Source organism: Heptranchias perlo, chromosome 8 (assembly GCF_035084215.1).
Source record: "Heptranchias perlo isolate sHepPer1 chromosome 8, sHepPer1.hap1, whole genome shotgun sequence".
In the NCBI taxonomy this organism is placed as follows: Eukaryota; Metazoa; Chordata; class Chondrichthyes; order Hexanchiformes; family Hexanchidae; genus Heptranchias; species Heptranchias perlo.
The window spans coordinates 82,851,326-82,916,982 of record NC_090332.1 but is presented as its reverse complement, the minus strand read 5'-3'; the positions used below and the strand labels follow the sequence as shown (position 1 = coordinate 82,916,982).

General features: G+C 44.4%; 1 protein-coding gene across 2 annotated transcripts; it reads left to right on the top strand.

The window, feature by feature from the left end:
• Positions 1-4,990: 4,990 nt before the first annotated feature.
• Positions 4,991-54,133, top strand: hao1 (hydroxyacid oxidase (glycolate oxidase) 1). Of its 2 annotated transcripts, none has more exons than XM_067988403.1 (8): positions 4,991-5,384; positions 15,861-16,012; positions 38,085-38,340; positions 41,856-42,028; positions 43,642-43,733; positions 46,402-46,560; positions 47,128-47,197; positions 53,065-53,106. In XM_067988403.1, exons 1-8 carry the CDS (start codon positions 5,248-5,250, stop codon positions 53,073-53,075), a joined length of 1,050 nt encoding a protein of 349 aa, XP_067844504.1. In that variant the 5' UTR covers positions 4,991-5,247; the 3' UTR covers positions 53,076-53,106. The 2 variants fall into 2 exon arrangements, with proteins under 2 accessions (XP_067844504.1, XP_067844503.1); XM_067988402.1 differs by lacking the exon at positions 53,065-53,106 and adding an exon at positions 53,640-54,133 and having other exon boundaries at positions 4,994-5,384.
• Positions 54,134-65,657: the final 11,524 nt, after the last annotated feature.

Genomic DNA, 65,657 nt, shown 5'->3' with positions numbered 1-65,657 from the left:
TCTGAGCACTTGGAAAATGCTGTATCCAGTTCACCTGTATATCTGCAGTTTTGCATCTCTGATCCTCCTTGGCTGGAAAGTGTCTTCCATTGAACACATTGTTTTGCCTTTTCTGCAAATTTTTGACTGGGATATGATTCCATGAGTGCGGTTCATCCTCTGGTATCTCATCCAAGGAGCCATTATTCATGTGATCCTGGACACCGAGTGTTGGCAGGCGACTTGACTATAGGGAGCATCGCAGTTGCATCCATTCCTGCCCAACCTTGCACACTTTTTTTAGCAGGCTATCCCACCCCTCTCCCCTTTCCTAACTCGGAATTACTACGGCCAGTTGTCGTAACTCCTTAGGCACCCTGCTTATGATCCACAAACTCATCTCAGACCAGGAAACAAACCTGATGTCTTCCAGGTCTGTATGGCTCAGCTACACTAGATAAACTTGCAAAGTCATTGGGGAGAGATTTCCTTTATTAGTGTTCAGAAGTGACATGTAGTTTAAGTAAGTGATGTTTGAACCTTGCATTCTACCTTTTTGCTTTTTTATGAATCTGTATGCCTGTTAATTACATACATGACTAGTTTTTGTTTATGGAGTTAATTGTAGGAAAAATGCCAAAATGTTATGGAGGATGGTTGCCTTTTGTCATCCCCCTAAATATCCACTTTCAGGTGATGCTCGTTGTTCTGAAGATGGAAATAGCTGATAACGTAACTTGAGTGATCTCCATGCTTGCAGTATCTCAATTAACCAGGCAATGTAGAGAGGGTGTAATCAAAGTGGAATGTCAACCAATGAGTTGGAGGTGGGGCAAGACTTATTCAGCAAACAAAGTTTTTTTTTAAAAAAAAAGTCTACAAACTGCAGCAAACAGAACTCTGCGTTTCCCAATGTTAAAAGCAGGGTGATTTGTTGAATGAATACTCTGCATCCGTTTACACTGTAGAAGAGATGGTGCAAGCCATTGTTTATAAATAGACTTTGTCATCTAATCTGACGAACACCGTCTAATTTGTAATCAAAGTGGGTAATTCATCAATCACTTTTGCCTATTTGCATATTTTAGAGGCATACATGTGCTGAATTAAAATAGTAATTAGTGGCAAACATTTAGATTGTTTTTTGTGCTTGAATTTTGGAAAATATGGAATAATTAAAGTTTCACCAGCAACTCAGTTGCAGTTACAAAGAATGTATTAATATTTACATTCTTTTCATTTTGGCCTGTCTACTTTAAATTATTTTTCATTCATATTGATTGCTGATCATATTGGTGGTATTGGCTGGACAAGCTAAGACCAGTGCTGTGAAGGGAGAAAAATTAGTATACATAGGTGATGCTAAATTATTGCTGGGTTTAAGACTATATCTATTAATATAAATTCAGCTCACTCGTGCTGTTGGGCTCAGCAACTGTTCCAAGTCGACGATTCCATCTGCAGTTCCATATTTGTCCAACTAGTTGGCCTTCGAGACAGTCAGTGAGCCAGTGGTTTTGACGCATTTGCCACTTGCTTTTCTATCGCACAGGTAAGGTGACACAAAGGCCATCAGAAACTTGGTTAATGCATCTGAGACTAGTAGCTGTGGAGGCAGCAGTGAGCCCATCGCTACTGGGAATGTCGGTTAATTACTGATTGCTGCTCTGAATCTCATAAATGAGTGCCTAGTATCGACATATTTAAATATTGATGATGCTTGGCTTCCAAGGTGGGCTCAGTTGGTAAAACTCTTGATCCTGAATCAAACTGTTCTGGCTTGAAGCCCTAGGATGTAGGCAGATGCTCCAACGCACACTGAGTGAGTGCTACGTTATAGGATATTGTGTTCTCTGGGTGAGGTGCTAGAATGGTCATTCATATCTTTTTGGGACCTTGCTATGTGTAAAATGACTGCTGTGTTTACCCACCTAAAGAAAGAACATGCATTTATATAGCGTCTTTCACAACCTCAGGACGTCCCAAAGTGCTTTACAGCCAATGAAGTGCTTTTGAAATGTAGTCACTGTTGTAATGTAGGAAGCAACACCTAACTAACTACTTTACCAAGTAATTCATTGTACGTTAAGCTTTTTGGACCATTTCTGAGGGATGTGATAAAGTGCCATATAAGTGCATTCTTTATTTCCTCTTTCTTCCCAGGAACCTCCAGTGAATCTAATAAATCTATAGAAGAAAACATGTCTTTTCTACTTAGTTATTTCCTTGGTAGCATTTTGAATACACAATCTTCTATTATCTGAAGATCGTTGAAATTGGAAAATGTATTGGAGCAATTCAATCAGTTACCTGTTCCAGCTGATCACATCTGTTGTAGGCACAGGTGAACGACACTCAATTGCACACATCTCAACAAATAATGTATTTGGGGATTGTGTATTTTATACAAGTTGAAATCTGTTTTTCTGTGAATCAATTTGATATCCTGGCTGGTGTTTATAATCTTGCAGCAGTGTGCAATGCAACATTTTCAATTATATTTCCATCCATTGCTAATGCAGATTCAGAACTAAATCTGTTGCCGCTGGAATTTTCTACATGTACGCGTGGGAGGATTGGACGTGTTATGGTAAGTGTGTTACCCTCCTATTTTTCTCGTATTTAAGGGACTACCTGGTCAAATATCCTGCAAGAAAGCATTATAATCAGATGGCTGTGCAATGACGTGGTGACTTGTGTTGACATACAAGGGTTGATTCTGCGATCATGGCTGGGAGCAGCATTTGCAGGGAGTGCTTTTGGACGAGGTGCCCAACCAAAGTGGACATATAAGAGCAAGAGAGTTCTCCCTGTGTCATGGCCAAAATTTATCCCTCAACCAGCACCAATTCAAAAATAGAAGAAAGAATATCTGGCCATTTTTCTCTTTGCCATTTGCGGGACCTTGCTGTGTGCAAATTGGCTGCTGCATTTGCCTATATCACAATGGTGACTACACCTGAAAACAGCTGGATTAAGAGTTCAAGAGGCCCAGAGCACAAAGAACATTCAGGGATCCAATGCATCCTCCGCCACCCCCCCCCCCCCCCCCCCCCTCAAAACAGTCCTGGTCTACGTGTAGTAAAATGCTTGAAGAAATAGGCCCATGGAATGTGTACACACTGCATCAATAATAAAGTAAATTCTATCACAATATACTGCATTTAACTGAAACTGCTTAATTTTGTGTCTCAACACAAGAAAAATAAAATAACTAGGTAAGCTTCATGAAAAATGGTTACCAAATATGCAACAATCACTGTACGTGTATATGTGTCTAGCAAGTAACTCCAAAGCCTACACCTAGATGCCTTGTAGCTTCCTTCGCTTCGGTGAAAGTTGGAATTGGAAGAAAAAGTTTCATGTGCCTCTTTTTCCATCTGTATCTGTTCTGGTGAGTTGTGTAAATCATACAGCACAGATAGAGGCCGTTCGGCCCATTGTGCCTGTGCCGGCACTTTGAAAGAACTATCCAATTAGTCCCACTCCCCTAGCCCTGCAAATTTTTCCCCTTCAAGTATTTATCGAATTCCCTTTTGAAAGTTACTATTGAATCTGCTGCCACCACTCTTTCAATTGTAAACAATTTTACAACACCAAGTTATAGTCCAACAATTTTATTTGAAATTCACAAGCTTTCGGAGGCTTCCTCCTTCCTCAGGTGAATGTTGTGGAAATGAAATCCTCGAACCCTTCGCATTTATAAATCACAGAACAATACCTGGTGATTACAGATAGTAGTCTTTTGAACTGCCCGTTGCCAAGGCAATCACAGTGTGCAGACAGAGAGGTGTTACTGTTTGCACACTGTGATTGCCTTGGCAACGGGCAGTTGGAAAGACTACTATCTGTAATCACCAGGTATTGTTCTGTGATTTATAAATGTGAAGGGTTCGAGGATTTCATTTCCACAACATTCACCTGAGGAAGGAGGAAGCCTCCGAAAGCTTGTGATTTTCAAATAAAATTGTTGGACTATAACTTGGTGTTGTAAAATTGTTTACAATTGTCAACCCCAGTCCATCACCGGCATCTCCACATCATGACCACTCTTTCAGGCAGTGCATTCCAGATCATAACTCACTGCATAAAAAATTTCTCCTCATCTCGCCTCTGGTTCTTTTGCCAATTACCTTAAATCTGTGTCTCTGGTTACTGACCCTCCTGCCAATGGAAACAGTGGAAATGCCTCATTCTCTAGTGATTTAGCAGGCAATAACTTACCTTTTTTGGGTGGTTTGAAACCCAAAATTAGTGGAATAAATAATGTAAAAATTGTTCCAAGAAATGGATGTTGTTAATGACTTTTTATTAACATCGAAAAAATCTAACTAATACACACTACCTGGAAGGTACTGTGTAATATGCAACCAAAAAGAACCTTCCAAGGCCATTTCCCCATTCATCGTTCAGGGACCATCCCTTGAACCCATTCAAAATAAACTTTGATGGCAAAAAGCTTAATCCTGGCACAAAAGCCAGGAAATTATGCCAGGTATTCATTTAAATATTTTTGCTTACGTTCTGAGGCCTTATTGAGGCTATGGCCTCATTCTAGAACTAGGGGGAATAGTCGCAGGATAAGGGGTCGGCCATTCAAGACTGAGATGAGGAGGAATTTCTTCACTCAGAGGGTTGTGAATCTTTGGAATTCTCTACCCCAGAGGGCTGTGGATGCTGAATCATTGAGTATATACAAGGCTGAGATTGATAGATTTTTGGACTCTAGGGGAATCAAAGGATATGGGGATTGGGCGGGAAAGTGGAGTTGAAGTTGAAGATCAGCCATGATTTGATTGGCGGAGCAGGCTCGAGGGGCCATATGGCCTACTCCTGCTCTTATTTCTTATTGTTATGGCATGAATTAAGCACGAGCAGTCTAGCGCACAAAATGCAGCTAGGCAGAAGGACATAGGCGCAAATTGTGCCTAAGGACTGCGCGTCCAATTTTCTGATTCCCCTATGGCTTCACAACCCGCTCAGCTGAGTATAAAATCTACCTCAACATACCATAGGCTAATATTCAGTGCTATTTTTGAAGCGTCTTTTTTAGAGGGGCTAGTGTGAGCTTTTTTGAAGCTATCAATGAGTTTTTGCTCGTTTTCTAGGCTGACATCTGTGAACCTCAGATAAGTAATGATGCACACTGACTGTTGGGGTAAACGTCCCTTATCAACCTGAGAGTTAAATGTTAACCATGTAGAAAAACAGAGTGCGGGTGTAGTGTGGTGACTGCATTTGACTCCTGTACAATTCAAAATAGAAACAATGTCGAGTAAACCGGTGTGCATTAATGACTTTGAACAATGTGCAAAAGAAGTTCTTCCCAAAGCAGTGTATGATTATTACCGTTCAGGAGCAGACGAACAACAAACATTAATGGACAATGTGGCTGCTTTCTCCAGGTATTTTGGGAAATTATTTGAAGACAGATAATCCTGATTCGCTTTGGGTAGTTGTCAATGTACCTGAAAAAAATATTGCTCTTAAATCTAAAACAATTTTCTAAAGAAATAAACGGCAGGAAATTTTGGATCAATAAAAATACTTGCCTTTTTGATTCTGACTGTTAGAATAAGCTGGAAAATGTATATATTGATTTACAGGTTGGCTGGGTAGTTTATGAATCGCCGTTGGCTGGAAATTACTGTTTATATTAGCAGTTGAGCGCTTAATGCACAGACATAACCTGTTTATTGTAGACCCCTTAATGCTCTGCTAAAATAATGGATAGAGGCATTTCATATAAACATACTAAGTGTTTGGCTGCTAATGTCACCAACTTGTATACTGATAACCATTGTGGTCAACAATTTAGCCTTAATTGTTGGAAGTGACTATCTCTGTTTGGTAGCTGAATGCTTTGAACACTGCTCACTATAAGGATCTGACAATGGTTGATAATAAATTACAATTTTAATTAAACAATAATTACATTAATATATTTTTTCCAGAAGAAATTAAAATTCTGAAATGTTAACAGAACAACGATGAGAGCCCAATGCTGTGCTTCTCTTCTCAATATTCCTTTCATTTCCTCCTTTTTTATTTTATTGAAGCTGTTTCTTTTCATGATTCTTTTTCCCATACTACTCCGAACCCCTCAAAATAATTTTCTTCAATTAGCTTAACTGCTGACAGTCCTGATTAGCTTAACTGTAATTCTCACTGTGTTCCTTGGTGCTAATCCATGTTCTTGATTTTATCTCTTCACTTTGTCTGTCTTTCTTTCTTGATGCAAGTTTTCTCATTTGTTCTCACCCAATGATTCTCTCCTCTCGGTTTCAATGTTGTTTCTCTCAGTCTCTTCCTCTTTATTACTGTTTATTTCCTTCCTTTAGGACAGATCAGTTCACCCTCTTACTGCTCTCAGCTTATCTATGTTTGATCTTGGGCCTTATTTTAATCTTTTACCATCCAACTTTCTCTTTCTATCATATTAAGAATTCAGCCTCTCCTCTTTTCCTTCCATCCTCATGTTCTTTTTTTCCTGAGGCAAGCATTATAATTTTCTTTCTCTTTCTCTCTTCTCCCTCTCCCTCCATGCTATACTACCATTTACCCCCTCACACAGCTCAGGTCCTTTTATACCATTATTTTCCTACATGCGACCGCTGGCATTCTGACACTGACCTGTTCCCCACAAGTGGGTCTCATGCTTTTTCTGGTGCTCCTGCCTAGTTTGGTGTTCTGAAGTGCCCTCCTGTCAGTCAAGAATCATAAGACATGATTAGACCGCATACAAAAGTATTGCTTCTAAAATTCTAGGTATTTGGTAAAAAGCAATGAGGTCATTTGCACCACAGATTCAAATAAACGATTCTCTGGTCTTCATGAGATCAAGGAAAAGATTAAAAAATTGTCATAACATTGAGTTGCCCTGATGAGATTTTCCAACATTGACCTCATTATGTATTCTTGGAAGCTCTCAGCCCAGATTGGGCCTATTGGGTAGAGGTGGGATGGGCTTTCTGTCAGCTGGGGTGGAAATAGCACTCTGGTGTAGCTCTTAAATGCTGCAGCCATTTAAATGTTGCTTGATTGTTGCTGGGCAGAAAACTGAGTGCCACCATTTTTAGATGTTGCATTGGAAGTGCTTCTCTCTTGTCTGGCTTCATCAGGCTGGGCAATCAGATGGAGAGAGCCATTACACAGGCTTCACTGTCCTCAGATGTGCTCCCATGCAGATCAGTGGGCATTCTGAGGGAGTGCCCAACAGCAGCGAGGTGGTTGAAGTAAGCACTACTGCAGCTCGCTGCCTCTCAACCTATCCAGTTTCCGTTAAATGACTAAAAGATATGCTGGAAAGCAAGGAGGATCTGCTAGCCAGCTTAGCATTCAGCATGGCAGCACCAGTTGCATCTAATGACCCTGCACAAAGAGGTACAGGCCTTCTTCAACCCCAAGAGACTCCTGCTATCTCCCAACAGACAGCCACCTCACTTACTCTTACTATTGGGTAAGCACATAGATGGACCACAGGATTAGAACGTAGAACGCAAAAAAAGATATAGGGGTTGGTTTTAATGCCCGCCCCCCAAAATCTGATGGAAACCAAGCGGGGGTGCAGTTATAATGAAGCGGGGTACTTTCCCATTCCTTTCTCATCCTGACCTGGCCGACTGCAATATTGAATTACAAGCGGCAAGACCACCTACCCAAATACGGTGGGGTCCTCTTTAAATATGCGGATCGGGCTCCTGTGATGTCATTGGGGCCCATTCTGCTATTTTAACCTGAGGCCTGAGCGAGGGGGCAGCGATGGCTTCCCCGCCAGGCCAAACCAGCTGGGAACAGGTGCCAGGGCTAGAAGAGGCCCAGTAAGGTAAGTATTTAGTTGAAGAAAAAATGTCCTTGTGAAGGAGGAGCAGGAGTTCCCCTCTTGGAACACTTACCTTGTGTCAGGGACCATTCCTGCTAATGACGGCTTGAGTTTAACTTCTGACTCAGCAGTTCAAATGAAGAGTTGAGTTCATTGTTCTACTTGTCTGTGACCTTTCTGTTGTATTTTCTGGCTCGTTGAGTTGGTTGATCAAAGTCCAGTGTGTTCAGGAACCTGTTGGTGTTCAGCTTGTGTTGGAATGACCTTCAGAATATGGGCAACTTTCAAAGGTTGTGAACTAATTTACCTCCATTAGCAGACAGCTGCCTATAATTTTTATATCTGTTGGTGGGTGTCATCAGAAGTTTGCGATAGATTTGCGTTGCTCTGGCTTTGCAGGCCTTTCTTATGGTGCACACCCGCACTTGCCACTGTTTTTTTGTAGTCCTGTAATTCTTTTTGTTTTTTTAAGCTTTTATTTACCCCTGGGACAAATGTAGCCATTTGTATTCTGAGCCTATAATTTCCACTCTTTGAATTTTATTCTTTTATTAAATTTTAAGGCTTGGGCTCCCTGCAATCTTACATGTGGCTTTTGCCATTTTGCTTATCATCAGTACAAATACATCAGACTTATTAACAAAGGTCAAATGGTTAATTTTTAGATGTTCAGCTGTTTCATTGGTCTGATTTTATCTGATGTTCCATTCAATGTCTTAACTTGCCATTGGTATAATTTTTTTTAACAACTGTTCAGATGGCACTGGGAGACTGAGTGGCATAAGCAGGAATTTTAACTCCCCCCTGGCCATTAGGAGTGGGGTTGTAACAGAGTTAAAATTGCATCAAGATACTTACAGCCCCATTCCCACTCGATTCCCGCCCATCGCCACATTAACAGCGGAGTTTTTTTTAGGTGTCTGAAATGCTCGCTGGATGCATGCAAGTGTCCTGAATAGATGCAAACTGGGGCCCTATGATGTCATTAGGACTTTTGATTTTAATGCATTAGAACAGAAGTGCTGAACCATTAAATAAAACCAAGCGGAATTGGCTCCTAAGGGCCATTGGAAGTATTTAAAGAGACACTCCCCTACAAGCACTCAGACCTGGATATCTGGTTTGCTATTATGTTTTTTTTTTAGATTTTGCCGCTGAGTTTGCCTCGGAGATAGCTTTATCCTGCATCTATTCTACTTACACACAGTCAATAAGCGCACGGCTTATGATGGGTGCCATTCTCGCTGCTTTAAGCTGCTTGCGTGAAGAAGGAGGAGCAACCGCAGCAGCAGCTGGGCCTCTTGGAAGACATGTGAGCGAGGATGTTCGACAAAGGCCTCCACCCCCCCCCAGTCTCTAGGGCCTAGCGGCTCAGAGCGAGTTTCCTGAATCTGTGTGAGGTGCAGTGCGTGAGGAGGCTGCACTTCTCCACATTGACTCCCCCTAACCTCTGCAGCCTCCTGCAACAAGACCAACTGCCTGCTGGGTCAGATGTCCACGCTTTGTCAGTAGCTGTGAAAGTAACCTCAGCCCTTAACTTCTCTGCCTCAAGACCTTTCAAGGGTGCTACAGTGGACATTTCCCATATGTCTCAGTCTGTGTTCATAAGTGCATCGAGCAGGTTGCCAATGCCCTCTTTGCCAGGTCAGAAATGGGGATGTTCCGCTGATGATTGCACAGTGTTCAGTTCGCAACCCCTCGGATAATGAAGCAGTCCGTGCCCGCAAGCAGTAAGGCTTGGGCTGATAAGTGGCAAGTAACATTCGTGCCAGACAAGTGCCAGGCAATGACCATCTCCAACAAGAGAGAGTCTAACCACCTCCCCTTGACACATTCAATGGCATTACCATCGTCGAATCCCCCACCATCAACATCCTGGGGGTCACCATTGACCAGAAACTTAACTGGACCAGCCATATAAATACTGTGGCTGCAAGAGCAGGTCAGAGCTGGGTATTCTGCAGTCAGTGACTCACCTCCTGACTCCCCAAAACCTTTCCACCATCTACAAGGCACAAGTCAGGAGTGTGATGGAATATTCTCCACTTGCCTGGATCAGTGCAGCTCCAACAACACTCAAGAAGCTCGACACCATCCAGGACAAAGCAGCCCGCTTGATTGGCACCCCATCCACCACCCCAAACATTCACTCCCTTCACCACCAGTGCACCGTGACTGCAGTGTGTACCATCTACAGGATGCACTGCAGCAACTCGCCAAGGCTTCTTCGACAGCACCTCCCAAACCCGCGACCTCTACCTCCTAGAAGGACAAGGGCAGCAGGCACATGGGAACAACACCACCTGCACATTCCCCTCCAAGTCACACACCATCCCGAATTGGAAATATATCGCCGTTCCTTTATCGTTGCTGGGTCAAAATCCTGGAACCCCCTACCCAATAGAACTGAGGGAGAACCTTCACCACACGGACTGCAGCGGTTCAAGAAGGCGGCTCACCACCACCTTCTCGAGGGCAATTAGGGATGGGCAATAAATGCTGGCGTTGCCAGCGATGCCCAGATCCCATGAACGAATTAAAAAAAAACAGCTATGTATTCTTCCCAATGGACGCAATCAGTTAGAATAAAAGGCCTCTGAAGTTCGCTACGGTGGTTGGCTTCCCTTGTGTGCAAGGGGTCATAGACTGTGCACCTGTAGCCATCCAGGCACCAGAAAATGAGCCAGCAGCACTTCTTAACAGGAAGAGATGTCGTCATGAATATGCAGCTGGTCGGTGATCATCACCACAGTACCATGCAGGTGTGTGCCAGGTTTCCAGGCAGCTGTCACGATGCCGTCATCCTGCACCAACCAACCAATCCCCCACTATTGCACCTACCAAGGAATGTTAAAAGAGGGCTGCTCAGGGACGAGGACTATCCCCTCCAATCGTGGTTAATGACACTTTCCTGTAACCCCTGCACAACTGAGGTATAGCAAGAGCCATGGGACCACCAGGATAATCATCGGGCACACAATTGGGCTCCTCAAACAATGTTTTAGATGCCTGGATAGGTCAGGGCGCTTGCTTCAGTGTAAGCCCACAGAGTCTAACGCACCGTGGTAGTGCGCTGTACGTTGCAGAACCTCGCTATCCAAAGAGGTTTGCACATGGAGGAGGAGGAGGAGCAGCAGCAGGAGGAGCTCCCCTATCTGATGAGGAAGACATGGGTGAAGGCGAGGAAGGGGCAGAAGAAGGAGGGTTACTACAACACCTTGCAGCCAGAGATGCCAAGGATGACTTGATTGCTCAGTGCTTTAGCTGACCTGCTCATTCCCCTCAATGCTTATACGCCCCCCCACCCTTTGCTTTAACAGTCCTCATTACCTCTTTCACCACTCCCTCAACCCTGCAATAAAGAACATTGAACTAACAATGTATGATAGCCTGACAATGCAGGTTTATAAGATGCTATAAAACCACCATGCAGACAAAAGTGCCAAATATGGAAAGGGTAATTATTTAATGGCAAAAACAATAATGGTCCTGAACTCAAAGTTCACTCAAGCGTCAATCCATATTGCCTTACTTCAATGTTCCATTTTAATATTCTTACCACTCCTACGAGATGCTCCCTCAGTGGCTTCAGCATAGCTGGTGGGAGGCTGCTGTTGCTCAAGTGAGGACTCTTGAGCTGCTTGTGGCCAGTGATCTCTGTGAGCCTGGGCCTGAGAGGCTTCAGCTGAAGGCTGTTACTGGGACAGCTGGCACCATGGCAGGTATTGGTTGAAGGGGGTGACGACGGAGCAGATGTGCTGACAGCCTGAGAGTGGGCGATTTGCGCCATTCCTGTTGCACCACTGCCAAATCCACGGCGCTGCACCTCACTATGCCCACTAATCCGCGGCAGAGCAGACTTGAGATCAGTGATGCCTTTAAAGCCCCTATAAAGAAACAGCAAGAAAGAAAGAAAAAACTTGCATTTATATAGCGCCTTTCACCACCTCAGGACGTCCCAAAGCGATTTACATCCAATGAAGTACTTTTGAAGTGTAGTCACTGTTGTAAGGAAACACGGCAGCCAATTTACGCACAGCAAGGTCCTACAGACAGCAATGAGATAATGACCAGATAATCTATTTTAGTGGTGAGGGATAAATGTTGGCCAGGACACCAGGGAGATCTCCCCTGCTCTTCTTCGAAAAGTACCATGGGATCTTTCATGTGTACCTGAGAGGGTAGACGAGGCCTCAGTTTAACATTTCATCTGAAAGATGGCACCTCCGAAAGTGCAGCACTTCCTCAGTACTGCACTGGGAGTGTCAACCTAGGTTATATGCTCAAGTCTGTGCTCAAGTTTCTGGAGTGGGCCATGATCCCATAACTCAGAGGCGAGAGTGCTACCCGCTGAGCCATGACTGACACCTATCCATGGACCCTATCTGTGTGGTCCAGCAGGCTCTCCAAGAATGAGCAGACGTTTGAGCTTCCGACCAAGCTGCAAAAGTTGTTGACATTGGCTCTTGGTGTGAGGGCCTGGCTGCAGCATCCATGGAGGTTGCTACCGTGTCCATGGAAGACTGCAGAGTGCTGATGCCCTGTGACAGGACACCTCACAAGCAAGTAGTGGGCTCCTTCAAACTTTCAGACACTGTACAGCAACACCTTGGCAGGACTTCCAATGCATCATGCAATTGCATGTGTGGCCAAAAGAGTTGTCAAGTCTTGGAGCTGAGCTTGCTCTTCAGCAAGACATCTCCTGGGCTGTCTTTTACACGAGTCTCCGCTCCTGCCCATTCATGCTGGGTGTTTCATCAAGTGCAGACCCCTCTAACTCCTTCTCTAACCCACCCGGGGGGTGCAGTTTCTGTGCTGGTGTTTGGGAGGAATGGGAGGAGCGCATGACGGCACATCTTCCGGAGAATAGTCTTCATCCGAATCCTCCTCGGAGGGTCCAGGGTCCAGGTGCTGAAAAGGACCTGGAGAACGAAGATAGAGTCAAGAGTTAGCATGGCACTGACGGACTAGACAGTAGTGGAAGATAGACTTCACTATGTGGCAGGACATTGTCAAGCTGGTTGAATGTGCGATTGCTTGAGATAAATGAAAGGGTACAAGGAATCGGCAGAAACCCTGATCAATTAAGCTCCCAACCTTGCCATCTCTAAAACTTTGCATTCTCGCTGAGCTAATGATCTCTGGGGCTGCCTGCACCCTGTCGCTTAAGGTCTGGATGCTGGGTGGTCCTCGTCTGGTCTTGAATTCTGAGGTATTTTTTTCCTGCAGGAATAGTGAGAGAGGGTTACTGAGTGGCTATTGAGAAGGAATGTGCACATGTGTGGAATGTCATGCAGTGTATTTTTTTTTTATTCGTTCATGGGATGTGGGCGTCGCTGGCTAGGCCAGCATTTATTGCCCATCCCTAATTGCCCTTGAGAAGGTGGTGGTGAGCCGCCTTCTTGAACCGCTGCAGTCCGTGTGGTGAAGGTTCTCCCACAGTGCTGTTAGGAAGGGAGTTCCAGGATTTTGACCCAGCGACGTTGAAGGAATGGCGATATATTCCCAAGTTGGGATGGTGTATGACTTGGAGGAGAATGTGCAGGTGGTATTGTTCCCATGTGCCTGCTGCCTTTATCCTTCTAGGTGGTAGAGGTGGGGTTTGGGAGGTGCTGTCAAAGAGGCCTTGGTGAGTTGCTGCAGTGCATCCTGTGGATGGTACACACTGCAGCCACGGTGCACTGGTGGTGAAGGAAGTGAATGTTTAGGGTAGCAGATGGGGTGCCAATCAAGCGGGCTGCTTTGTCTTGGATGGTGACGAGCTTCTTGAGTGTTGTTGGAGCTGCACTCATCCAGGCAAGTGGAGAGTATTCCATCACACTCCTGACTTGTGCCTTGTAGATGGTGAAAGGGCTTTGGGGAGTCAGGAGGTGAGTCACTCACCACAGAATACCCAGCCTCTGACCTGCTCTCGTAGCCACAGTATTTATGTGGTGGGTCCAGTTAAGTTTACGTCTATGCTGAGTGTGAGCAGAAGCAAGTTACAAGCAGGATGTGGAGGTGTTCAATGGAAAGAACATGGCTGAAGTGTGAAAGGAGGCATTAGAGGACTTCCTTGTGCTGCAATTGTTATCATGTGAAGTCAGGATTCTCGTGGCTGCTGTGAAGGCAGTTAGCAAGAGGTGAGTGTGTGTTTGAAATGAGAAGAAGCCATGGTACAGTGCCCCCATGTGATTGATGAGATGGAACATGATGCAGTGGAGGGAAGTGTTCAGAGTGCTGGGGAACAGGGAGGAAAGGGCTGTTGCCAGGTGATGTGCAGAGAGATGGCGAAATGAAGAGCTGTACTCACCCTTGTTACTCTGGTCAGTTAATTGAAGCTTTCTCTGCAATGATTCCAGGTCCTGGGGGTGATGATCCATGAACTGACAATCTCAGTCACCTCTCTCCAGGCCTGTTGGATATTGGCCTTCGGAGCCTTCTTCCCATTCGTTGGAAATAAAATGCCTTCACCTCTTCCACTAGGACCTGCAGAGAACTTGGGGAGAAAGGGGCCACATGAAAATCGACCCCACCTTGTCTCATCCACTTGGTCCCCGCGGGGCGCGTTGATGGGACTGCTGAATGATTTGATGAAATTGTCTGGGTACCAATGACCAAGTCACTGATTTCCCGATGCTGCAGTAACCCTAGTTCAGTAGCTGATGATTAACTGAGCATTTTAACATCTGCAAAGAAGGAACAACTTGCTGGGTTGCGACTCTACCTGGGGAGAGGCTGATACAGACAGAAGACGCCTTGCCACTGGCATTCTGTGAGGACCTTTTGGATTGACGCAGAATGCCGAGGCGCAGCTTCAGCAGTTGTTTTCTTCCTGTTGCCTTGAGCTCCAGCAACTGAATGGGGTTCCCAGAAAGGAGGATTATCTAAAAGGGGTTAAAACTTCTGCTAAAATCAGAACCAGGCCATTCAGGAAAGACGTTAGGAAACACTTCTTCATGCAAAGGATGGTAGAAGTGTGGGAACTCTCTCCCACAAAAAGCAGTAGATGCTAGCTCAATTAATAATTTTAAATCTGAGATCGATAGATTTTTGCTAGCCTAGGGTATTAAGGGATATGGAGCCAAGGCGAGTAAATGGAGTTAGGATACAGATCAGCCATGATCCCATTGAATGACGGAACAGGCTCGAAGGGTTGAATGGCCTACTCCTGTTCCAATGTTCCTATGAGAGATGAACAGCTGATGAATGTGTTAGCGTTTGTACAACAGTATCCACAGCACAGTTGTCAAGGCGATTATCATTACTTGCACTGACTTAGAGAACAGGCGCAACACGTGACCATTCCAGCTAGACGGACTGTACATTCTCTCAGTGCAGAACAGGCTAAATCTGACAATGTAGCCGTCGTAAGGTTAGCCTTAATTTGGTCACAACATTAATTTTAAAAACAATTGATTCTGAGAGATGTTTTAACACAAATCACAAAAGGAAATCTTCATACAATACCTGTTTATTGTCTCTCGATGTAGCTGGTGCTTTATTAATGCTTTATTGCAGCGTAATTATACCAGAGGCTGAAAAGTTCTAGGGCTGGACTCCCCCTGTTAGTAGTCCAGAGTGCACTATCTCCAATCTATTTTCTTTAATATGGAACAATTCTCTGTAAGATAGAAGGGAAAGTACTTTCAGTCTGAAGAAGCATTGCCAAAAAGAATTGTTTTATGTCTCCCATCTGAGAGAAGATACTTCAATTTGTACAGGTCAGTATGCAGTCTTGGCAAACCTATCTGATTTTTCATGATGGGTTTTCCAAGCAGAAAAGTCTTGTTCTGAGGCATCCAGTGAGTCCACCTCCAACAGGCTGACGTTCACCTTGGATGGAATTGGCACCTTTCCTGTTCTTGGACGTCAAGCCCATTGATGGACATGCTGGGTATCTGAAAGTGGCACACATTCCAGTTTTCCTTTCACTCCCTGTGAGGGAACACCTTGCTTCTACTCATTGGCAACTTTCCTATGGTGAATCACAGACTCTTACCATCCTCGGGTACAGCAGATTAGTACATTGTGGAGCAGATTTGCAGACCATTCCTTACTCTCCTGTTTGTCTTATTAGATGGCGACTATACCCACGAGTGCTTAGGGATGTGTCAAAGATGGACTTGTCTGTAACTGTCTTGGGACAAAGAATTAGCATGCCAATTTGTGTTTCTGCCACTGCTATGCAACGAATGGCACATCCAGAAGGAGAAGTTGCAACAGTGAAAGGTAATAAATATTGTTGCTAGCACATTTATTTTCAAAATTACCTATTGTGACTTGCATTGAAATGTTAATTACACAATTTTTCTTCTTTGCCTGTCATCTACCTGACTAAAATATATTAAACGTCTTGTGTATAGGACTTGGCAGGTCAAACATTTTACATTAATTATAACAAATATATAAATAAGTCACACGTGTTAATACTTGTCAAGCTCAAAATGCTTGCTACTTCAATGAATAGTGTCGTCACACACTTCTGTAACATTTTTGTGTGACACTTATGGTAATGCTTCTTTGTCACTCATCATCAGAGGCAAATTTATTCTACCACACCCAATAGGCTCCCTGCAATCCTTCCTAATGATCCCTTCCCCAGTCCCTCTCGAGTCCAGGACATCCTTTCCAAACATCCTCCAACTGGGCGACATGGACATGTCGGGCCGAAGGTCCTGTTTCCATGTTGTAAACTTCTATGATTCTACGATTCTATAACTCTGGGGAACCCCACTCTGCACTCACAAACCCCTAGATAACATTCCTCATGCTTCCAAATCCCTATTCAAAGTCCTATGCTCCCAGACCTTGGGAAAGCCCCCAGTATCTCCCTCCCAGTGAACCTAGATCCCAGAACTCTTCTTTGCAATGCTTCTTGACCTCGGGACTTCCCTCTCACTGCTCCCAGGCTCTGGGACTCCTTCAAAGTACTACTTGACCCTGGAACCTCTTCACAGTGTTGCCAGACTCCTGGGGATTTATTTGTTGTGAGCCCTTTCAGCCTGTCTAGGATTCCCAACTTATTTATTTCAAAGTCATTGATTTTATGTAGCTTATCCCTGTTTGGTGAGGGTATTCTACCCAGGTTTTCCCTTTTGAATACTTGCAAGAAGAAGTAATAATTCAGAATGTTTACAATCTTCTGCTCGTCCTCATTTTCAAGTCTAATTGCATCTTTTACGCTTCTCACCTCTTTGCTGGCTAACCTGTTACTATTGAAGTACTGAGAGAAATATTTTACTGTTAAGCTTTGCCTCTGCAGCTGATGCATTTTCCTAGGTCTCCCTTTGCCCTTATGATCATTTTAATTGTGTTTCTGCATATTTTTATATTCATCCCAATGAACCCTTTCCTCTTTCTCCCTGCAGGATTTGTTTAGGTCATTTTTCCTCTTTATTCCACTTTTGATTTGTTTGTTAATCTGTTTAGGGACATGTTTGCTAGCCTGAGTTTGCTGATTATATTTGTGTATTTATCCTGCGTGCTGAGAATTATTTGTTTAGTAGAGGATCAACAGAACCTCAAAGTGTTGAACATCATCCTCTAATCCGTTTGCTTCTTTGAATTTAGCCCTTTTAAAGTTACATACCTGACTCCTTGGGGGTAATTTTGACTTTGGGTGATAATGTAAAATGGGCGCTATCAATTCAGTGGTGTCAGCTGTGGCTCAGTGGGTTGGCCTCTGAGTTGGAAGGTTGTGGGTTCAAGTCCCACTTAAGCATAAAATCTGACGAGTGCTGCACTGTTGGAGGTGCCATCTCTTGGATGAAATGTTAAACCAAGGTCCCAGCTGCCCTCTCAGGTGGACGTAAAAGATCTCATGGCACTGCTTTGAAGAAGAGCAGGAGAGTTTTCCCTGGTGTTCTGGCCAATATTTATCACTCAACCAACATCTCTAAAATAGATTATCTAGTCATAATCTCTTTGTTATAATAAAAACAGAAAATACTGGAAATACTCGGCAAGTCAGGCAGCTTCTGTGGAGAAAGAAACAGAGTCAACGTTTCAGGTCGAAGACCTTTCATCACAACTGGAAGATGTTAAAGAGTTAACAGTTTTTGAGCAAGTACAGAGCCAGGGAAAGCGGGGGGGGTGGGGGGAGTAGGGGGAAGGAGGGGAGGAAAGAACAAAAGGGAAGGTCTGTGATAGGGTGGAGGGCACGAGTGATTAAATGACAAAAGGGATGATGGTGAAAGGCAAGGAGGGTGGTAATGGGACAGGTTAAGAAACAAAAGATGGGTCTAGAGGAGCTGAAAATGGCAACAGCAGAACCAATAACCAGCACCTGCTGTCCAGGAAAAAAAAATGGAAGCTTTGGCTATGATCTGAAGTTATTGAAATCAGTGTTGAGTCCGGAAGGTTGTAAAGTGCCTAATCAAAAGATGAGGTGCTGTTCCTCGAGCTTCCGTTGAGCTTCATTGGAACAGTGTAAGAGGCCGAGGTCAGAGTGGGAGTGGGATGGAGAATTAAAATGGCATGTGACCAGAAGCTCAGGGTCATCCTGGCGGACTGAGCGTAGGTGTTCAGCAAAGCGAACACCCAATCTGCATTTGGTCTCCCCAATGTAGAGGAGACCTCATCGTGAGCAGTGAATACAGTACACTAACTTGAAAGAAGTACAAGTAAATCACTGTTTCTTGAGGAACAGCACCTCATCTTTCGATTAGACACTTTACAACCTTTTGGATTCAACATTGATTTCAATAACTTTGGATCGTAACCAAAGCTTCCATTTTTTTTGGACTACAGCTGCTGCTAATGGTTCTGCTGTTGCCATTTACAGCTCCTCTAGACCCATCTTTTGTTTCTTAACCTGTCCCATTACCACCCTCCTTGCCTTGAACCATCATTCCTTTTGTCATCTAATCACTCTTGCCCTCCACCCTATCACAGACCTTCCCTTTTGTTCTTTTCTCCCCTCCCTCTCCCTCTGCCCCTTTCCCTGGCTCTGTACTTGCTCAAAAACTGTTAACTCTTTAACATCTTCCAGTTCTGACGAAAGGTCTTCGACCTGAAACGTTAACTCTGTTTCTTTCTCCACAGAAGCTGCCTCACTTGCTGAGCTTTTCCAGCATTTTATTTCAGATTTCCAGCATCCGCAGTATTTTGCTTCTGATAACCTCTTTGCTGTTTGTGGGACCTTGCTGTGCGCAAATTGGCTGTTGTGTTTCCTACTTTACAACAGTGGCTACACATCAAAGTACTTCATTGGCTGTAATGTGCTTTGGGATGTCCTGAGGTCATGAAAGGCGCTATATAAATGCAAGTTTTTTATACATCTCTCCCGATTTTCATGTCCATTGACTTCGTTGGAAACAAAAATCAGAAGAGGTGTTTTACAATACCAGCCCTTTTACACTATCAGCAAAAGTCAAAATTGCCCCCTTGTCTTTGGTAAATCTGAATCCCAGGTCACGTCAAAGTTCATCAGTTTGTGTTCACTGCCCCCCAGGGGTGCTACAAATTCCATTTTCTGTGCATTGTCTCCGTGACTAACGAGGAGCCAAGTCAAGCAAGAATTGCTGGAGTTCAATCAAGAATAGGAACTCTATGTCTCTAGCCCAGGGTATTCAAGCCTGTTATAGAACTGCCACCATTACTATGATTGATGAACTGAGATTAGACCAGGTATAAAATCTGGGATCTTCCTTATCTGTATGGCTCTTTAATACAGCAGTCAATGGATTTACATACTGAGCTTTTCATTATAATTTCTGTAAATAAACATTTTTTCATATATTTTATGAAGTTTAATTTGTTAGTAATATATTAAATGAAAGGTAGGTTCACAATTTATAACAACAAAAGCAACAACTTGCATTTATATAGCGACTTTAATGTAGAAAAACATTCCCAACGCTTTAACAAAGAAGGAGATATTAGGAGTGACCAAAACCTTCGCCAAAGAGGTGGATTTTAAAGAAGCAGAGAGAGTGGGCGAGGCAGAGAGGTTTAGGGAGGGAATTTCAGTGCATGGGGCTTGCACGGCTGAAAAAGCAGCTGCCAATGGTGGGGAGAAGGGAGGGATGCACAAGAGGCCAGAGTCGGAGGAAAGGGGAGTTCTGGGGGGGAGCGGGGTTGTCGGACTGGAGGAGGCAACAGAGATAGGGAGGGACGAGGCCATGAAGGGATTTAAACACGAGGATGAGAATTTTTCTATCGGCCCCCTGTCATTTCTGCTTATCCAAAGTGGTTGTTCTGTGTATGAATGGGCTATGTATTTAATAATGGAAGTTAGTTGTCAGTAGTGCATGGTATGTGATGTGACATTATGACTATAGCCTGAGGCTGAAAATATAATGGACTGAGACGTGAATTGAGAAAGGGACATGTGACCCATCAGTTTGCTCCTTCCACAAACCATGGGGGTGAAATTCTCCCTGTCAATAATTTTATCAAAATTGGTACAAGTACAACATTTATCAAAGGGAGGAATTTCACCCACCATGGACAATCATTAAATGTATTTACCCGAATGCTAGGAGCAGATTTATTAGTAGGAGATTGTGATGTTGTAGGGATTATAGAAGATGAGTATGAATTCAAAAAAGCAGGCAGAGGACTGTATTAAAAGTTAGAGTCGCTACAGACTCTTAACAGATAAGGATGATAACAAAATGTTGTACGATGAAGTATGAAGGTTATTTAAGGACGATGGGAGACGATTTTCTCTAGCTGTGACACTGCAAACTCACTTTTTTATAAGTCGCCTTATAACTTTTGTTACACATGATGCACAGAGAAGATTTTCCACCAGTGCTGTGGAAATTGGTGACTTCAATTAATTCAGCATCAACTGGACGTTCCCAAATAGAAGTGATGCAACACAATCAGAACCAATGAATGCAGTTATCAGCTTGTTGTTTGATCTGTAAAGGCCTCGTTTTCTGAGTGTGTGCTGGCAGCAGGGTACCTGGCCCTCTGCCAACGCATACTGAAAAATCACGATCACATTGCCCACGATGTTCGATATGTGCTGGCGATGGACCATATTCTACAATGCCAACTCGTACTCAGAAAGTACATGTCAATGTGTCAAGAAGAGTAACTCACGTCTGGATATGGTTCTTACTAGTGATCAGGATAGCATCCATAATGAAGGAGTAGGGGAATCTTTAGGGGTTGGTGATCACAGTATGATTAACTTTAATATTATTTAGTAAAAAGATAATAATAATAATAAAAAGCTGGTGACAATAAAAGTGACCATGAAGCTGTCATAATGTCAGAAAAACGCAACTGGTTCACTAATGTCCTTTAGGGAGGAATCCTGTCGTCCTTACCTGGTCTGGCCTATACTCCAATTCCACATCAATGTGGTTCACTCTTAAACTGCCCTCTGAAGTGGTATCACCAAGATCTCTGGGCAACCAGGGATGGGCAATAAATGCCGGCCTTGCCAGTGACGCCCGCATCCCGAAAATGAATTCGAAATAAAATCAGCAGCAATAAGAACCAGGCCAAAGATATTTTATGATTTTATAAAGACAAATTCCCAAGAAATGAGGGAAGAACTAAAATAAATTAACCGGAAAATATTGCTGAAAGATATCTCTACTAGGTGGGGGGGAGAAAACACTGTTTAAACAATAAGCAAGATGATCATACATTGAAGTAAAATAATGTAAACTAAATAAACCTTGTCCCAGATAGATGAATTGGTCAATTAAAATGGGAATTAAAAAAAGAAAAACAAATTATACCAACTCTACAGGGGAAAAGGGGGAGCTCTGGGAGGAATTTGCTAAAACAGATTAAGATGTTAGAAGTACAGAGCCGAGAGGTGAGTATACTCAAGATGTTAAGCACCATGATAAAACATTCTTCCAGTATTGTAACAGTAAAAGAGTACAAATGTCTAAAAGATTAAAGTGGTTGTAAAGTTAAATGAAATATAATTGAAATACTAAATTAATATTTTCCAGAAATATTTTCCAGAGAGTATAATACTAGCTTGCCATACAATTTTTGCAGTACATCCAGCATCACAGATGATTTTGAAATCAGTGTGTTTGATTTAAGGGGCTTTAAAACTTAGAAATGTTTTTCTAAGCAGATCAGAATTTATGTAACACTGGTTGTTGCCATGGAAGAACGATAATGCGCTGCATCCAAAGGACTGGAAGCTGTCAATCATAATACGTACACATAAGAAAGGCAGCGACACTGACCCTGGAATTTACAGCCCAAAGCCCAACACCAATAACAGGTAAAGTAATGGAAGGTATTGCGAAGGGCAGGCTAGAGGTGCACATATATACGAATGACTTAATAAGAAACAGTCAGCACGGATTTAGAAAGGGAAAATCCTGCCTGGCTCGACCTCTGCGAGAGTGGGACTGGTTTTCAATGCTGCTCTCCCCCTGTTTGTGCTGGAGAACGAGGCAGCCAGTAGTTGAAATTCGAAAACTGCCCACCCCTTGGTAGCCCGAGGCCTGCCCAATGGGATTTTCAGGCCAACCGCCGATTTGACTACGCAAATCAAAGTCCTCTGCTGGCTGGAGCACCCTGTTTGCAGTTTTCAGTATCAGTGAGTAGACCATGTGCACATTCTACTCATTAATGCTAAGCTTTGAGTGGCCTAACCTGAGGCTTTTAAAGGGACCACTGGAGGGGGCTCACAAAACAGCCACTAAAAATTTTTCTGTGAATTTTTGTGGGGCCAGGTGGAGCAAGAATGCTCCTTCCGGCCCCCAAAAAATACTGTAACACACAGTCGGCTGCTCAATGGGCCTCTGTAGATTACCCTCCTCCACTCCTACAGTTTTCTACTGGCTCTGTTCTGCTATTTTTGTTAGGTTAGGGTATTAAGGGTTACGGAACCAAGGCGGGTAGATGGAGTTAGAACACAAATCAGCCATGATCTAACTGAATGGCGGAACAGACTCGAGGGGCTGAATGGCCTACTCCTGTTCCTATGAGTCACCAGATTTTACCCCCCCACCCCACCAACCCGATCAGCAAGCTACCTGACAGTGATCATTGTCAGTGTTCGGCAACTTGCCGACCCAACGCAAATGAGGTCCAAACTTGAAAATGGTACAAATAGTATCGAGCAGGTAGCCTGCCATTCGGCCCAACTGGTCTTTGCCAGTGTTTTTGTTCCACGCGATCCTCCTCCAACTCTATTTACTTCATCTCACCCTTTCAACATATCCTTCTATTTCTTTCTCCCTCATGTATTTACCTGGCTTGCCCTTAAATGCATCTCAACTATTCCATGCGGTAGCGAGTTCCACTTTCTAACCACTCTCTGATTAAAGAAGTTTCTCCTGAATTCCTTATTGGATTTATTAGTGACTATCTTATATTTATGGTTCCTAGTTTTGGCCTCCCCCACAAGTGGAAGCATCTTCTCTACGTCTATCCTATTGAACCCCTTCATAATTTTAAAGACCTCTATCAGCTCATCTCTCAGTCTTCTCATTTCTAGAGAAAAGAGCCCCAGCATGTTCAGTCTTTCCTGATAGCTATAATCTCTCAGTTCTGGTATCATCCTTATAAATCTTGTTTGCACTTTCTTCAATGCTTCTATATTCTTTTTGTAATATAAAGACCAAAACTATGCACAGTACTGTAAGTGTGGTCTAACCAAGCTTCTGTGTAAGTTATCATAATCTCTCTGCTTTTGAATTCTATGGGCAAATGTTGAAAATTGTCCCCAGTATCACAGATAAAGTAAATAGTCTCACCACTAATGACAGTTTATTTAGACTTTAAGAAAATTTTTGACAAGAATTCCTAATTAAACTAAAGGCCACAGGAATCTATAGTCGAACATGGGACTGGATAAGAAACTGGTTAAAATAGGAAAAAAAAAGTACTTGTAAGAGGGGTAATGTCAGAATGGGGGGAGTATTGAATGGAATCCTTTCAGGGTTAGTACTTAGACTCTTGTTGTTTTTAATCTATATAACCTTTTACTCATATCTACTTTTATGGTAGAATTTGGAAAGATGGGGTGTGAGAAATTCCTTGGGGGTTCCACTGGTCACCTGCCGTAACTCTGGCAGAATCCCCCCCCGGAAAATGGTGGACATCTATTTGTGTAGGGTCTATGTGAGGTTGCCAACCCTCCCGGATGTCCTTGTGTGGTGCAGGGGGATTCTAGCTATGGTTACAGGGTGAATATAAGCGGGTTATGGGATTACTACTAGTCACAGGTAGGATATCGGGGTGTTTCACCTATTACTACCATTTGCATATAGACTATTAGCGAGTTATTTTATTACTGTTGGTTAAGAAAGGAATCTAGGGCCCAAGGAATCGCCTGTATATTTCTTCTTTGAGTCTTAAAATTTAAGTTTCAACTCATTTAACCATCATTCATGCACATCAGGCACAGTGTGTTGGAGAACCTGCAATTGGGGAAGCTTTTCAATTTTTAACATGACTTATACTTATGCCATAAAAATGCACTCAAAGAAACAGATACTACAGAGCAAGTCTCAGTGAGGATAAATTTTTTAAAAACACTAAAAAAAAATTCAATTAAAAGACCAGAAAAATGACTTTGTTTCCTGCTGTGCCTGAAAATCAGGTCACAATGTTGAGAGACCTCCGAACAAACACAATTGGAGGATACTCAGATTTGAGAGTCGGGCCAGTTTTGTGGGCGGAGCTTTGTTTGGATGGAGGGTTTGATGGACGGACATAAAAGATTGAGGAGGCTTGGGTGTAGTGTAGTTACGCGCGTAACTTGTTTACATCCAAAATTCTGCGATCTTTTAAGCCATGTAATTGGTTTGCACCCAGATTATGCATGTCTCTGGGCGTAAGTGCAGAGGAAATTCCAGGCCCATGTGCCTAAATTTTGGATGATCTTTGTGCCATGAATGACAACCGTTGATCCCACACAAGGTGTAACTGGATGGTGCATTATTGTAATGAGCATTTATTAATTACATACTTATATGACTCAGTTTCATGTCTACAGTTGGAACTGTGTTGTATAACTCAAGCCTTCCACTTAAAAACAAGACACTTTCCAATTTAGTGTGTACCACCTGAAATGAGTAAGAAAGCAATCCATAAATTATTTCTCTCTGTTCACTAAGTACATCATTATTCATGACTTTTAAAGAGACTCAGACACGCAACATTGGTTCAGCAGAAAGATTTCATAACTGTGTTTTAATATGGAGATATCATTAAATAAAGGCTAATCCTCTGTAAAGCCAATAATTGATATTAATTAATAGCGTACCTCAGCGAGGGATTTTTATATTTTTAATCAAGAAATGTGTCTGTCAGGTAGTTTATATGCTCACTGGAACACTCTGAATGTCAGATTCTTTACTTTATCAAATGCAACAGGCACTATAGTCAACAGGCAACATTCACACCTCATAAATGCCAGACAATGACCATCTCCAACTAGAAAAGACCCAACTTCCTCCCCTTGAGGATGGGATTAGGGCAGGAAAGTGGAGTTGAAGTAGATAATCAACCATGATATTGAATGGCGGAGCAGGCTCGAGGGTCCGTATGGCCTACTCCTGCTTCTATTTCTTCCGTTGACCTTCAATATCACTACCATTGCCCGAGATCCCCCACCATCAACATTACGGTGGTTTAACATTGACCAGAAGCGTCTCTGGACCACCCACATCAACACCGTGACTACAGGAGCAGGGCAGAGGCTGGCTACTCTGTGACGTGTGGCTCATCCCCGATCCTTCAAAGCCTGTTCACCATCTACAATGTTCCAGTCAGGAGTGTGGCGAGATGCAGGGTTGGGTTTGGGCTTAGTTACATAAAACAGTGTAGCTGTCAAAGGAAGACTGTGGCCGGGAACATAGGAACAGGAGTAGGCCATTTAGCCCCTCGAGTCTGTTCCGCCATTCAATGAGATCATGGCTGATCTGTGACCTAACTCCATATATCCGCCTTAGCCCCATATTTCTTTAGTTAACAAAAATCTGTCAATCTCAGATTTAAAATGAACAATTGAGCTAGCATCAACTGCTGTTTGCGGAAGAGATTTCCAAACTTCTCCCACCCTTTGCGTGTAGAAGTGTTTCCTAACTTCACTCTTGAAAGTCCTGGCTCTAATTTTTAAGGTGTGGAAACTCCTCTGAGCTGCTCCAGCTCTGCCGGCGTTACTTTACTGGAAAGTGCGGCGGGATACCCGATTACGCGCGTAAAGTAACGGCAGCGGAGTGGGAGCAGCTCTGAGGAATTTCCCGACCCGGGTGTCTCTCTCCATTACCGCCTTCGACTGCCAGTGAAATGTTTAACAATTCAGAATAGCTGGCAATAAAAATGGCGTGAGATGTAAAAAGGCCTGCCGATTCACTCTTACCCATTTTCCCCAAAGCAACAAAGTCAAAATTAGTGAGATTTTTTTCGATCCTTACCTTACGTTGAGTTTAAAAAGTGCCGGGGCGAAGGTAGGGAATGGTGATCTCATTTCTGCCAATGCCAGCCTATACTGGTAGCATTATAGTGCCCTGTGGCATCAGTGCTAAAAATAAATGGTCATCATTAAAACCAAAGGTAGCTGCGCTTTGTAGTCCTGAAATTGCAAAGTTCTGCTGACAATGTGGAGTCTCGGTAGGGTCAAGTGCAGATCAGGAAATCATGCCCACAGGCCTCCGAGCCCCATGAGCTGCAAGCTACATTTTGCAGTGAAGGAACTGGCCAGCTGTCAGAGTGTTAATTGGTCCTGTGCCGAATCTCACATTCTTCTGGTGAGCTCTGCCCCCTCGCCTGACCTGCTTGAGTTGAATTCTTGAAGCCAGAAAAAATTGATACTAAATGTGTTTTTAAAAAATATATATTTAGTTGCATTTTACTGTCGCTGTGGAAGGTGACTTTATTGCAACTAAAGATTTTCTGGCCCCCAGTATCGTTCGGAACATAGGAACAGGAGTAGGCCATTCAGCCCCTCAAGCCTGTCACGCCATTCAGTTAGATCATGGCCGATCTGTATCTTAACTCCATTCTCAGGATGTGGGCGTCGCTGGTAAGGCCGGCATTACATTACCCATCCCTAGTTATGCAAGTAGTTTAATACTGAGTGGCTCGCTAGGCCACTTCATAGGGCAGTTAAGAGTCAAGCACAATGATGTGGGACTGGAGGCCAGGCTGGGTAAGGACGGCAGGTTTGCTTCCCTGAAGGACATCAGCGAATCAGTTGGGTTTTTACGACAATATGACAGCTTCATGGTCACTTTTATGCAGATACCAGCTTTTTATTAAAAACTGAACCAAATTCTCAAACTGCTAGGATGGGATTTGAACTCACATTCTCTTGATTATTAGTCAGGGGCTTACTGGATTAGTAGTCCTGTAACATAACCATTACACTACCATTTCTATAGCGGCGCACGATTTAAACAGCATCACCAGGAGACACTGAATGCGGCTGTGATGATAATTGAGGTGTTCCACGATATCTGTCATTACTTCAGGATCCTCATTTACACACCCAGAATCTGGCACATTACAGGAGACCCATTATCATTCCCCCTGCTTCACAACAGAGGCTGTCACAGAACAAATTTAACATTTAAAACCCATTTATTTTACTTTGCCTTTCTGTCTCTTTTTTTTTCTCTCTCTCTTAATCCAATCTTTCTTTCCCTCTCTCTATTTCTCTTTCTGTACCTGATTTGACATTGAATTCACCCACTCTAATTTACACATCCTTCTCAGTCCTTGCGCTGTTAAATTCCCAATCCTTCATTCTGATCGGTTAAGGAGATACACAGTCGCTTGCCCTGTTCACTCAGGTCCCAGATGCCCTGTTTCCCTCGCTGCCTCGTTATCAGCTCGCACTTTCAGCAACTTGCCACGCAAAAAAATTTAAAAACCTAAACATGCAAGGGCAGTCTAACTAACGGCAGACGCCATGAGAAAGGGTCCTGGCTGAGACTCTCAGTAAAACACAAGGTGGCACTGTAACACTACATAGGAGCGAGTTTACATGATGTTACACACAGATGTAACATATAACATTATACGTACTATAAAAGTAGTGGAACTTTCTTTAGAAATACTTGCAAACATTTCCAGACTCTTTTGAAGTCATTTAACTTCAAGGATAAGAATTTTTAAAAAAAATTCCAATAATTAACTTTAATTTTACCACACTAAGGATTTTTTTAAACAAAATCACTTATTTTTGGACAGTTTTTTTTCTTTGAAATTGAATCGACATTTTTGAGTCAAACAAATCATGTGATGCGCATTGCATTTAATATCAAATGTCCAAGAGTGTCTTGAGACAAACAGCTGGAGTCGGAAGATCAGGAGTAACGTTATCATCTACAAAATTCACGCTCACCTCACAAATTTTGTTATTTAATCCTGGCTCGGGTCGGCTCAAAGCTTCGATGGAGGTTTGTGTGATCAAAGTGTCATCAATTGCGATAGAGTTAGACTGAGGAATATCAGCAATGATCAGTCCTGCTTAGTGAAGTTTCTCCCAAGCACTCTGCAGCTCAACAAATACAATTTGCATTTATATAGCGCCTTTAACGTAGTAAAACATTCCAAGGCGCTTCACTGGAGCATTAATCAAACAAAATTTGATGCCAAGCCACATAGAGATATTAGGACAGATGCTTGGTCAAAGAGGTAGGTTTTAAGGAGCGTCTTAAAGGAGGAGAGAGAGGTCGAGCGGCGGAGAGGTTTAGGGAGGGAATTCCAGAGTTTAGGGAGCTGAAGGCACGGCCGCCAATGGTGGAGCGATGAAAATCGGGGATGCGCAAGAGGCCAGAATTGGAGGAACGCAGAGATTTCGGCAGGTTGTAGGGCTGGAGGAGGTTAGAGATAGGGAGGGTGAGGCCATGGAGGGATTTGCACACAAGGATGAGGATTTTAAAATCGAGGCATTGCCAGACCGTAGGTTAGCGAGGACAGGGGTGATGGGTGAACGGGACTTGATGTGAGTTAGGATATGGATAAGCCAGAAATTTCAGGATGCACAGGTTATTCATAATGATTAACACGCTTCTACCCTGAGCTCGAAATTTTCTGTCCAGAGATCGAAGAAATCAAAAATCGCAGAAGTCATCCAAGATTGCCAATTGAAACGGTAATGGATACCTCCAGGGAAATGTTGAACATTTTTTAAACATCACTTTTATCAATGAACAGAAGAGGAAGCTTTTCAAATCCATCCAAATTGGCGCTTGAAGAAGAATCACGGACTACCTGTTCCGTTCCCCACCAATTGTTGCAAAAGGTGCGAGACCCCTCTGGCAGAAGCTTCACCGAGGTTGAATGTATCACAAGGCCAGGACTTTTAAAGTATTGCAGGCAGGGTGGTTGAAAGCCATTGCTTTGTCATTTCAGAGGTCACATCATTAGCTTCTCCAACCATTTTCTTATGAGTTATGGCATGAACTTTTTTTCCCATCTCTTGGTCCATCCCAAATTGACTTTAGAGAGATCGCTAAACCCAATTTCTCCTGCAATTTTGATGGCTCTTTCCAATAAAATTTGTTCTGAAATTCCGGGGAAATTTCTACGGCAGCTGCCCTGAACCATTCAAGAAGTTCGACTCCAACATCGTTGAGTCTAGAAGTGCACAACCATTTTATGTCAATTCTGAAATTTCCGCTTTGACCTGTTTCAAGGCCGAATCCTGTTGTTCTTTGTAGGTTTGCTGCCTGAGTGACAAAATATTCTTTTGCTAAGACTTCAGCATTAACTTTGTACTTGTGCTCAAATTCAGATCTGTGTGCTTTTATTTATTTGATTCCATTTCACAAAAGCAGCAGCCGCTCTGGCCTCTAAGTACTGTACCGCAACGGCCTCTCCTAATTAACCGACCCTCGTAGGGAGTTCTGCTCTTGATTACTCCATATTCTTACAAGGGCAAACATTCAGGTGAAGTCAATCTGTGGTTATTAAAATTTGCACAAGCAATGAAGCCTTTGGAGGGTTATGCACTGCATGGACACAGAGAGAGAGAGAGCTACACACCGACTGAGAGATAGAGCTACACACAGACAGAGAGATAAAACTACACACAGACAGAGAGAGAGAGAGAGAGCTACACACCGACCGAGAGATAGAGCTACACACAGGCAGAGAGAGAGAGAGAGAGAGCTACACACCGACCGAGAGATAGACCTACACACAGGCAGAGAGAGAGAGAGAGAGAGCTACACACCGACCGAGAGATAGAGCTACACACAGGCAGAGAGAGAGAGAGAGAGAGCTACATACCGAACGAGAGATAGAGCTACACACAGACAGAGAGAGAGAGAAAGAGCTGCACACCGACTGATAATTGACGAAGGAAAGGATTGAAGGAGAGGAGAGTGTAGGATATGGAGGTAGAGTGTTCACTTTGGGCGCAATCGGGAAATTGCGCCCAAAATGTGCTTGAAATTGCGCAGGTTAGGCTAAGCTTCAAGTTTCCGCTAAAATTCATTTGCATAATCACAATCTTCCATGAACCGGCACAATCGGGCAGCGTAATAGAACGTAATCATTTCTTTCCATTAAAAAGTATTCCTTGATGTATTTAACAGTGGTGAACTGGTGCCGTTTTATTAATACAGCTGAAAATGGGTTTATCACCAAAAAATAAGCATTTTTAATAAAGATGTCCAGTCCTCCACTTGTGAGTAACCTGAGTTAAAATCACTGAAAATAACTTAAAAAAACTATACTGAACCATTTAATAGTTTCATTGGTGTACACTAGTCAGTTTCTTAGTAAATTATGTATTATTTGATGTGAAAAAACTTTGAAAAGGTGCCTACTAGTGCCTGTGCGCCTCAGAAGATGAGCTCAATATGAAGAACCTTCCCCAACCAGCCCAATCGGTGGAATCTCACAATGTCGACCTGGGGGCGTGGCCAGTGTTGTGGGCGGGGCCTGATCCGGGAGAATTGAATCTTGAACCAGTGTAAAAGATCGCAGAAAACACAAGCGCGAGTGGTTTTGGGCGTAACGCGCCTACGTTTAAAATTTCTCGATCTTTTGTGCTGGTTCGGCCGATTGCGCTGGAATCTGGGCACAGAACTAGCGGAAACTCTATCCCATGGAATTTTTCAAAATTGGGAGCAGCCACCTGCACTATACTGGTCACTTCCAGGCCTGTACAGTCCTAAATTCCTAGTTTAATTTATGATGATCATAAATTTACACTGCAAACGACACCTTGATAAAACTTGTTATAAGGGAGGCCCAATTATCGGTCTTTGGCCATAACATTCGTCAAACATCAATGACATGGTCCATGTACGAGTTGCCACCTGTTCTGACAAGAGTTGTAAGAACAAAGTGGGAAAGATTTCTTTTTTGCAAAAGAACGGAATCTGCTCTGTTGAACTATGTGTTTGCAGCTGACGTTTCTGCAAGTTATACATTGGCCCAGAATTTGCTGTCAAAATAATGGTGAGGCTAAAGCGCTCACCGTTATTTATGCGCAAAATCACACAAATGAGCAACTTCAGATGCGTGTTTTAAACGCGAAAATCCGACAGTAGCTGTCCAAGTTCCCCCCCCGTTAACTTCGTGAAAACGGCATCTCGCTGTCTGCCTCACCGTTGAAATGCATCGAACTGGCGAGAAGTTGCTGTATTTGTGCGGCAGATACGAACTAAACGCGTCACAGAAAGTTAGGGCTTGTCCATTTCAGTTTAACTACCCTTAACAACGTGTTAAGTGTTAACTACTGCCACTCTCCAGCACTGAAAATTAACTATTACAAGTGTGGAGTCTCATTCCTTCAGGTTTTAATTAAAAAGATTTTTTTTACTTTTTCTTTCTGTCTCTCTCTTAATCCAATCTTTCCCTCTCTTTATTTCTTTTTCTGTATCTGATTTGATATTGAAATTGGTCAGAACATTGAATACAGGAGTTGGGATGTCTTGTTGAAGTTGTACAAGACATTAGTTAGGCCACACTTGGAATACTGTGTACAGTTCTGGTCACCCTATTATAGAAAGGATATTATTAAACTAGAAAGAGTGCAGAAAAGATTTACTAGGATGCTACCGGGACTTGATGGTTTGACTTATAGGGAGAGGTTGGATAGACTGAGACTTTTTTCCCTGGAGAGTAGGAGGTTTAGGGGTGAAGTCTATAAAATAATGAGGGTCATAGATAAGGTAGATAGTCAAAATCTTTTCCCAAAGGTAGGGGAGTCTATAACGAGGGGGCATAGATTTAAGGTGAGAGGGTAGAGATACAAAAGGGTCCAGAAGGGCAATTTTTTCACTCAAAGGGTGGTGAGTGTCTGGAACGAGCTGCCAGAGGCAGTAGTAGAGGCGGGTACAATTTTGTCTTTTAAAAAGCATTTGGACAGTTACATGGGTAAGATGGGTATAGAGGGATATGGGCCAAGTGCAGGCAACTGGGACTAGCTTAGTGGTATAAACTGGGCGACATGGACATGTTGGGCCGAAGGGCCTGTTTCCATGTTGTAAACTTCTATGATTCTACCCACTCTAATTTACACTGCCTTGTTCAATCCATGCACAGTTCATTTAACAATCTTTCAATCTGATTGATTAAGGAGATACACAGTTGCTTGCCCTGTTCACTCAGGTCCCAGACGTTATCAGCTCGCACTTCCAGCAACTTGCCACACAAAAAATTTAAAAACGCAAGAGCAAGTTTAACTAACGGTGGGCACCGTTCGTTCACCAGCTACAGCAAATTCTGGACTAATGGGCTCGATTTTTAAAGGGCGGAGGGATGGCAGTGGGCGCGCGGGTAACCCGACTAATAAAATCTTACCGTTTCCTACGCGATCGCAAGTTAATTGGTGGCCCTTAACGTGACTTGCGGATTTGCTGTCCGAAAGCTGCGCAGCGGGCGGACTGCGCACCCGCATCACAGGCTGTCAGCTGGAGCGGTTCTATTTAAAGGACCATTGCTCCAAAGGCTTTTGCTGCAGCAAAGACCAAACAGGCACAATGGAGCAGCACAGGGGCAAAGCTGCTCCAAGGTTTAATGATGCCTCACTGCAGCAGCTATTGGCCGGGGTGAGGAGGAGGAAGGAAGTGTTTTACCCCATGGACGGGAGGAAGTGCCCTGCCTCTGCCACCAAGAAGGCCTGGCTCGAGGTGGCAGAGGAGGTCACCAGCAGCAACGTCTCCCGCACCTGGATCCAGTGCAGGAAGCGCTTCAATGACCTAACTAGGTCAGCCAAAGTGAGTACACTTACTGATTCTCCTGCATTGCATGTTCCACATCACTCTCCAACCCCCCAACTCATTCTGCACTGCCAAGATTACTCCGCCACATCACTCCTCGCTCCCACTTAAGGCTCATCCTCACTTCCTGAGCACTTCCTCACCTCTCCATTAGTCACTCCACCACTACCACTCACCCTAATCCTCATCCAATGTAATGTCTCTGTCTTATACTCACCCTCTGATGCACCTCTTTCATGGTCAGCCTCACCCAAAGCCATGCATTCATTGACTGACCACTTCACCATCACTCACTCCCACGTCTGTACTTTCTAGAAGAGGGTGCAAAATGCACACGAGAGGGTGAGGACTGGAGGGAGGCCACAGCGAATAGTTTTCCTCACAGCTGCGGAGGAGGAGGAGGCCCTGGAGATCAGCCGCACCCTCGAGTGCCTGTCTGTCGGGAACGCTGAGACTGGCACCCCACAAACGTCTGGTGACGCAACTTTAACATTCATCACACACAACATGAATTGATGTTAACAATGATTGGCATGTTCAACACCTCAGTGTGCTCATCGCAACATGACACATCTGTGATGATGCTTAATATTGCCTTCTATTCTCTTACAGGCCCCTCAACGACCGCAGTGACAGCAGTGGGCGATTCCTCAGAAGAGCTCCAGGCCTCTGAGGGGGCATCGTCACATCTTAGCGAGCCATCCACCAGCTCAGATACTCACAAGTTCGGCAGGACCTCCGCGGCCCCGGCCTCGCTGGGTTCTTTGGCTATTTTCAGCCTCACCCGCACCCTCCCCACCTTCCCCTAAATATCGTGGTCCATAAGTCTAAGGTCACCTTCCTCCTCAAAACCATTCTACACTTCCCACGTGTCATATCTCAAATTACTCATATATTGTATCCCAACGTGTAATTTTCTGAATGAAATGTATCTAATTTGCATTTGAATGAACTAATTTATTCCTTTTGCACACAGGGTGCAGGAACACATTGGTAGATGATGAAGTTGTAACAAGACAACCACATGTTTGATTTTCAGATTAAAATGCTCGAGCAAAAACACAGACATGTCCCATTTTATGTCCTTGCTGTGTAAATGGCTCAAACCTTATCAAATGTATGATTGCAGTATATATATATACATAGAGAGAGAGAAGAGAGCGAGAGATAGATAGATTGTGCTTTTATGTGAGAGTAGTAGCACATAGCCATTGTCTTAGGTACAATAATATCAAAGTGAGGACCTACATTCCAGAAGTCTTGGGAAGGGCCAATAGTGACTTTGGAACAGGAAGTGATAGTGGCATCTGAAAGGTTATTTAAAATGTCTGATCAAAGAAGGTTTCTTTTTGATTTCTTTATTCATTCTTGGGATATGGGAGTTGTTGGCAAGGCCAGCATTTATTGCCCATCCCTAGTTGTCCTTGAGAAGGTGGTGGTGAGCCATCTTCTTGAACCGTTACAGTCCGTGTGGTGAAGGTTCTCCCACAGTGCTGTTAGGTCGGGAGTTCCAGGATTTTGACCCAACGACGATGAAGGAACGGCCGATATATTTCCAAGTCAGGATGGTGTGTGTCTTGGAGGTGGTGGTGTTCTCATACGTCTGCTGCCCTTGTCCTTCTAGATGGTAGAGGTCGCAGGTTTGGGAGGTGCTGTTGAAGAAGGTCGCTTATACTGATTCAATTTTGTGTTTTCCAAATGCAGACCAATACTTTCAAACGCTTGTTAGTACTGTCGGCATTTTTTTTTTGGTAATGTGAGAATTTATTTTTTATTTTCACTTTTTTCTTGTTTTAACATTGCATGAATCCTCTCAATGAAGAATCGCTGCCCCAAATTATGGCAGTCAGTCAAATGGAGTTACTGTATCTTTTGTAATTGGAATCCGAGGATTAGCCAGTCTGATTCATTTTAGGCTTTTCCACTCATAGCCACCAAAGTCTCCTTCACATCATGGGCTTTCAAAGGTGATAGAACCAGCCCCTCTAGACTCCTGCATCTCCCGCTCCATAATAACGTGAATTCAAAGATTCGGAAAACTCAGAAGGGTCAAAATTGCATCAGCAGGAGATCGTCCTTCATCCGACATTTTAATTCCATAATTTCATAGAATCATAGAATCATAGAAGTTTACAACATGGAAACAGGCCCTTCGGCCCAACATGTCCATGTCGCCCAGTTTATACCACTAAGCTAGTCCCAATTGCCTGCACTTGGCCCATATCCCTCGATACCCATCTTCCCCATGTAACTGTCCAAATGCTTTTTAAAAGACAAAATTGTACCCGCCTCTACTACTGCCTCTGGCAGCTCGTTCCAGACACTCACCACCCTTTGAGTGAAAAAATTGCCCCTCTGGATCCTTTTGTATCTCTCCCCTCTCACCTTAAATCTGTGCCCCCTCGTTATAGACTCCCCTACCTTTGGGAAAAGATTTTGACTATCGACCTTATCTATGCCCCTCATTATTTTATAGACTTCTATAAGATCACCCCTTAACCTCCTACTCTCCAGGGAATAAAGTCCCAGTCTGTCTAACCTCTCCCTGTAAGTCAAACCATCAAGTCCCGGTAGCATCCTAGTAAATCTTTTCTGCACTCTTTCTAGTTTAATAATATCCTTTCTATAATAGGGTGACCAGAACTGTACACAGTACTCCAAGTGTGGCCTCACCAATGCCCTGTACAACTTCAACAAGACATCCCAACTCCTGCATTCAATGTTCTGACCAATGAAACCAAGCATGCTGAATGCCTTCTTCACCACCCTATCCACCTGTGACTCCACTTTCAAGGAGCTATGAATCTGTACTCCTAGATCTCTTTGTTCTATAACTCTCCCCAACGCCCTACCATTAACGGAGTAGGTCCTGGCCCGATTCGATCTACCAAAATGCATCACCTCACATTTATCTAAATTAAACTCCATCTGCCATTCATCGGCCCACTGGCCCAATTTATCAAGATCCCGTTGCAATCCTAGATAACCTTCTTCACTGTCCACAATGCCACCAATCTTGGTGTCATCTGCAAACTTACTAACCATGCCTCCTAAATTCTCATCCAAATCATTAATATAAATAACAAATAACAGCGGACCCAGCACCGATCCCTGAGGCACACCGCTGGACACAGGCATCCAGTTTGAAAAACAACCCTCGACAACCACCCTCTGTCTTCTGTCGTCAAGCCAATTTTGTATCCAATTGGCTACCTCACCTTGGATCCCATGAGATTTAACCTTATGTAACAACCTACCATGCGGTACCTTGTCAAATGCTTTGCTGAAGTCCATGTAGACCACGTCTACTGCACAGCCCTCATCTATCTTCTTGGTTACCCCTTCAAAAAACTCAATCAAATTCGTGAGACATGATTTTCCTCTCACAAAACCATGCTGACTGTTCCTAATTAGTCCCTGCCTCTCCAAATGCCTGTAGATTCTGTCCCTCAGAATACCCTCTAACAACTTACCCACTACAGATGTCAGGCTCACTGGTCTGTAGTTCCCAGGCTTTTCCCTGCCGCCCTTCTTAAACAAAGGCACAACATTTGCTACCCTCCAATCTTCAGGCACCTCACCTGTAGCGGTGGATGATTCAAATATCTCTGCTAGGGGACCCGCAATTTCCTCCCTAACCTCCCATAACGTCCTGGGATACATTTCATCAGGTCCCGGAGATTTATCTACCTTGATGCGCGTTAAGACTTCCAGCACCTCCCTCTCTGTAATATGTACACTCCTCAAGACATCACTATTTATTTCCCCAAGTTCCCTAACATCCATGCCTTTCTCAACCGTAAATACCGATGTGAAATATTCATTCAGGATCTCACCCTCTACTTTCCTCCAAAATGGATTTGAAAGCCTTAGTAATCTATTGTTGGGCTAAATCGAACGAACATCTGTAGAAGCTAAATACAAAACAAACCTTTGCTACAGGATAAGAATCACTGTATTCTTATAACTCATTTTGTGAAGAGGCAAACATAAATGTAAGTGTTATTTAAGATATTTTCTGCCCTGCAGCCCATCTGGGTAGCTACATTACAGCAGTGACTACACTTCAAAAGTACTTCATTGGCTGTGAAATGCTTTGGGATGTCCTGAAGTCGTAAAAGGTGCTATACCTTTCTTTACCACTAAGCAAGTTCTTTCTTCCTTAGTGGTAAAGAAAGATAAAAGGCTTTAATTAGACATTGGCCATCTTTCAGCAGTCACAAGAGTTGACATGTGCTGTCGGTGACTTTCTTTTCTGTTCTGGTTCTTTACAGGTAAAAATTTGACCCTTCTATTTTCAGAAATATTTGGAAATATCTTTCTTTGTGCTGAAAATTAAGGTGGTTGCTTTGTGCTTGATGAAGCATCCGATGCCTCATGAAAGTAAATATCTGACTTGTTTTAAAAAATGAAAAAGAAATCCCATATTAGTCAACAGTACATTTAGCTTGGAGTAATTTCAAGGTAATAATTTAATATTAGGGATCAGAAAAAGGTTATAAATAGCTCTTGTGGTTTTTGACCTAATCAGAAATTGTTCCTTAAATTTCTGTTATGTGGACACTTCCGGGTATCTACTGTTCTATATTTTCCACTAACTTTCACTGTGAAACAATAGGTTGAATGGGAAAACTTACAGGTGCAACAGCGAAAGCTATAAGATGCTAGTGATACTGCTAGGGGATCAATCACCTTTGATATTGATAAAATTTGCTCTCTTTGCAACAAAGAAAATAATTTGGTTATCTTTGGCCAGGAGGGGCCTTGAGGTCCCCATGTTGGAGCAGCTGGGTGGGGTTCTAACTTACGTTGGTAGATCAGGCTGGATGCCTTTAATGCATCCTTATGGGCATATTCCTGACACATGGCCGCCCTCTGGAGTAAATCCCTTATGAGGTAAATTTAACTTACTAGCAGCATCTTAATCCACATCACCCCAAGTCCCTTCTACATCAAATAGTAACAAAACCCAAAAGATGACAGTTCTTTTGAAAGTAGGGTACACAAAACTCCACACATTCCAAATGTGGTCTTACCCGAGAGTGAGTACAGAGAGTGATGAAATGGTTTGGGAGTGTTATTTCCAATGAAAATGGTTGTGCATCAAATATCTATTCAACAATTGTGTTTGTATCTGTAGCTAATGCTTTTTCTCTTTATGTTGGGCTGAACAGCCTGCAGATCTCAGGGCACAGGGATGATGCTCAGCACTTGGGCCACCTCCAGCATAGAGGAAGTGGCAGAGGCCGCGCCCAGCGCAACTCGCTGGCTGCAGTTATACATCTACAAGGATCGGGAGCTCACCAAATCACTGGTGAGAAGAGCGGAGAAGGCCGGGTACCGAGGAATCTTTTTAACTGTGGACACTCCGTACCTGGGAAAGCGTATAGCAGACGTGCGCAACAAGTTCAAACTACCCCCTCACCTCAGGTAGTGTGGTGCGTTTGAATAAAGAAGCTGATGCAGAGGGTTTTATACGCGGGTACCGAATACTGTGTTGGCGAAAGAGCCCAGAAGATAGAAGATGTAGAACTAACTCACCTTCACTGTAGCTTTGTTCTAAATGTGCCAGACGCTTCCATCGTTGCAATAAATAAAGTTCCGCGTTGAACGCACAGCAGCAGATTTTATACTGAAGCAAGTTAAAGAACGTAGAAAGGTTTTTTTTCCAAACAGAAAACACTCTCCACTTATTAACACAATGGGGTAAAATTTCCTTTGTGTGGAATTGGTGGCAAAGGTTCCAAAGATTGCAGTTTACTATAAGTCGCACACACACAGAGAAAATAATTCCCAAATGTAGCTGTGCAAATGAATCTGTGCTGCATTTACTGTTTCTCAAAGATTTTTCCGTCTGTTTTGAAAAATTAAAACTATCATATTGAGGGGATAGTGTCGTGATTTTAAAACAGTGCAGTGCAGTGATATCACTGGATCGCTGTTCATGACTGTGCTGAAATAACTTACTTCATTAGAAGTGGTTTCATTAAAAGACGGTCTCCCCAATAGCATTGTGGATAAATGTCCTGTTCTGTGTGCTACCGAAAACAGAAAGATCAATAATGTCTCAGGTTCGATCCCTGATCCACATTGAATTAGCTGATCTCAGTTGGAGCAGTGGGGCTGAATGCAGTTGGCCTCAATCTGGACTCGGGTTGCCAACCCTCCAGGATTGGCCTGGAGTCTCCAGGAATTGAAGATTAATCTCCAGGAAACTGCTGCGAGCAATCCTGGAGAAAAAATCATAGGGGCATGAAATAAAATTGTGTGTCTTTTTCATTTTCTTTAAACACTTCTGTTCATTAAGTGATAAAAATATAGGAGATGGGGAAAAAAAGCTGTTTGACTGACAGTCAAGAATCATCCAATTGGTAACAAAGAGTCTTTTTGCTTCCCAATTGGTGCGGGAAGGCGGTGTGTTGTGAGGATGGATGAGTTGGGCGACCAGTGGCGGGAACCTGGGGGCGGGGCAGTTGGAGGCAGGAGGTCCTGTGATGAAATCTCCAGGAATACATTTAACCAGAGTTGGCAACCCCAGTCTGGACTAATCAACCAAGGTTCTTGCTTCAAACCTCCAGCCAGTGCCTCGTGGTGGAAAGAGCATGTGTGTGTGGAGACTGAGTGGGGGTGGCTGTAATACCCCTCATGGCCTGCTGATTGCCATTGTCTCGGCTTACAAATAAAGCATGGCTATTTAAAGGCAAGGACTTGTATTTATATAGCGCCTGTCACGATCTCAGGACGTCCCAAAAAACTTACTAACTCAATGGGGTAAGATTTCCTTCGTGTGGAATTTGTGGCAAAATTGAAACCATGGTTCCAAAGATTGCAGTTTACGAGAAGTCGGGGAGTAAATCTTACCCGAATGCGGCTGTGCGAATGAATCTGTGCTGCATTTAGTGGTTCTCAAAGATTTACAGCCAATGAAGTACTTTTGAAATGTAGTCACTGTTGTAATGTAGGGAAATGCAGCAACCAATGTGCTCACAGCAAGGTCCCACAAACAGCAATGACCAGATAATCTGTTTTATCAGTGATGTTGGTTGAGGGATAAATATTGGCCAGGACGCTGGGGAGAACTCCCCTCTTCTTCTTCGAAATAATGCCGTGGGATCTTTTACGTCCACCTGAGAGGGCAGACGGGGCCTCGGTTTAATGTCTCATCTGAAAGACGGATGAATTATCGAAGGGTGGTTGGTGCCAGTAGAATTATACCCACCATGAGTCACCACTTTCAGGAGAGGAGGAGGAATTGAAAGCTCCGTATAGTTTGTGCTGCGACAGACTAAATACCAGCTACACAGCAAACTTTCCTGGCATGACAGTGAAGCAAGTCTGAAACTACGCAGACTATTCCTGGCTGTTTCAGAAGCTCGGTGTGACATACCCACATACCCACATACCCACATTTCAAAGCAATTTGCCTATTTAACAACAGTGACTGTCCTTCAAAAACTAATTCATTGAATGTGAAGGATGTTGGGATGTCCTGAGGACATGATAAGGCTCTATATAAATCCAAGTTATGTGAACCACTTTGACATTACTGAGAGATGCGATCAGATATTGTCAGGTAAATTTTTGGTTTTAGCACTCCGGATAAAAATTTACCCTCATTGTTCTTTTGTCTAGAACTTCCTAAAACCACAGTGGTATCACTTTGAGGATATGATTTGCTTAAAGAATGATCAATACACAAGGTTTCAGTTGGAAGAAAGAACATAAGGAGCTATTTGGAATTGTAGCAGTACAATTTATATCAGGAATGTCCAAGCTTTTTGACATAGCTGCATACTATGGGTCACGTAGACCTGTGTTTTACAATTCTGTATCTGTTAGTCCATGACTTTCTACCCATGCACTTTAATGGATGGAAGGTTACAGGCCAGCAAGTAGAAGCCAGAAATGGATGTCCTTATTAATTTGCATCTACCTCAAGATGCAGGTAATAGCACCCCTTGATGTTCAGACTTAGGATTTATCCATTAATGAAGCATTAATGCTAAGAGCAGCCCTTTCCAAACTGCCAGGTAAACAAGATTCAAGCAAGACAAGCCAGCAAGTAAGAAATATAGGTGTGTAAATCTAATAGAATTGAGTTGCCTTGGGTTTTGTGAGCTTGGTTTCCAAGAGTTGTGGGCTGCATGTGGCCCATGGGCTGCAGTTGAAGACCGCCGGTCATTGATTGATACCAGAAATATCCCCAGATCAGCCTGTTCACACTCATTGGTAATGACCTTTCTTTTCGTTTTTAAATGTGACCCATTTTACTGTATCACTCTTAAAATAGATGCAGCTCCATCTATTTGAATAGGTTTCTAGTCAGTCTTACACTTGTGATAATAGATCTCAATTCTTTTGTTTCCTTGGTGCTGGTAGCCCTGCTGATAGCTCTATGCCTCATGGAGTGTGGCATTGTCCCTTTAAGTAGGCACGCAGGCTAATGTATTGGTCCAGTTTACAAATAACAGTCAGTGCAATGTTAAAAGAAAGCAGGTTTTAAACTTCTGATGATGTTGGAGTTAATACTACAACCTGAAAAACGGGGGCCATATCTTGCCTTATCCACCAATCAATCTGTATATCCATGTGTGTACAAGAGGGCATAAACTTAGGGTTCAAGTCAAACCAGTTAATCCAGAAAAATTTCCTGACACTCAGAGTCGCGAGGACATGGGTGCAAAGTCTCAGGACTCCAGAGCTGCTGAATCAATTGAGGTGTCTAAAAGGGAGATACATAATTTGGGAAATAAGGTGTTAAGGGATAGGAAGAAACGGCAGGGAATTGGGATTAAAAAGATAGAGCAGCCATAAGCAACAAAATGGCAAGGCACGTCATTGACCCAAACATGTCTACCTATTTGCTCCTTTATCGATCTATCGATCTATTTGCATGATTCTCAATGACGAATCCAAGCTTCTTGATGTGAACTGTTTGTTTTCAGGATGGCAAACTTCGAGACACTTGATTTGGCATTTTCCAAAAAAGACTATGGAGAGGACAGTGGTCTGGCCGTATACACAGCTAATGCTATCGACCCCTCTATAAAATGGGAGGACATTGACTGGCTAAGACAACTGACCGAACTGCCTATTGTTCTCAAAGGCATCTTGAGAGGTGAGTAGTTTGTCCAAAGTTACTCTTTACTTCGGGTGTAATGCAGCAAATTCAATTCGAGCACTTAGCTTTGCCTTCTGCCAAACGAGGTCCCTGCTGAGATTGGACACATTATAAATGCACACCACCTTCCTGCCTAACTTCCTTCTCTTGTTACCTGTTTTCCTAACGAACCCTTAAAATTGATAAGATGTGATTTTTGGTAAGTAACCATTGAGTGATTTATGATATTTTGCAAATCATATTTTACCTTTTCCCTGTCTTTTATTCTCCTCGGTAAATAATCACATGTCTGCATGATGGCCGTGCAACAGTGAAATATGCCCTCCCGGCCCACCAGCTGCTTGGTCGAATGAAAGTGTTTCTAGTAACATTACAAAGAATTACATAGAATGTACAGCATAGGAACAGGCCATTCGGCCCAACAGGTCCGTTCCGGTGTTGATGCTCCACACGAGCCTCCTCCCACCCTTCTTCATCTAACCCCTTCAACATATCCTTCTATTCCTTTCTCCCTCATGTGTTTATCTAGCTTCCCCTTAAATGCATTTATGCTATTTGCCTCAACTACTCCATGTGTTAGTGAGTTCCACATTCTAACCACTCTCTGGGTAAAGAAGTTTCTCTTGAATTCCCTATTGGATTTGTTAGTTCTGGTCTCCCCCGCAAGTGGATCCATCTTCTCTACATCTATCCTATCAAACCCTTTCATAATCTTAAAGACCTCTATCAGGTCACCCCTCAGTCTTCTCTTTTCTAGAGAAAAGAGCCCCAGCCTGTTCAATTTTTCCTGATAGGTATAACCTCTCAGTTCTGGTTTCATCCTAGCAAATCTTTTTTGCACCCTTTCCAGTGCCTCTATATGCTTTTTATAATATGGAGACCAGAACTGTGGACAGTAGTCCAAGTGTGGTCTAACCACATATATAATCTATTCTTTGTAGGTGAACATGAGTAACAGTGAACAAAAGAAGAAATATTGCCCATAACTCTTTTTGTCTTTTACAACAAAAAAAAAAGAAAAGGCGGAGGTCGTGATCAAGGGACAGAATGAGGAATAATTTATACTTTGAAGAACAAAATATTTTGGAACTAAAAGGAAGTGTGATATTGATGATAAAAGCACGTGTTGTAGAGAGTCTTAGAATTCATGTTAGTACGGCATTTTATTATTCTTTAACAAATTCAGCGATCAATCATGTTAATTTGACAAGGTGAAGTAATTAAATTAAATACCGATTATTACTGTAATCATATTAATAACTTAAATCTATACAAAAACATTCAGTGGAAGGGTTTCTTAATTAAGATAAATGGAGGGATCGCAGTACAGAGGAATACAAAGCGACCTGATTGACACACTAGATATGAAACCATACCACCTATCGTCAAGGAAACAGGACCTTTCTCATAATGTGGAGCAGACGGATAACAAAAAGCATGGACCTTGAAAGGGTAAAGATGCAAGTCTCACTCGCAGGACCTGACGGGTTTGAAGAAACATACACTTTTGTAGATTATTCAATCATTCCTGAATGTTTGTACAGATGCTGTTACTTTTTTTTTCACTATTTTAGCTGCTGTTGCTAACTGTCAGGTGTTTGTAATTTTAGCTGATGATGCCCGAGAAGCGGTTAAGCATGGAATTGTTGGGATACTTGTGTCAAATCACGGAGCAAGGCAACTGGATTGTGTGCCGGCAACTGTAAGTTAACCGCCAGCTGTTCGAACCATGGTGGATGCTGTCATGGCAGCTTGGGTTCTGTCTCCCTTCTGGCATATCTTGTGTCATTTGTGCAGGGACGGGGGGCAGGTGACGTGGGTGGGGCGGGGGGTGGTGGAGGGTGGAGTGGATCTTACCATTGTCCTGAGAGACAGCTCCCTCATTTGTGTCTACCTGGCCCGTGTGCCTGCTGATGAACCCTCCCTCATTATGTCCACATAACTGGGTGGAGGCAGAGCTGAGGGCAGTAATGAGGACTGTGGGGTCTTGTCTGAAGGCTCTCTCCGTACGATGTCCCCCAGCAAGTTGAAGCCAGACAGAAGAGTCGGTCGTATATTGGAGCCCAAGATGTCTATAGCTGTAATCTGAGCATTCTAAGGGATACTCCAACTGGGTTTAGGACCTCTGTCAGTCAGGCTTAGCCTTGGAGTTGCAGCGCGCTCCATGATGTACTCCAGAATGTTAAGTTGGCGTGCATGAATGTACACATTTGGTTAGTATACCCTTCCACAGTCACTGTCGGACCTTACAGTGTGCTTCTCAAAATGACTATAGAAACAACGTGTGCTCAAATAGCAGCAATCTTTTATATGTAGGTCCCCTGGGGGTTCAAATCTTTGGGCCCTTCTGAGGAAGGACGGGAAGTTGACCCTGCAGCCAACAGGTTGCTGCTTCTCCGCTGTCACCGTGAACTGATCCTGCCCCACTCTGGCTCAGTTTTTCCTGAGTGCCCCCTCCTGGGGTGGGTGTACCTGTGCTGATGCTTACGACAGGTGGCATGAGTGACTCAGAGTGCTGTGAGATGCCGGCCTTTTCTGCAGCACTGGGTTAAACCAAGGCCCCGTCCGCCCTCTCAGGTGGATGTAAAAGATCCCATGGCATTATTTCGAAGAAGAACAGGGGAGTTCTCACCGGTGTTCTGGCCAATATTTATCCCTCAACCAACATCACTGATAAAACAGATTATCTGGTCATTATCTCATTGCTGTTTGTGGGATCTTGCTGTGCGCAAATTGGCTGCCACGTTTCCTACCTTATAACAGTGACCACACTTCAAAAAGTACTTCATTGGTTGTAAAGCGCATTGGGACATCCTGACAGGCGCTATATAAATGCAAGTCTTAGTTCTTGGGGATGACAGAAGGGGGACACTGCAGGTAATTTTACCTCCCCCATGATGGGTGGGATATTGGCAGGGGTGGGGAGGGGGGTTTAAATTGTTAAAAATGGGTAACCCGACCCCCAACCTGCCACGAACGCACCTAGTTATAGTTTTACCAGGGCGAGTTGGGGGACGGCCGAGTAATCTGCTCTCGAAAGACGGGTCAGTAATTATAATATGTTAATGAGGCTCAGATTTTGTCAGCGGTTTGAACTTAACACCTCCAGCGCGGGTTTCCCAGGGCTCGGGAAACCTGACAGCTAAAGGGAGGCGAGAACTGCTGGATCCAGCAGGTAAGTGCTTTTCCAGCACTGCTTGTGGGCCAGGAGGAGCAAGAGTGCTCCCCCCGCCACGGTCCCTCAAACAAAGCTGTTGCAATCTGCCGAACCACCCTCGCGCTATAGGATCTCCTTCACCCGCGATCCAACCTTCCTGCCCCCCCTCACCGCACCCCCCCTCCCCCGGTGATCGGATCTCTTCCCCCCGCCCCCCCCCCCCTCAAAACCTGGCTCCCTCTCTGCCTCCCTGTAAATATCCGGGCCACTATTTTAGAGTGCTGCCAGCAAGACACTCCTTCAAATAGAGTTTACATGACATTATGTCCCGTATAGTGGTATTGTGCTGCAGTGAATACAGCCCTCCCCCCAATGGCAGGCACACACTAGGTATTCTACCTGCAAAGGGGCAATTGCATGCCTGAGATGTGCCCACACTGACAATAGGTCTCAATGCCCCATACAAATTAGGTGCCCACCCATTGATCCTGCCGTCTCTGGTGGGGGCCAATGCTGAGGGCATTGGCAGGTGTCATCCTGGCATAACTTCCAAGATCATGGCACGTGGATGTTTGGAGCCAGTATCTACAATAAGAGGCCTTTCAGTTCACCCATAATTCTTATGGGCCTATGCTGAATGGTAACTGATGCTATAACATTTTTTTCAAATTGAAGTTTCCTCCCTTTGATGGTCCTGCGTGAGATACATTTGGGCAGTCTCTATTCACTAACTAGTGGGCATGGATCAATAATGCAAATCTGCCCCTGATTTGACACTGAATTGGCAGTCTCACTTTGAGTGACCACTGGATGGCTGATGTGGGGAACAGAATTGGCACATCGATGCAGTTGGGGAGATTGTGGCCTGAAGTAGATGGTTGTGGGCAAAGTAGAATGAGCTTTACTGCACGTGGAAACAGACTCGACCTGACCTGGGGGTGCTTCATAGCGTCACTGCGAGGGGGTAATTTTCCACTTTATTGCCTGGGCAATAATGTAGCGGGGTGGATTGTTATAGTTCTATAACAGGTGGGCGATCTGCTCCTTCATATTACTACCCCAGCGCTAAAGGTGAAAATGACTCACTGGGGGTCTAAAATGGAACATCTCCTATTCTTAAGCACTAATGTTGCTTATCTTAATAAGCGCAAAATTCACAGTACAAGAATGAAAAGATACACTCTATTTCTTGCTTGCCTCCTTCTTCGCTCAGATTGACGCCCTTGTTGAAATCACTGCAGCTGTAGAAGGGAAGCTTGAAGTTTTCTTGGACGGTGGAGTGCGGAAGGGCACTGATGTGTTGAAAGCTCTCGCTCTGGGCGCCAAGGCTGTGTTTTTGGGAAGACCGGTTCTGTGGGGGTTGGCTTACCAGGTAAAGAGCAAATGATTCAAACCTAGGACATCCCTGGCGGGCCGCTGTGCTGCTGGAGGTGTGATGGGGCATTGACCCCAACCCCACCCATCCCAAATCCCGGGGATAGGGCCGTTTGCTGGACGTGGGTGGGGGACTGCGCCATTTTCAGTGCTTCCTAAATGTCTGCCCTGTGGTGAGTCTGGAAATTAAGGAGTGGCACTTATAGTCACTCCAGCAGGTGAAGGAGGGCGGGCCCATCTGGTCAAACTGGCTGCAGAACAAAGCTTAGGAGCAAATCCGATCCTTCCTTCAGTTGCCGCTTTCCTAATGGAAAAATCCATCTCTCTTGTCCCTCCGGGACAAAGGTGCCGTCTCCTCCGGTTGGAATTTTAAATTGGGGCCAGAAAGGTGTGCATTCTAGGCTGAACCGGATTTCATCCCAAGTTCTCCCACCGCCCATCCTAGATTTCCGGCTAGTAGAATTCCTCCAGAAAAGCGGAGACATTTTGCGGTGGGATCTGCAGGTCTTGTCATAAAGGAATGTCAAAGTTAAGTTTTTAATCACGCTTTCTCATGAAACAATAGGGGGAAGAAGGAGTTCATGATGTCCTCCAGATGCTAAAGGAAGAATTCAAGCTAGCGTTGGCCCTTGCAGGTTAGTAGCAGATGGATAATTATCTTGGCATTAATATAGAATATTTACATAACACTGTGAATCATATCCTGCTAGATGGTGAAAACGTCTACACTATTAATAGTCCAACTATCCTGTCAATCTGTTCTCTGTCTGTGCTTCAATTCCCTCCCTCTCATTCTTTCTCTGTTTTAATTTGATTTTTCTCTGTTTCAGTTATCTCTCTTTTTTTCCTGCCTCTTTCTTGTGTTCTCGATTTCAGTGTGCTATCTGTGTTTCAATTTCTATTGCTCTGTTTCAGTTTAATCTCTCCCTATGTTTGGCTGGTCAGTAGACTCTACTGAACTCCCATTTGCAGAGTGGTCTACAAGGGAACAAGTGATTAGTGCACCCACTCATGCTTGTGTGCTACCTTCCATTTCATAGCTGGTCTAGTGAGGTTAGAATCACAAAGCGGCTTAACAGGGACCTTGCCAGTTCAGCGGCTGCCACCCCTCTCCAACTCCCAATCTGGCTCCGTACACGACCTGTGAGAAATGACTCACCCTATTGTTTCTGTTTCGAAATCATGAAAATCCCCCACTGGGATGGTAAGTGGGCTGGGCCTGCTTCAAGTCGTCATGATGATGCGGAGTACTGTGATGGGACTTGTTGGCAAGAGGCACGGTCTTGCTGTCCCTGGAGATCTGTAACAAGAAATGGGCACATGATGAGTAAATGCACTTAATTAGTAGGGACATTTCTGCTATTCAAACAATACTTGGCATATTTCACAGTGCACCACACCTGCTGAAAGAAATGTTTGTGATTAAATTGAGTCGGGTGGGCCCGGTTTCAGACTGCATCATCTTGGCATTGGCTGCATCAGTCTGGCCTGGCTAGCTGACAGGCAACAGCAAGGGCACTGGCAGAGTGGCAGGGGTGGGAGCAGGAATGCTGTCGTCCGGAGAGACTACCATGGGGCCACTACCACTCGCACGAGGCGGTGCCTCAGCACTGATCAGCTGGAGAACGGATTGCTGGAGTTCTGTGACGCCCTGGAAGCCCCATTCCACAGTGGTGCCCAGAGCCATGAAGGCAGCGGCCTGCACGTCCACAGCAGCAGTCTGAGCTTCAGCTGAAGCTCGCAGACCTCCGATGACAATCGGTTTGTGCTGCATTGGTCATCAGATGCTGCAACATGGTGGGTTCCACAGGTGTGCTGACGGAGGTGACCACCCATTCCACTTTGAGGTGGACTCCTCCATGCACCTTGGCATTGTGCGCAGGCTTTCTGGCAGGCTTTCCAGTGCACCAAGCATTTGGCTGTGTACGCCCATCAGCCTTCTTCTGAAGCCTGGCCCATGGAAGTCACCATCTGACTCCTCGGCAGCAGAACTAGTGTGCGACCTCGCCCTCCGGCGAGCTGGCACCTGCGGAATCCGTTCCCTCCGCCCCGGCTCCTGCGCACTTGTACCCGGTGTCTCACCAAGTGCAGATCCCTCCTCTAAACTAGCCTCTAAAGGACGCGCAGTGTCAGTATCTGAGCTGGTGGCTGCGAGTGTCAGATCGAGTGACGGTGTCCCTTCATTGTCACTGTCTTCCTCCTCCTCCTCCACCTCGGATGGTGCCGGCTCCAGTTCTTGGGTATCTACAATGACAAAGGGAGACGGGTTGAGTTGTGGAGCGGGGAGAGGAGAAAGTAAGACGTGCGTGCTGACACCATCTGTAGCACGTGAGTCAGAAAAGATTGTGGGATGAGGGAGATGTGGAAAACAAGAAGGAGGATTAGGTATGCAGAGACCCTCATCATCGAGACCTCCAGTGCCGTCAGTGGCCATGGCTGCAGCGATGGCCCCCCCAATATTCCCCAGCACTGTCTCCTCCAGGGGGGTGAGGACATGTAGGCGTGCCTGACCTCACTCAGGTCTTTCCTGCTGCCAGCTGTTATGCACCACCTTCTCCTGCAAGACAGAGGGAAGTGTGTCAGTTAGTGTCCTTCAAGATGTTTGGGTAATGTGCTTGTCATGGTCGAATAGCTGCTAGTGTGTGTGACCTCTGAGTGGTGGGTGTATGGATTGCAAGTGTGCTGCCATGTGAGGGTGAGATGCAGCATCTGAAGTGCAGCGTTGTGTACAGATGGGCAGCGTTTGTTGGTGGGTGGGTGACGGGGGTGTCACGTGTGGAGCAGTGGTGCAGTTGGTAGGATGTGCCACTAGACACCTGAATTCACTCACCTTGACCACCCGTGTCTAATCATTGAACTTTATCCTGAACTGCATCCACATGCGTGGTACAATGCTCCTGGCATTCACCTCCAGGGCCATTGCCTCCCATCGCCTCCGCAGCTGGCATCTGGTGGGTCTCCTGCCACCCAAGGGTACAGGATGGCCCTCCGTTCGTCCACTCCCTCCACCAAGTCCTCCAGTGCGCTGTCGGAGAACCTCGGCTCACGCTCTCTTGCCGGTCCAGCCATTCTACCTGTCATCCTCCACTGCTTGCATTGACTGTGCACCTCCCCTTTAAGAGGTGCAGGCTGCCTTTAACTAGTGCTGGCCACGCCCCATATCGGGCCTCCTGCTGGTGCATGCAGCCACTCAACAGCGCAGGTAGCGTTGGCTGCACGTACAAACCATGGTAATGAGACGGCAGCACGAATCTCACGAGCTGCCTTCATCGGAAACACCGGGCGCAGGTTAATCACGCACCGCGACCCCATGCCCATATTCAAGGGTTATCGAATTTAACGAGCAGACAAGTGGCCACTGTAAAGCCCATCCTATGTGTCAGTAAATGAACATGTATCATGAGCTAGGTTGTGCTAGAAGGATTTGTTGTGTGAAGCCTCTTTAAGATTTTCAGCGTGACAACAATTTGCAGCTTGCCCTACTGCAATATTGCCAAACATATTAAGCATTCCGAGGGTTGTAAGGTTGTGTGACTGCTTTGGATGATGCAACAGTGAAAGAGTAACAGGTCACGAGGAAACACTTTGTGCCATGTAAACTTGGTACAGGACGCAATGATAAATCCTTACCTTGGCAGCTCCCTTCAGATCTGTGCTCTTATGCATTTCTCTTCAGGTATCGGTGACAGCATTCACCCCTGTAAGCTATCTGCTGACAGGTTTGTCACCCCAGTCTTTTTTAGGGAGCATGCCTTTCAGTGCCGAAGAGGAGAGCCTTTGAGTGGGTGCCACCGATATGCCCTTGCAGGCGTTGGCACCCACCCCAATTATACAGATGACCCTCATCCCGGCAATTCGGGATGAGGTGAAGGGCACAAGGCATGGGCATACCTATGACTTCAATCTGTACAAATATGCAGGCATCTTGTTCTGAAATTTTATTTTGATTTCAGACAGAGTGACCGGACCACAGTAGCAGGTGAGGAAAAGAAGTGACTTGAGTGGGAGGGTGTACCAGAGACGGAAAGGTGCGAACAGTGGTTGCAAACGCCATGACGTTTTTGGATCTTTCTCCGATGTTAGCTGGGTTGGTGAGAATGGGATGGCCACTTTGAGACAGAAGGCACCGACATTGAAGGCTGGGCCTGCATTCCAGCTCTGGAATGTAGTCTTGACATGTTACTGGGTGTGCAAGCTGACATTGTTCACATGGGTGTGGTACCCACAGCTAAGGTGAAGCCATACTAGCCATGCCAACGTCACTGTCTGCTTTGGCTTGTCATAGCCAATTGCGTTCCCGACATGTTCAATCCGTTATTTCATTCTAATTCAGCAAAGTCTCTTTAGTAATTATATCAGCATGCGTTCACTTGAGTCTTTAGCAATGATTAACGTACCTTTAAATTTCTGTGTCTAAGTTGCACCTTTGTCTTACAGTTACTGCATCACTAAGTCTGTCTAGGAAATATTTTAAAAAAGCAGAACAGAAAGGGGGTTTCTGTGTTACTATGGTTACTTGCTCACACCCTGTTGCTATGTGACGATAAAAAATAAAATCCAACGAAAGGAGAAAAATCTATTCATGTACACATGGACTGTAAATCATTGGCCATTGGCCTTGAAGTTCTGATCAGGGTCCAGGTGGAATCCAGGAGGACCGCTGGACTGGGGGCTGGAAAATGGATCAGAACCAGATTCCACTGGGATTCCTCCCCCCCCCCCCCCACCCCCATGTCATTGAGAGTCATTTTGCAGTTGGGAGTGGAGGCCATGACTGGATCTTCCTCTCCACCTCCACATCACTAGGTTTTCCAAGGTTCTCAATTGATTTGTAGCTTCAGCTTTACCCGGAAATGATCCACTATGTGCATGAAAGGGTTCAAGTGAATAACAAAAGCTATCGGGCCTGCTTTTCTTCCCACCCCCCGCCCCCTCTCCCCACTCCCTGGCCTGGGCAGGGCTCATCCAAAGTGCACCCCACCCGATCTGACCCCACTTATAAAAGAAAAAAAGAAAGACTTGCATTTATATAGCACCTTACACAACCTCAGACGTCCCAAAGCACTTTACAGCCAATGAAGTACTTTTTTGAAGTGTAGTCACCGTTGTAATGTAGGAAATGCGGCAGCCAATTTGCGCACAGCAAGGTCCCACAAATAGCAATGTGATAATGACCAGATCATCTGTTTTAGTGATTTTGGTTGAGGGATAAATATTGACCAGGACAACAGGGAGAACTCCCCCTGCTTTTCTTCAAAATGGTGCCGTGTGATCTTTTACATCTACCTGAGAGGGCAGACGGGGCCTCGGTTTAACGTCTCATCCAAAAGACGGCACATCTGATGATGCAGCACTCCCTCAGTACTGCACCGGGAACGTCAGCCTAGACTTTGTGCTCAAGCCTCTGGCGTGGCATTGAGGCGAGGATGCTACCACTGAGCCACAGCTAACGTCTATATTGGTGAGATGACCCCCCCCCCCCTCCTGCAGGCCCCTTGGCAGCTCTTCTGATCCGAGTGGGGGTGGGCGCAAGGCCCAAGGCTTCCTTCATCTGACCGCACTTAATAATGGGCGGCCATGCAAGAGTGAGACAGAAAAACGAGAGGGGACATGATGCATGCCGCTCGGGAGATCCCCAGGAAATACTGGGCGACATAAAGTGAGGCGGAGAGCTGAGGGGAAAGTGAAACTTTCTCTCCCGGTGGAAACCGGGCGGAATGGGAGTTAAAAGTGAGCGGCTCTATTTGCTGCTCCATTTCCGCCCCCACAGCAGGCTGTTCTTGCCGGCAGCTGAGGCATTTGCCTGATTCAAGTGGGGGCCTCATTAATATATGTTAACGGAGGTCCTGTGATGTACGTAGGAGCCCGATAGCATCTTAATGGTGGACTGAGCAGGGCCCCCACTGCTGACTCCCTGCTCAGTAAAATCTATCGGGGTAAGGTACGCAAACTTGCTCCTCCAAGGAAAGCCTAGGCCTTCCACCCATGAGCTCACCGCTCACCGCCCCCCACCCCCCGCCATGACTCCGGGCCGCCTGATCTTCACCTGCCGGTAGCTGGCCAGCTGTCTCCTTTCGCCTGTTTTAGGCAGGCAGCTGGTCGGCAGGATGTAAATGAGGCCTGGTCGTTATTATCGGCTTGCGCGTCCCGCCGGGAGTTAAAACTCCCCCTCTGACCTCACAGATCCCCGCCCATCTTTCCTCTGCTTTGCACACCAGAGAAAATAGACCCCAGAAAGCAAAGTAACCCGCTCAGTACTAAACGTCCTTGGTAACTTCTGACAACATTGAATGCTGCGAGCTACAATGAGGGAAGACGGGCAATGACAGAGATTAAAAGAAAAACATTGAATGTGGCAAAATTGGGACTAAAAGCAGAAAATTCTGAAATTACACAGCACGTCAATTAGAAATTGAAAGAGGGTAAGGCTCAGTCCCTTCACTGGAACTGCTCCCTGAGTTCTGATGAAAGGCCTCACCCAGTTGTTACCTTTCTCTTTCAGGAGCTAACTGATCCGCTGTGAATTTCCAGTTTTTAAATGGAACTGTGGATTTCTATACTCACAGAATGCTTTGAATCGAACCAAACATCACAGTTTTATGTTTGTGGCCAAATTGTTACCTAATCCTGATCGAGTGATACACTTCAGCAGCATCGACACTTTCCAATCAAGTGGAGTATCGCTGCCTGAAATGGCGGTGGAAGCAGATTCAACAGTAACTTTCAAAAGGTAATTGGATAAATACTTAAAAAGGAAAAATTTGCAGGGCTACGGGCAAACAGCAGGGGATTGCTCTTGCAGAGAGCCAGCACGGCCTCGACCGGCCGAATGACCTCCCTCCATGTTGTAGCCGTTCTATGATTCTTAGTAGGACTAATTGGATAGCTCTTTCAAAGAGTGGGCGCAGGCATGATGGGCTGAATGGCCTCTTTCCATTCTATGATTCTAAGTAGCAAAAACTGGGATGATATAAAACACATCTCTTGTATCTTGGAAGAATGTGAAATCAACTGAATTGAATTCATTGCGCTGTTCTCATTTCACAGCCATGAATTAAATGTAAAATATTGTTTCAGGATGTCGCAGTGTGAAAGAAATTGACAAGTCTCTTGTGAAAAGGAGCCTCTGGGCAGCACCCCGGATCTGAGGACACTCACTGTTGTAACAAACATGAAGGAAGTAAAGCAAAAAAGCTACAGTCTTTTTGGAATTCCGAACTATCTTCAGGAAGATGGCTGAACTCTCCAAAGGAAAATTGGATTCAGAACAGCAGATTAACTTTAGTTGAAACGATTGTAATCATGAAAACAGTAAATTGCTTGTTAGTCCTTCCGTGATATCATCTTGATTTACCGCACAATATACTTACTAATGGAAAATCTAGCATATAGCACCTTTTCCTTAATGCTCTCTAGCCCATAAGGTTAGGTAATATTAGGCACCAGGTGCCCAGATTTGATATTAATCTTTGTTTATTAGCCATCTTGGACATTGTTACTGCAATCAAACATTACTGAGCAGCTGACTGTCACATCTCACAATGTCTCAGAATAAACCTTCTTTACCAACGTGGAACTGGCTGGAGTGAATCTGAAATAACAATTAAATAACAAGTGATAAAGTTTAACAAAGGTGTTCGATCTTCTCGAGGTGCCTGGGGTGGAAAGAAGAAAGAACTTGCATTTATATAGCACCTTGTCACATCTCTCATAAACATTCCAAAGTGCCTCACATGGAATGAATTACTTTGTACAGTTCCTGTGGGTAAACATTACAGCCATTTTGAGCACGGCAAATTCCAATAAATAGCAAAGAGATGAATGTTCAGTTAACTGTTTTTTGTTATGTTGGTTGAGTGACAAATGTTGGCCAGGGGATTTTGAGATCTCTCTGCAAAAAGTGACATGAGATTTTCAATCACTGGTATAGGCAGATGACACCTTGGTTTAATGTCTCATCCGAAGGGCAGCGCTCCCTTAGTACTGAATTGATGTATCAGCCTTATTACCATTGTCAGCCATGGCTCAGTGGGTAGCACGCATGTCTCTGAGTCAGACGGTCGTGGGTTCATAGTCCCACTCCAAGGACTTGAGCACAAAATCTAGGCTGACACTTCAGTGCAGTACAGCGGGAGTGCTGCCCTGCCAGAGGTGCCGTCTTTCGGATGAGTTGTTAATCCAAGGCCCCATCTGCCTTCTTAGGTGGATATAAAAGATCCCATGGCACTATTTGGAAGAAGAGCAGGGGAGTTTTCCCTGGTGTTCTGGCCAATATTTATCCCTCAACCAACACCTCCAAAACAGATTATCTGGTCATTATCACATTGCTGTTTGTGGGACCTTGCTGTGCGCAAATTGGCTGCCACGTTTCCTACATTACAACAGTGACTACGCTTAAAGAAAAAAGAACTTCATTGGCTGTGAAGCGCTTCGGGACGTCATGAGGATGTGAAAGGCGCTATATAAATGCAAATCTATCATGCTTTTTTAATGTACTTCAGTACCACTGCCACCTTTCATAGAACCAGCTAAGTCTCATGGGATGTTCCAGTATTGGGCAGTTGGTTATCTTTCTTTAAAAAAACTATCATTCCCTCACTACTCAGTCTCACATTTAAAATCACTCTTCCACTAACACCCATTTGATCTTCTGCTATTCATCCCGTTTTTTTTCTCTTTGCTGTCGCTCCTCCAACTCTGATCACTTCTCTAAAAACAGAAAATGCTGGAAGCACAGCACCCGTGGAGAGAGAAAGGTAAGGTCGACATTTCAGGCCTATGGATCTCTGTCAGAACCAGAAAATATTATATTTAAACAGCTTATAATTACATAGAATTTGCAGAACAGAAACAAGCCATTCGGCCCAACTGGTCCATGCCAGTGTTTATGCTCCACACGAGCCTCCTATAAGGAGAAACTGAGCCATAGAAAAGGGGCGGAGAGAGAGAGGAAAGAAGAGAAAGGAACGTAAAGTCATTAGGTGGAGGACAGGAGATGTAATAATGGTGTAAGACAAAAGGTGGCAGTAATGAGAAAATTAGAGAAATAACCTCGACCCAGAGGTTGTGTGAATGGTTACAGCAAAATGGCAGAGGGGGAACGGCAGCATGGAAAATCTGGCAAAGCGGAGATGGTTCCAGTGGCCCCGGGAGTGTGATGGGAGGAAAATGCAGGTAGACACATCTTCTGATTCTAACAAAGGGTCTTGGACCTCAAAGGTTATAACCCTACCCTCCTCGCTCCACAGAAGCCGCCTGACCTGCCGAGTGTTTCCAGCATTTTCTGTTTTTTGTCCCATCATACGTGCCTTTCTGCATTTTCCCTGTGTTGAAATCAAGACTCGTCACAATTGCTCAAAAAAAACCTGGTTTCCCTTCGAGCTGAATTTTTACAAAAATCTGAATCTTTAAAGGAATTCTGCGTATTTGTAACCTAAATAGGGTTTGTTAAAAATAAGAAACCTTTCTTCTACGTGATCATTTATTACCTGCAGGATTTTTGAATTACATTTTTTGAAAAAGGTAGGCCAGCTAGCCTCTAATAAGGGAACGGATGTTAGGTGTGAGGGGTGTGAATTAAGAGTTTTGGGTGACGCTTATTCAAAAAGATGGGGTTTGAGAAGGTTTTTGAAGGTGGAGAGAGAAGTGGGGATGGTGGGGTAGTTTATGGAGGGAGTTCCAGAGAGCAGAGGTGAGGCAGCTAAAGTCTCTGCCACCATTTGTGAGGTGAAAGGGAAGAAGAGGATGGAAACAAGGCTAAAATCTGAGGATCGGAGGGTTTGGATGAAGTTATAGGGCTTGAGATCGCAGAGATAGGGTGGGGCAAGAAGCCATCACCATGTTGGAGGAGGGGGTACATAGTGATGTGGTTGAAAACAAGATATCTGGATATCAGCCTGAAAACAAAGGATTCAGCATCCAGATCTTAACATTGTGCTTCAGGATCCTTGCAAATGGCCATCTCTGGATAGCACAATTCAAGCTAGACAGTCTACTAAAAAAGAGGCAAGGATATACATCAGCAACAGCGCACAGGTATTAGCTTGTCAACACCCACACCGACTGAAGGAGGGCACTTGTCTGCTTCACCAGACCAGCCAAAATATCCATGAAACTGTGCAATCTGGTAACACCCAGAACATAGTGTCATAATACAATTACATCTTCACAATTTGGATGGGTGCAGTCAGTAGAGGAGGGAGCTCTCTAGTTAACCTATTCAACATATTTTCCAGACATTTTCCTCCTCATAGCTCTGAGACATTGCTATTCAGGGCTACTTTGGAGTCTTTTGATAGGCGGTGGTATCAAGTTCTTTGGGGGCTTAATTGTTATCCTGTCCAGTGTCCAACCTCAGAGACATTCTTCAAGTGATGGGTCCTCCCAAAACTCAGCAGCCAGTTGTCATGCATTCAGTAAATAAATCTAAATATTAAATGTTCATCATATTCCTAATTCTCTTTTTAAGTTTATAGAAGTGAACCAACCAACTTAATAATTTCAAAAGTTCTTATTTCTTTTATTTCATAAAGTAATGCAGTGAGGATAATTGGACTTTTAGATTTGCATTATAATGCACATTTTATTGATCTGTGGAATTTAATATGCTTAATTTGGCTAAACAATTTCTTTTTAATTTCTCTACTCCTGTATGTCAATGCCTCACTCCCATTTTGTGATGTGGAGATGCCGGTGATGGACTGGGGTGGACAAATGTAAGGAATCTTACAACACCAGGTTATAGTCCAACAGTTTTATTTGAAAATCACAAGCTTTCGGAGCGTTCCTCCTTCGTCAGGTGAGTCACCTGACGAAGGAGGAAAGCTCCGAAAGCTTGTGATTTTCAAATAAAACTGTTGGACTATAACCTGGTGTTGTAAGATTCCTTCCATTTTGTATGCAGGTTAAGATGTCAGCCTGTTCCCTCTGTGCCCACCTGTGTGCACACTCATATAGCTTTTGGAATCTTCAGAAAGCTTTTCTTCACACAAAGGGTAGTGGAAATCTGGAACTCTCTCCCCCAAAAGCTATTGAGGCTGGGGGTCAATTGAAAATGTCAAAACTGAGATTGATAGATTTTTGTTAGGCAAGGGTATTAAGGGTTATGGAACCAAGGCAGGTAGATGGAGTTAAGATACAGATCAGCTATGATCTAAATGAATGGCGGAACAGGCTCAATGGACTGAATGGCCTACTCCTGTTCTTATATCAAACATAGCTTTGCTTTATTCTTTGGGTTCTGCTTTCACATGGAAGTTGGCTTGACTTGAGCCAGTTGAAGCATATCAATTATTTTCTCCACAAAATATAACAGCTGCAAACCTTTCCTGAGTGTCTAGTCAGAACACTACAATAATACAAGGTAATGCAAAAAGATTTGCTGCACATATTGGAGTACGAACCAATGTTGGGAAATTCATTCCTATTACTTCATGCTGCAACATATTGCATCAGTAAGGTTGTTATAACAACTTTTACTATAAATTCTTTCAGTTGTTAAAAACCATTAATCATATCAGATTTATTCTGTCAGTGGTAAAAACCTGTAGCAGTGTCACCAGTAAGGGTTTTGAAATATCAGAATATGCAGAGTTTCTTAAGTTAATTGGATTCCCTTCTAACTATTGCTGGCGTTTTGAGTTCACCATTAAAATGTATGGAGTGGTTTTATTTAATATCTTGACCGCAGTAGATTGGTGGTAATTGATCAGTAAAATTACAATCCTTTTGAATATCTGGCCCTTGGTCTGGCTGCTGTCATAAAAGCAGATGAGGGAAGATTTTCTTGACCCCACCCTGTAGCTGGACAGGAACAGTGCATCCAAAGTGTGCTGCTCTTGTCCAAGCCCCAGGATTACTGGAGATTCCTCTCCCAGACCACTTACATGTCCTGGGACAGGCCCACCCCTTGGCAGAGCCCAGCACCAGTGAAGATGGCAGAAAAATGAGGTACACTACAGGCCTGCAGTTGTGTCTGGAATCTTGGACATTGGGACTGGCTAGCTGTTGATGGAGGTCAACAGTTCGAAGTTCCTGATTCGACTATGAAGATCCTAGGGGGAGGAGTATTACAATTATTAAAAATGGCCCTACCTTGCAGTTTTTTGTCCTGCCCTGGGACTCCTGTGGACCTTGTGGTTGGCGGGGATCTGGGAGCAGGCCATGGTGCCATATTTTCTGGGCACTCCTTTCCTAGGGTTCGGGTGGGAGTCCGTCCTGGAAGGTGCCAATGTGGCCCAGCTGTTAAAATCAGGTGGGCCTCCTCACTGCCGCTCTCGGACGGGCAGGCCTCTCGCTAAGCCATGCTCCGACCCGGGAGTTAAAATCGACCCCTTCATCTCTACCTCCCTGTAGACTTGAGCGACCCCTCTCAGACCACTGAACGACTGGCTAATTGAAATCCCCCCTAATAGAGAGACAACCTTGTTCTGTAGCCCTTTTAGGTGCATCATCTTGTCAAGCTCCCTGACGTGGAGGCTGAGACCATGTACCAATGATCAAGTTAGGACCACTGTTGCCTCAGGCTGAACTCCGATTGCTTCAGCTCCTCCCTGCAGATCGACATCCTGTCTCTCTCCACAACAGTTCAGCCCTCCTTAACGAACTTGGTGACACTGCATTTACACTTTGCTGACCCTGGAATCACAACAGGATTTTGATCCAGCGGTGATGAAGGAACAGCGATATATTTCCAAGTCGGCATGGTGTGTGACTTGGAGGGGAACGTGCAGGTGGTGTTATAGAGTCATAGAGTCATAGAGTTATTCAGCACGGATAGAGGCCCTTTGGCCCATCGTGTCCGCGCCGGCCATCAAGCCCTGTCTAATCTAATCCCATATTCCAGCATTTGGTCCGTAGCCTTGTATGCTATGGCATTTCAAGTGCTCATCCAAATGCTTCTTGAATGTTGTGAGGGTTCCTGCCTCCACAACCCTTTCAGGCAGTGAGTTCCAGACTCCAACCACCCTCTGGGTGAAAAAGTTCTTTCTCAAATCCCCTCGAAACCTCCCGCCTTTTACCTTGAATCTATGCCCCCTTGTTATAGAACCCTCAACGAAGGGAAAAAGCTCCTTAGTATCCATCCTATCTGTGCCCCTCATAATTTTGTACACCTCAGTCATGTCCCCCCTCAGCCTCCTCTGCTCCAAGGAAAACAAACCCAATCTTCCCAGTTGTTCCCATGTGCCTGTTGCCCATGTCCTTCTAGGTGGTAGAGGTCGCAGGTTTGGGAGATGCTGTCGAAGAAGCCTTGGCGAGTTGCGGCAGTGCATCCTGTGGATGGTACACACTGCAGCCACGGTGCGCCGGTGGTGAAGGGAGTGAATGTTTAGGGTGGTGGATGGGGTGCCAATCAAGCGGGCTGTTTTGTCTTGGATGGTGACGAGCTTCTTGAATGTTGTTGGAGCTGCACTCATCCAGGCAAGTGGAGAATATTCCATCACACTCCTGACTTGTGCCTTGTAGATGGTGGAAAGGCTTTGGGGAGTCAGGAGGTGATGCACTCGCCGCAGAATACCCAGCCTCTGACCTGCTCTTGTCTCCTCTCTCTAAAAGTACACCCACAAAATAACTTCACCAAACAGCTGTGCCTCCTCTTGCTCCCATTCTCACAGTAAGGGAGAGATCTAGGGAACACCAATAGATTTGAAGCTATATCACTAACAGATTGGTTTCAGAATGCAAGGGAGGTTGGTCTAACCCTATCTCTCAGTAGTGCACCTTAAATCTCTTTTACTGTCAAACACTCTGCAGTATAAAAATTAATTTATTCAGAACAATAATGTTACACATTTACAATAATAGAAGAATTCAGGACTCAGACGATGTTTACACTGAGTGGACTTTCGCGGCAAGACTAATAATTAATAAGTCAGATTTGTGACAGTGAAATCAAGCATAGATTTGCCAAGGCAAGCCAGAACAGAGAGGCCCAAAAATCCGAAGAAATTTTGTCCTCGAGCCTCATCAGAATACATTGGGTGCTCCGATGTAGCTCACCTGTTGGGGCCTTACGAGTTTCGTTCCCCGCCAAGGGCTTAGAGGTTAGCCCGGGTGTGTGGGGGAGGAAACGAGTGAGAGGGGGATGATAGTGACCCATAGTTGTTTTTGTGGAGCCAAGAGGAGCACTCTTGCTCTTTCTGGCTCCTCGAAATACAAAAAAAAATTCCAAGACTTTAAGCCTGTCTTGAGTGGCCTCCAGCTGTCCCTTTAAGGACTGCTGGTTAGGCAACTCAAGACCTGGAAATGCCAGTCGGAGCTTGTGGTTTGCAAACTCTGACTAAAGCAAACGAATTTGGGAGTCCGGGTCGGGAATGAGTGCAGGAGCCTCAATATTGAAACAAAGCCCGCATTCATTTCAGCCGGATGGCAGACCTGCCTAAAAAAATGGCCCCGACCAATTTAGCAGTGGCCCGAACTTCCGTGCAGATCAGGCGTGGGACTCCGCCCTGCTAAATTGATTATCATTGCACCCGTTTTAGGCCCATAAAACAGGTGCGGCGATGTTAACTTTAAACCCCAATATTCTTAACGGAATAAAAAGAAAGAACTTGCATTTATATTGCGCCTTTCACGACCTCAAAACATTTTACAGCCACTGAACTACTTTTGAAATGTGGTCACTATTGTAATGGGTAGGAACGCAGCAGCCAATTTGCAAACAGCAAGCTCCCACAAACAGCAAGGAAAGAAATAACCAGATTATCTGTTTTAGTAAGAAGAACAAATGTTGGCCAGAACACCAGGGAGAACATCCCTGCTCTTATGAATAGTACCATGGGATCTTTTATATCCACCTGAGAGGGCAAATGGGGCCTTGGTTTAACATTTCATCTGAAAGACAGTACCTCTGACAGTGTAGCATTTCCTCAGTACTGCACTAAAGTATCAGCCTAGATTATGTGCTCAAGTCACTGAAGTGGGAATTGAACCCACAACTTTCGTGAGTCAGAGGTGAGAGTACTACCACTGAGCCACAGCTATCACTGCCACAGCACTCAATAGGAAAGACTTTCACTATTGCAAAACTGCACTTAAAGGCTCTCTTGTTATTGTGATATTTTCAAACAAGCTTCGTTCCTGGAGCAGGCAGAAGCTGCCCACTCCAAGATATGTGATGATGTTTGACCAATACTTTTGATGCTATAGTGTAACTACTGTGATGTGATTGTCACAGTTTGATCTTTGTCCTGTTTAATTTTTGGATAAAACTGCAGTGGAATGCACAATTGCATCTTTCTCTGTTTTACAAACCTAAGAAACCCAAGAAAGTGTCTTGTCAGACATTTTACCAGTCGACAGTGTCCCTTTAAAAAGAGCAAACACTCCTCACAAAGAGATACTTAGAAGTGCATTGTACTTGATATCTATCCTTGCTACGATCACTTGATTACACTGTACTCCCTGATATAGCACATAAAGAAATACATTGTAAACGGCACCTTATGGCATTTTAGTCAGGATTGTTTCAGGATTGCACCTGTAAAAACCGATGGTATGAATTAAAATAAAATTAGAATGAATCATAGAAATTTATGGCACAGAAGGAGGCCATTCGGCCCATTGTGTCTGTGCCAGCCGAAAAAGAGCCATCCGGCCTTATCTCGCTTTCCAGCTGTTGGTCCGTAGCCTTGTAGGTCAGAGCACTTCAAGTGCACATGCAAGTACTTTTTAAATGCAATGAGGGTTTCTGCCTCTACCAACCCCTCCAGGCAGTGAGTTCCAGACCCCCACCACCCTCTGGATGATTTTTTTTTTCCTCAGTTCCCCTCTAACCCTTCTAACAATTACTTTAAATCTATGCCCCCTGGTTATTGGCCCCTCTGCTAAGGGAAATAGGTCCTTCCTCTCCATTCTATCTCGGCCCCTCATAATTTTATACACCTCAATTAAATCTCCCCTGAGCCTCCTCTGTTCCAAAGAAAAAAACTCCAGCCTATCCAATCTTCCCTCATGGCTAAAATTCTCCAGTCCTGGCAACATCCTCGTAAATCTCCTTTGTACTCTCTCTAGTGCAATCACATCTTTCCTGTAATGTGGTGACCAGAACTGTATGCAGTACTCAAGTTGTGGCCTAACTAGTGTTTTATACAGTTCTGGAATAACCTCCCTGCTCTTATAGTCTATGGAATATAATGGAACCCCTATTTTGCTCACAATAAAGCTAACTAGCACAATCAGAACAAAGCAACTATATTCAGAATTATCGCCTAACATGTATTTAATTCACAGAATCACTTTTCTATTTATTTAACTGTCAATTTCATATATTTCTTAAGAACTCTTTCTATGAATTTATTACTCACCAAGATGTGGGATGTTAGTGCTGGGGGGTGAAAAACTTTTCCTGTCGGGCACTGAACACCAGAATCAAGTACGTACTCCCAGGTCAGGTATCGAACAGTTAACTCTCTCTACTCTGCCCCGACAATTTACCTCAGCACAACCTCAGAAGAACATTCCCCGCAGCAGGGCGATTTTTTTTTCCATTTGCCTACACTAGCCACCCAGTGGCCAGCTGAGTCAGATTGCCAAAGTTAGTGCTAACAAATACCAAGTTAGTGACAGACTTGTCATCGTGGGTTCATTAGGAATGGGATTGAGACAGTCCGAACTCATCACTTGGGATCTTTTGTGAATTTCATATCACTTTGATAAAGTCACAAAATTAATTGATCAGTGAGCTTTGAGTAGTCGCACTGACAAATGACAAAAAGATTATTACAACAATATTTCAATACTTTCTTTTTTAAAACAGAGCAAAACAATTACATTCACACATGTTTTTTCAAATCATTATACGCGTCCATGTTGTGTGAGGTTAACATCCAATTTGCACAGTGCTTGTGGATCCCCTGGGTTTTGCCGGTGTTACAATGCCAAGTATTGGGAACAGAAAAGACTTGCATTTATATAGCGCCTTTCACGACCTCAAGACATCCCAAAGCGCTTTACAGCCAACGAAGTACAAAGAATAGTGAACGCTTAATGGAGAAATGCTTTGTCTTTTAGAAAAAGAATCTCGGAAAGCAAATTCATTTTTTATTCAATACCTTGGCCTGTTAAAGGATTGAATGCTGCAAGTTCAAAACTTTCCCTTTTTGCACTCCAGCGGTGCACGTGTCTGTTTTTTTATATTCAAAGGAGAAAATGTCACACGAGCCATGAGAAAAACAGTGGGCTGAGAAGCAGGGAGTAGACCTGCCAACACTTCTGCCTATTATGTCAAGGCATGAATAATTTTAAAGGCTTGAGAAGTAATATATATTTTCCTGTAATCCCAAGACAAATAAAAGGCAGACAGTATTTCTGCTTAGCACATTAAAGCCTGGCTGAATTTAAAAGCCTTGGGGAGCGCTTTGGGGGTTTGGGAAACGTCATCTGGCTAAAAGCAAAGACCAGAAGCTGCCATGTCGCAGATGAGCCAGTGGACGCAGGAAGGTAATTTAGCCTGTTTATAGCCCTGCGGCTCCTGCAAATATCAACTGATGAATATTTATGTTATCCCTGGCAAAACCTGCAATGCAAACATGGGGGGGGGGTGGGAGGCGGTGGGGGGAGAGAAAGCTCTGTGTTGATTCAAAGGTTGTCTGAACTCTGTGGGATTTCTTTACCAACACTTTCCATGCTTGAACGGTGGCTGCTGAATGAAGTCATTATGTGCTGAGAGGGAGCACAGGGAAACAGACTTTTGTCAGCCGCTGATCATTAGTACCTCGTTGTTCCTCTTAGATCCTTGCACATTCACTGGGTCTGAAGGGGGCAACTCACTTCCTGAACTCGAAAGGCATTGGAGCCGCTCGAGGCGGTTCCACAGCCCCGTCTGCCAATCCCGCTGCTGAAGAAACGGCCCCCTTTATATTGTGAGCGGTTTTCCACAGCAGCTGGATTCACTTTGAAATAACTGTGCGCCTTGTTTTATGTTCCCCTTTACTTCACGGAGTTACCTTTGATGCCAAGAGTACTAATCACTGCAATCCTGTAACTCGTGCGAATAACCTGGAGCCGGTTGGCCTTTGGAGGCACCGAAACCCCCACCCCCCCACCATTCGAGAGTTCGTTTCTGGGAGTGGCTCCTAACGGCAAAGTGCTGCCGGTGATAGAGGCAAAAGGCTGTCTCTGCTGGTGGCGCTAGCGTTCCTCTCAGCTACCCGTAGAGGGTAACATCACGCATTTGACAATGCTCGCGCCTTCTCAGACATTGGGGAATATCCTCGCCAGAATGACAATGCAACTTTGCACTAACGGTGCACGCATAGTAGTCCTGAGATCTGCCCCTCAGTATAAACAAGGCAGTTCAACGACAACAGGAACTGGCACCATTACAGTAAACTGGAAGTGGTTTCTGCGATTTAAAAGAGGCTGAAAGCTGAGGACGGTGACTATTTGGCCAATTGCTGGGCAAGGTCTGTACAGGTCAGCAGTAGCAAAACCACGTCACTGGCCTGTACAGGATGGGCACGAATGTTTCATTATAGGAACATAGGAACAGGAGTAGGCCATTCAGCCTCTCGTGCCTGCTCTGCCATTTGATAAGATCATGGCTGATCTGTGATCTAACTCTATATACCTGCCTTTGGCCCATATCCCTTAATACCTTTGGTATCAATTGCCATTTGCGGAAGAGAGTTCCAAACTTCTACCGCCCTTTGTGTGTAGAAATGTTTTCTAATCTCGCTCCTGAAAGGTCTTGCTCTAATTTTTAGACTGTGCCCCCAACTCCTAAAATCCCCAACCAGCGGAAATAGTTTCTCTCTATCCACCCTATCTGTTCCCCTTAATATCTTATAAATTTCGATCAGATCACCCCATAACCTTCGAAACTCTAGAGAATACAACCCCAATTTGTGTATAATATGGTATAATTATGTGGTATAATCAGGAGAGTGTATGCCTTTAAACATGTGGGAGGTAACCTGGCAGATCAGGTCACCTGTCCATTGTAGAACCCACCCAACGGGGTGAAAATCAGGAGGGTTCTACATCGGGAAGAAGGAAGGAAAGAAAAACTTGCATTTATAGAGTGCCTTACACAACCTCAGAAGACCCCAAAGTGCTTCACAGCCAATGAAGTGCAGTCACTGTTTTCATGTAGAG

Bases quoted from the DNA above. Each gene is read 5' to 3' on its own strand.
- hao1 (XM_067988402.1), top strand. From the start codon at position 5,248: ATGTCGAGTAAACCGGTGTGCATTAATGACTTTGAACAATGTGCAAAA. The intron at 43,734-46,401 runs GTAAGTTAACCG...TTCTTCGCTCAG, and splicing joins TGGATTGTGTGCCGGCAACT to ATTGACGCCCTTGTTGAAAT. The intron at 46,561-47,127 runs GTAAAGAGCAAA...ATGAAACAATAG, and splicing joins TGTGGGGGTTGGCTTACCAG to GGGGAAGAAGGAGTTCATGA.